The sequence below is a fragment of the Carassius gibelio genome, chromosome B18 (assembly GCF_023724105.1).
Source record: "Carassius gibelio isolate Cgi1373 ecotype wild population from Czech Republic chromosome B18, carGib1.2-hapl.c, whole genome shotgun sequence".
Classification (NCBI taxonomy): domain Eukaryota; kingdom Metazoa; phylum Chordata; class Actinopteri; order Cypriniformes; family Cyprinidae; genus Carassius; species Carassius gibelio.
Genome location: NC_068413.1, coordinates 9,533,705 through 9,600,861, shown reverse-complemented (window position 1 = coordinate 9,600,861; position 67,157 = coordinate 9,533,705). Strand labels below are relative to the sequence as shown.

At 40.6% G+C, this 67,157-nt stretch overlaps 1 protein-coding gene across 1 annotated transcript; it reads right to left on the bottom strand.

Annotated features, from left to right (window-relative positions):
• Nucleotides 1-9,203: 9,203 nt before the first annotated feature.
• On the bottom strand, nucleotides 9,204-33,498 carry LOC127977566 (transducin-like enhancer protein 3-A). The gene is made up of 21 exons (XM_052582498.1): nucleotides 33,043-33,498; nucleotides 32,425-32,582; nucleotides 31,658-31,758; nucleotides 30,763-30,826; nucleotides 29,241-29,285; nucleotides 23,270-23,332; nucleotides 23,032-23,136; nucleotides 17,863-18,061; nucleotides 17,376-17,383; nucleotides 14,991-15,113; nucleotides 14,848-14,898; nucleotides 14,560-14,712; nucleotides 13,793-13,922; nucleotides 13,326-13,489; nucleotides 12,142-12,215; nucleotides 11,638-11,887; nucleotides 11,217-11,464; nucleotides 10,962-11,109; nucleotides 10,500-10,650; nucleotides 10,190-10,266; nucleotides 9,204-9,771 (listed from the first exon to the last, which is right to left on the bottom strand). The coding sequence occupies exons 2-21, from the start codon at nucleotides 32,446-32,448 to the stop codon at nucleotides 9,664-9,666; spliced, it is 2,286 nt and encodes a 761-aa protein (XP_052438458.1). The 5' UTR covers nucleotides 32,449-32,582; nucleotides 33,043-33,498; the 3' UTR covers nucleotides 9,204-9,663.
• Nucleotides 33,499-67,157: the final 33,659 nt, after the last annotated feature.

The following is a 67,157-nucleotide window of genomic DNA, read 5'->3' as shown; positions in this document are numbered from 1 at the left end:
ACTATGTAATTACTGCTCCCCACTGAGGCTCAACCAATTCTCTGAGAATCAGATTAGATGACCTAAATCGTTCTCGTTCCTTCTTACCTCATCAAACATTTCCTTATCTAACAGAGGAAGAGCTAAACATTGCCCAGACACCGCAGCACTCACGCTGCCCTCCCCCCCCCCCAACCGCACGGGCTGTTTATTTATCACCACTCCCCTGTGATCCACAAACAAGCTGGCAGGGGAGAGCCAAGGCATGCTGGGAGGACAGTCCTGGGGATCAGTGGCCGGGCCATTGAGTCTGAGCTGTGCTGGAAGATAACAGTCGGCACCGTTTCTACAACCACCTCGAAATCACGTGGCAAAACTCCAGTTTCTGTTACCGTAGAACAATCCCTTGTGTGGCCGACTGATTATTAATGTGTTAATTATATATTAAAGCAGCAAAACGATGCCTTTACAAAACGAGGAAGGCCTTGTGCCCATGGAGACGAATGGGAGGGAGCGCTTAGGGTTTTTCTGTGAATACAGAGATGGGGCAGAGTAAAGAGGGAGAACAAATGAGGTCTGTGATCCCGAACCCCCCACGCCACCCTCCCTCTTCCCCAATCAGCCCGAGCCAGGGCTCTCAGCCTGACAGCCAAACCTTTGTTGCAGTCTGAATGGAGGTTAAATATCCCTTGAAATCAGAGCTCTTTGGCTTTCTGGATGCATAGTCAGAGTCCCTGAACCTTTCACATGCAAATGTGAGTGCTTTTTATTTCCTTTGTAGCCCTAGTTGGGCAGTGGTGTCATGCTGAAGGGCGATGAATAAAGCTGGTGAATTTGAGGCTTTTCTCGGCTTATTTTTCGGCCCCCTCTCTCTTTTCTCCCTCTTTTTATCGCCATCTCTTGCAGCCAGGCCGCAACCCTCCCCTCTCCTGCAGGGGTTTAAATAAGCACAGATGGTCTCTCCTGACCTGCTATTCATCATTTTGTCAAAAGCTCTGTCAGAGTAATGCTCCCTCAACAACGGCCCTGAAGGATTTTGTTTGTTTCCATTGATGAGCCCTGTTAATTTCAAAGCCGTCTCATTAGGGCTTAAACCACCAATTAATTTCTTTTGTTCTTGTCAAATGGCTAATTCTAAACATGAACCGAACCGACAAAAAAGGGTTGCTCCGAGCCAGACAACGCCGCCGCCGCTGTTGCCGGCAATGAGGCGTGAAGCAGGTAGAGAGAGGGAGCAAATCGAAAAATGTGAGAGCGGGAGGGGGTGGCAGGGTGGGGGGGATAAATAGCAGCAAAAACCCTTGTTAATTTATAGCTAACCCAATGCTAGGCAACTCATTAGCCGCTTGCAGATTTCTCTCAGGCAAAGGATCAAGTGGTCCTTTGGGGAAAGGATGCAATCACCTGTTGGTGGTGGCAGCTAGTGATAATGAATATTTAAAAGAGAGAATGACAAAAAAAAAAAGAGACGTGTGCAAATCAAAAAACAAACTGGAACACAGAAAGAGGAGAAAAACACAGTAGCCAGTGTAGCTTTTTTTTCCATTTGAAGTGCGCTCACGAAAAAAGGAAATGGAAAAAACATTTTGTGCCTCCACTCCATTATGGCAGTGCAAGCTGTCATTACGCCCAGGATTGTATGGGTGCCTCATAATATCCAGAGATTGGTAGTTTGTTAGACAGGACTATACAATTTGCTGCAGCCTTGAAGGATCCTTGAGCCTCTCTTGACGACTTACCGCGGGGAATTGTCGAAGCGTTGGCTTTTGTCTGCTGGAGACACAGGGGCAATTATCCAGCCTCCTGTAACGTTTCCCCAGCTTTAATCTCCCGACTGAGAGCAGAAAAGCAGAATGTCTAAGGTTTCCGAGTGCCTCTGGGTTCTATTAGCACACAACCACGTTCTTTCCCTCCCTCTCGCTTTCTTTTTTTCTTTGCTGCTTTTTGTTCAGGGGAAGGCGAGTGAAGGGAAGGCCAGAGTCTGACAGGCAGCCTACCCTTGGGCTTTGAGAAGAAAACATGATTATGTCATAATATATTTTCGAAAAGAGATCCATTTAAAAGATTGCTCCTCTGCCTTTTCAATCTAGCATGGCTCTGCTTTTGTCTGGTTCAGCAGGAGAGGCAGGGGATGACAGATGCGCCAATGAATCAAACAGGGCACCTGGAGAGGTTTTACCACAGCCACAAATACATCACCGCAGTGCTAGATGCGTTTTTCAACCCAGCGTGAACTGCAGTCCCGCCGAGGTCAGTTAAAGTTACCCTAATGCCTCGTTTTCACTGAGCGGAATGGTTCGGTACAGTACAGTGCACAATTATTTCTACTGTAAAACGGTACCAAAACAGCAAACTGTACCGAACCACTTTTTTGGTAACGGCAGAACATTGATTGGTTGACTAGAATTGTTCATTTTTACGTGATACAGACTTGTGAAACGTCATTGGCCAAAACCAGCCTAATTTTCTAAATATTACAATTATTGTGAAATGTAGTTTTAAGAGGTTTTCAGGTGAGAATGTAATTGTTTAAAATGCAAATCTGCGGTTTATTTATAATAGCGCCTATTTGAAAATTTGTTATACTGATTTCAGAGCTTCGGGTGATCATCGGGCGCTCAGTGCTCATGTATCCGCCGAGAGCAGCCTTAGCTTGGCTAGTTCTACTGACATTTGCCGCTGACTTTGATATCTCTCTAGTGATAAAGCATGAGATACAATAAATTTTGGTTTGGCTATATTTAACAGGCATTCGTGGTCTCATGAATCTTTTATTTGTTCCTGATCATTTTGTTTTGGCTGAGCACAAAGTTGTTTAACTTTATATATTTAATTTGAACTTAACCGTAGTACTGTGCTGACTTTGTAGAATACGTTTGACTGAACTGTTTGCTTTTGTCTTATTTACCTCTTATATAAGCCTCTTATACGGTGTACTTATACTTTTACAATTACTATTATTGTTCTTTAAAACTGACATTTAACAAAAAGAGGGAGAGTTATGCTTATTGTCACGGTTTATCATCGATCGCTACTTTCTGGCATACACCACGCCAACCAAGTAAGGGTACTGTTGGCAGTGGAAAAGCAAGACTGATCAGGGTTATCCATACCAAATCGTACTGTACTGAACTGTACCGCTTAGTGGAAATGAGCCATAAATGGAAAGGGAAATCCACAGTGGCAAGAATTATTCACTTATACCAAAAAACAAACAAACAAACAAAAAAAAAAACATTAAACGTGACATTCCATTAGTGCTTTACAAATTGTCACTTTCATATTCACTCGCATTTGACGGGCAAATTTTGGCTACACTAGCTATGCTACACTATACAGATGAATAATATCTTGGTATTGCTCTATTTAACAATATATCAGAAAGCTCCTAGTGTTGAGGCATTTAGCCTTGCCATACTATCCTCAGAGACTTGACTGAAAAGATCCACTTAAGAGAAGTATCCTCACAATTATGAATACATTTAAAAAAAAAAATGGAATAACATTACCACCTTATTTAATTTTTGCCCACATCTTAATAAACACCAATTCGCCTGTTGGCCTTAACTGCAACAAGAATCCTTAATATTGCCACTTAGCTCATTTGATAGTGAGAACATTTGTCTCCATGAATGTCCATTTATTTGAGCAAACAGAGGGGTCACTGTAGACATCAACTCTGCTGAATCGAATACAAAACACTCATATATTCTCCTAAATATCAAGGTAGAGCAATTTCACTATATCCCCTTATGTTTTGTTTTAGAAACCCATGAGGGCTTGCATGCGATAAAGTATTAGACTGTGTACTAGTAAAAGCCATCAAAACCATGTCTAAGCCAAATCAAAGATGCATCATGGTTGATGGGAATGAGTCAAAATTAGGTTGTGCAATTGAGCCGACATGGCTAATGCTAAAGAACCCATTGCCTATTAAAGCAACTGTCCATACAGGGTTTATCCACTAAGCTGTGAAACATTAAAATAGCCCAAAGACATTAATAATAAAAAAAACCTTGGATTTGAGCATTTAAGTCTATTGAGTCATTTCACTGACCCATAAGCAAAGAGTATGTGTCCATTACCAGCGGCTGTAATTGCAATCCTGGCAGGAGGACACAAAACAAAAAGCAGTTGTATTAAGGTGTTGACATCGCAGTTTAATTGCCAAGCCACTGAAAGGGAATACCTAAATGCACTATGGCTCAATTTGAAGAATAAATGCATTAGTTACTGGGAAATAGCCTCAGGGCACAGATACCATTAGCAAAGAAAAGCTGGCTTTTAAATAATAGTGGAGCATTCAAAACAAATATTCTAGTATTTTGACCTAAAATAATTTTCAGCCACTCTAAAAGAGACTTTAGCAATTTTGTATTAGCTCTCTCTCTCTCTCTCACACACACACACACACACACAAACACGTAGATATACCAGCTCAAATAAAGCCCTATAATTCCCTATATGGTGCATTTAGCATAAATGCTCATTAAAACCATGACTTTCCTGTTAGATCTACTGTTTGAGATACAGGAACACTTTGGTAGAACCATTTACTAATGCGGAAAAAAATTAAATATATATGATATATGTACATGGTGCATGATGTAAAGGGACACTTAAACAAAACGTTGCTGACATACAAAAACCAAAACCAGTTTCTGCTCGTTAGGCAAAATCCTATATCAATAAATGTACAAGAACCTTTGCATATGCAAATGGATATTTATATAGGTGAAGCACAATTTGACTTCTAAAAGATAGCTATAGTCAATGAACCATCCAGACACACAACACTTACATTCAACGACAGATGCATTTAGGCAAAAATGTGTGTGTGTATATAGATATAATACACACACACACACACACACACACACACACACACACACACACACACACACACACACACACACACACACACACTCACTTTTGACTAAATGCATTTGTCCTTGAATGTAAGTGTTGTGTGTCTGTCTGGATGGTTCACTGAATATTAGCTTAGCTATCTTTAAGAAGTCAAATTGTGCTGTTTTGCCACTGTACATTTGCATAACAACAGCATGAATCTCATAATTCATACAGAATATTCAAATCTGACCAGAACTTCTTATGTAACAATGACCCGATGCAGAGGGAAGGTACCATTTGCCTGTTACAGAACACTTGCCTGCTAAAAAAGAAATGAACACCTAATGGTAGCCAAAATTTGCCTCTCAAATCCAAGTGGTTTTAGGACTACCATCCTGATCTCTAAAACTTCTTGGCAATAATAATGTCACCTGATGTTAAACCACAACGAATGCAAAATGGCATTGGGGGTGTGTGGTGGTAGTGGGGGGGGTTATAAGCACATCTATAATTACTTGAAATGAGCCAGTGTGCAGCTTGGACTGACCTCTCTTAGAATCTCATTAGAGATAATTATGACCCGAACTGAACATTCTGTTCCCCTAAGTATTTCCATATTGCTGGTAGTTCAGAGTCCGTGAACTTTGTGCTAAAAATGTTATTAGCTTGAACGAACAATTTGGGATCTGTTTTACAATTTTGAAAGAATTGTAATGTTTAATCTATTTACTATCAGTGCCATTTTATAACATCCGACAATAATTTACCACCTTTAGATAACAATAAAAAAAAAATCACTAAAGAACAAGGCAGAACATTACAAAAAAAAACAAAAAAAACATTGCACAATATTAATGTATATTAATATTAAGCAATGCAGCCTATGATTGATGGAATTGCAAAGATAGCAGAGCTCATCAAATGACATTTCATATGTACACTCATTTAGATAAATACAAGCATTTCACAAATCAAATCAGTCTACTCATACATCAGAAGGTTGGGTTTAAAAAGAAAAATTTAAACCGAGCATTTGTTTCACGAAATAATCTGTTTCACGCTTCAATAATTAAGCATGTTCTTTTTTAACCCCCAGCTGGGCCTAAAACCTCAACATTTGTGTGAGAATGTAATTACCGTGTAGGCTTAATATGCACCATAAAAGTCTTAATCTCGACATCAAAGTGAGTGAGTCCCAGTACCTTCTCACGGCAAACGTATCACACAAATCTAATCAGAGACAACATCTAATTACTGCCTGGAATTTAATGCTTACTTGGAAGGAATACAAAGCCCAAGTCTGACAGCCCGGCCTCAAAATACCTCATATTTTACAGCCACACTGTGTGACTCTGATCAAGGCATATTAGCCCTGTGTCAAGAGGATGGAAAGGACCGTCATATGACTACAGTCACAGGCCAGCAGTTAAAGAGATAAACATTCAGGAATGCAGGCTATTCACAAGAACATCAAGGTGTCTGCGGAATGCCTTTTCTAGACCACACGATCCACGAAAAGGAATGAGGAAAAGGCGGCCGATAACTTTACTGCAGATTCTCGACTATGACATTTAGCTCATCCTTCCAGCTTTCCAAAAGAGGAAGCAGCAGTGCCGTGTTTTCGGACATCAACATTCTGAACACAGGAGGAATAATCCAATTGAATCCACACTAATCCAAATGAACACAGCGTGCGTAGCTGTGGTTATCCCGGGCAGGGAGAAAGGGGAAGGAAGATGCCTGCACCGCAGCTTATCAACTGTCAGTGGTTTGCTGCTGTAACAGGCAGTGTTATCAAGGTCAGCCCTGCTCGGGGATTGGAGGGTCCTACTGTGTAGAGTAAACACAGAAACCTGTCCTCATGCTTATCTGTACCGGGAAAGAGAGAGAGGGATGGAGAGTGGGGGAAAGAGCGAGGAGGTGGCAGAGGGGAGAGAAAAGGAGGAGGGGAGCTTGAAAACCAGAGAAAAGGGATTGGTCTCCATGGCAACCACATTGGTCCCCCTCACCCCCGCCACCCTTTTTCCCACTCTCTGCAGAGAACTCTGGTGGTCTTTGTGTAACGCGATTCCTCTAGAATGCACTGCGTGGATTAGTGCAGAGCAGTGCCCGCAGGGCTCAGACAGGGCCACAGTAAAGACATTATTACCCAGATCAAAAGCGGTAATCACACAGCACCGAGGGGGCTTTCGCATCCACGCCAGATAAAGCCAAAGCCTGGCAATGCTCAGGTGATTAGGCCATTATTACAGTCTTTCAGCCCCGTGCCAGAACGTTGCCAGTCGAAACATCGTCCATCTCCACTGGCTACAAGAGAAGGTAACTTCACGCCAGCAGAAGTACATGGCATATGTAAATGCTAAAACCGTGAGCTCAGAAACAAGGTATGAGGAGCAAAAAGTCTTCAAAACCACAAAAAGAGGAAGGAAATATCCATTATCAATCATATTACTAGTGAAGCTGGAAAAGAAGCCGCCTACTTCAATTAAGATGTGATTCATTCCAGAATAAGAGGTTTGTCATTTAGAAACCAAAACTTTGTCCCAAATCCTAGTGAGGTGGCTTGCGGACTACATCGGCAGCATCTTAACTTGAGTGGAACCTGAAGTGTCTGTATGGAAACACTCCGTAAAAGTTTGGGGTCAGCAAGAAAGTTTTTTTTTCTTTTTTTTTTTACGTTATGAATATTTTTGGACCTCACCTTGAAATTGTCTACAGAAGCAGCTCACTTGTTTTTGAACTTGATTTAAACAGGGCAAAAGTACTGAAAACGGATGTTCTCTCTCATGATGAAAGCCGCCGCTACAAAGATCAAGCCTCTCTTGAAACCAAGATCACAAATCTCTGAAGCCTTACCTTATTTCATTGTCAATAAGAAATACAAGATGTAAATGAAAAGCCGTCTCCAGCTCCAGCAAACCTGTTGAAAACATGAAAAGGGACGGAAACGACTGACAGCCCATCCACTCGTCCAGTGTCAGGCACTCAGAGGGAGCAAAAGCTTTCATCCCTGTACGGTCCCTCAACCTCTTGATTGAGAGGAAGAAAGTTCCAGAAGAGCACGGGGGTTGCTATATAGATGCACTCAGGAAATGAACACTTGTGCCTATGGAGGGGGGGGGGCATTACAGAGGGAACAGAACAGAGGAAAGTGGAGAGAGAGCATTTCAGAGCCAAACCCATTCGTCTCTGCATTTATAGTCTTACAAAAACATCACTAAAGAGGCGAGGGGATGAAGTTCTCCAAGAGAGCCCCTTGCTATACAGAGAAACAGACAGAAAATAAGGGCTGGAGAGGGCATTCATCTCAGCTGACCGCCTAATAAGAGTGCTCCACTACCAACAGAACATTCAGAGAGAGGCCGAAGAGCAGGGTTTGCGTCATGCTGCCCTTCAAGTGCCTTGAAGTTCAGCTCTCCATTGATTGACCATTACAATACCCACCGAAAAAGCCAATGTCAGAGACGAGTATACAACACTGAAACATTCTTATATTTCATTTTTTTACAAAAACAGTTTATTGAATTATCAACAACTGTACATATCTTCAGTGACAACACAGTTTGCTACATACTTTGGTGTGTGTTTTTGAGACGTGTCCATTTCTTGCAGCTCTCCTCATTATTTTTGGAAAGGGAAATACTAACAGTGTGATGCTATAAACAAGCTGGACAGTAAGTAAATGCCTGTGCGTTAATCTAGAGTGTTACAGTCTGGCAGGCATTTTACTCTGTGCTTCCTGTATATGGATCACTATGCACACAAAAAACAGTGTATGTCACTTGGGACTCAGGAAGGGGGGGATGAACAATTGAACCAAATTCCAATTCTGCCACTACAAGATGAGATGTCATGTCCTGGTCATACAAGATCACAATGAAGTCACAGGTTCGAGAGTAGTCCTCCACTAATCGGTAAATATAAAAATCCAGGTCCATGTGCCCCATTGAGGTCTCTGTTTTTGCAGGAAGGCGGAGCGGCCAGTCAGCAAGTTTGTTTGGAAATGATCCGCCCCCCACCCGCGAAGCATCGAATACAGTCTCAGGTGCCTTGCATGGAGTTTAAGCCACTCAAAAAAAAAAAAAAAAAAAAAAAATCCACAGGACATTTTACAAAAACGCCTCTGTAATGCGATTTAGCTCAAAATTGTTTTTCAGGAGGGAAGGAAAAAAAAAGTAAATTAGATTTCCATAAAAGGTCAGCTTTGAAAATGAACTTCTCAAAGGGGGGGGGGGGCAGAATAGAATATCCTCATAGAAAAAACGTCTTAATCTAATTTTCAAACCTCGAAGGGGAAACGAAGCATCAAGGAGAGAATGAGAGCGAGAGAGAGAGAGAGAGAACCATCACAAGTGTAACAGGACACCAAAATATAAATCTATAAAAGGCATTTTAATACTCCATTATGTACACTTTTCACATACCCTCCACACAGATGAAGTTTCAGAACAAAGCGCTGCTTCACGATGCATTATGGAACGCTCTCACTGCATAGTGAGGAAAAAAATTTGAACCAAAATCCAACAAAGATTTAAAAAAAAAAAAAACAGCAAGGAAGGAAACATTGAGTGTCCTCTAGTGCCATATGAACTGGGCCGAGTGTGTGGGGTCTGTAGGGCTCACATTTGTGTCCTAGTCCAGGTCACCCCGGCGTCCACTCTTCCACATCTGTGGTCAGTCAGTTAAAAGTCAGTGAGTGTGAGACAGACAGTGAGACAGACAGACAAGGGCTGTTCCTGTCTGTTTGACTAGGAGAGTCACTGGAGTGAGAAGTTGTGTGTCCCCCCTTCCTTCTCCAGAGGCCTGAGCTGCTCCAGTCTGTTACCTCTCATTCTAGTAGATCACTTCATACACCGTGGCCTTCTTGTCACCAGAGCCTGTAACAATGTACTTGTCATCGGCTGATATGTCACAGCTCAGGACTGAGGATGATTCCTTTGACTGCAAGGAGAAAAAAAAGTCACAATGAATCTGGTGAAATAAAAAGATTTTAATTTTAACTTCAAAAGGGCCTGCATAAAACTCTTTCGACATCATCTATTACTCAAAGAAAACGCTGACAGCTGTATACACAAGCACCCCCCCCCCCCCCCACCAAACGATGCATTAGCATCCATGCCAAGCCCCTTCCATCATAAACACTTGAAGGGTTATCATTATTTACTCTTAAGCTGGTAGATGCAAGCTACACATGCGGACCCACATCCGCACTAAGTGGTCAGGACCCAGCGTTAATGACATACTCCAGCCCATTTCCGCTGATCGAGGCCCGGCCTGTCAGCCAGCGGTCACTGTGCCCTTTCTACTGACTCAGGCAGCCCACACATTTCCTGCAGACAGTCTGTATTGATCTCTGTACCTGGAATATGCTGGCGCCGTAGGGAGTCCTCCATGCGTTCAACAGATTGTCCTTCCCAGTGCTCACGAACCATTTACCTTGTCAAGGGAAATCAAATGTAATTAGAGCTCCGTTCAGAGTATAGGAGATATGCACAGAAAGCCAAATAAAACAGCCTAGCAGAAAAGGACAGTCAAGGTTCTGTCGGATGTTGTGCTCAATGTGCTGTATAGAAGCGTCTGTGTTTAACTTCAAGAGAGTGCAAAAGCTCAAGTGAAGATATGTATAGAGTGCCTACATTCAATGCGTGAATCTTGAGTCAATCACTTACCACAGTAGGCAAACTTGAGAGAGAGAACACAGCTCTCGTGAAGGTGCAGCTGGTACTTGTCAGGTTTGGTGTGGTGAAGAACCTCCACATTGCTGCTTTCCATGCCGACAGCCAGCCACTCACCCGTAGGACAGTAGCCCAGAGAGAAAATCTGCGTTTGGGGGGGACAAACACAAGTTGAGCACCACTGCTTTGCACTCAAGTCAGTATGAAATTAAAATTAGTTTTCTTAATGCATGTTATACATCTTATGGTGAACGATTCATCCATGTATACATGTTGTGAAACTAATCTATGGTGCTCCATTTTGGAATGCAATGGCCAAACCTTAAACTCCAGTCAACAAGTGATGATTCTAATCAAATCCCTACATTTGTTTTTCATTAATCTGATAAACTCAGAAGAGATCTGTCACTACTTCCATCTCGTAAAGCTCCATGATGGAAAGTGTTGTGGCCTAACCTGAGATGTGAAGTCATGCTGTTGGAGTTGCCGCCCCTCTCTCAGGTCCCAGGAGCGGACTGTGTTGTCAAGGCCACCTGTCCAGAGCTTGGTGCCATCATGGGAGATGTCAATGCAGCTGGCACCGTCTGTGTGTCCTTGGAATTGCCTGCAAATCACAAAATAAAATTAAGGGTTTAGACAATGGCCCTGTATTAAACCTTAAAGTTACACAAGAAAATGCAGTTCATTTGAGAAAATCTTGAAAAAGCCCACCTGACGAGGGTCTGGTTGTGCAGGTCCCAGACAGCGATGTTTCCATCGCTACAACAGGAGAAGCACACCTTGGCGTCGGGGCTGATAGCTAGCGCATAGCAGGCCGGTGCGGAGGAGGTCAGCTCGGCTTTAATGCGGGGTGTCTGGGAGGCAAGATCCCAAATGGTCAGAGTGCTAGCCTCCCCTCCAACGATAAGAGTGCGGCCATCAGGCAACAGCTTACAGGACCGAATATAGTTGTCCCTGTTCTGTAGATGAAGAAAAAAAAATAATTATGAGAAGATTTTCCAAACATCTGGACTTCAAACATTATTCTAGCAAACTTACTTTTTAGAAGCAATTAAAAATGTGCTAGTAGCATGTAGAGTATTATTACGATAACAAAAACAACAGTTATAATAAATATGTCCTTGGCCCTTACCAGGCAGTCTAGTTGAGACACTGGACTCTTGCTTCCAGGCTGACTGATGTCCCAGATCTTAACACAGCCCTTGCCACCAGTGTATACATGGCGAGTGGGATTGCTTATAGTCACAGCACACACCACTTCTCCATGACTGAGTGTGTTAATCTGACGGGCGTGGCGTGGGATCCCTGGACCAATGAGAGCGTCTGGAGGGAAGGGCACAGGCTGCATCTGTCCATCGGCACTGACGTGAAAAGAGTAGGCTCTGAGAAAGTGACAGAAAGAGAGAGAGAGACCTCTTTAGTAATCTAGTAGTCAACAGTGCACTGATTGAAGTGGGTTAATTAAATCAATTACAGCAATATGAGCAAGTAGTCTGAAATGAGGTATTAAGAGGTGGAAAAGGTTGTGCTCTTAAGCACTCTCACGGAACTGTTACATAAATAGTGTGGGGAAAAGGACCAGTCTAGTGTGGCTAGGAGTTAAGTCACGATCATTTAATCTTTGTTGGACACTTACGGTTTTCCTCCAGAGATTGGGTTGAGGCTGGCAGGGAGGCCGGGAGCTCTCATATGAGGATGCTCAAATGCCGCCTACAGAAACAAAACAAAACATGCAGCATAGAGCAGTGATCTTTATTAAAACACACATTACAAACACCACAAGCATAAACACATTATAACCTGTGAATTTATTTACCCTGTGTGCCCTATGTAAACCATACAATAGCTGTAGGTGGAAAAATGTATCGCTTTCAAATTATTTGATTAAGTTTACAGGGCCAGTGAGTGTGATACACTTTTGAATCTTTTTCAAAGCTACTTATGGGTTCAGAAGCCAAATGTGTAATTTTTATCTTTTTTTTTTTTTAATTAACGGTTGTGTTTTTTGAAGCTTGAAAGTCTAAGTGATCACTCATTGTTCATGCACAGAAAAAAAAAAAAAAAACCTTGAGTACTGTTTCACTTTGGTCTTTCTCAGAATTGGAAAAACATAAGGGTAAGTAAATTACTTTTTAGATTTTTGTAGGGTGAACTATTCCTTTAACTTGACTGGATCGATGTATACTGCAAAACCGAACATTGAGCCACAGAGGAATGATTCGTGCCCTGTTCCTTCATTTAGCTGAAAGGATGAAGCAATCAGACGGCAGGTAGTCAGGAAGCCTGAGAGCCCAGTCAATGTAACGCTCATTTCACACCCAGTCACACACACTACATCACCATACATTCTCCCTCCACTCTCAGGTTGGGAGCTTTGGGTGAAAGAGAGAGATTGAAATCAAGCACGAAAATAAAAAGAAATGAAAAGAAGAAACTGGGAGAGAAAGGTAAGGTGGGGCCTACTTTGGAGTAGAGGTTAAGAATCTTTAGGAACCTCAGTATTTGATTCAATTTTGTTTCAGTGAGTCACAATCTGATTCCAAAAAATTCTCAATACATCTCAATTTTTCAACTGCAGTACAGCGGCACAAATCTTTGCCAAATATCCTATATAAAAAATATGCCTGCTCTGTTTTGTGCAGTAATTCCATATTAAAGCAACCATAAATGTTGTTTTTAAAGACCATATTGATGATCAATGCAAAAATCCACTTCTGAACGCTTCCAGAAAGATCCAAGATCATGATGTATCTGTAAATATTTTTTTCTGCACCCCTACTTTGCAGGTGCTTTTTCACATACATAAACACAAATACTCACCATGGGCGAGCGTCCATAGGCAGCAACAGCGGCCGCACTCATCTGAGGAGAGATGTGAAGGCCGGCATAGACTCCAGGGCTGGTCAGAGAACCATTCATCTCATGGTGGCTCATCATGGCAAAGGGAGTTGGGTAAGAGAGTGGGGTGCGCAGAGCAGGGGCGGCTGCAGACACAGAGACACACAGCCAATCATAAATCAGTCAACCACGGGGAAAGGAGCTGAACTCGGGAGCAGGGAGATAAATCTCAATCAAAGACCTGCCTACACTCAGCTGCTTCAAAGATGAATTTTATGAAAGCTGCTTTAAGCTCTGTTAAAAAGGCAAGCCTAAAAATTTGCTGAAGCTTTGAATAATTTCCATATGCAAAGAGCTCTCTTTTGCTTACAATATTTGCGCTTTATGCTTGCAGGAGGTGATGGTATACAGTAAAACAACACCTCTGTGGAAGCTGATTATGAACTCACCGAGAGCTTCCATTGGAGGCTTGCCTAGGATGGGCCGCAGCCCAGGGGTGGTGCTGGTACCCGGGGTTGGGGCATCATTACGAGGCGTTGGGGTGTTAGACTTGAGACCAGGCGTAGAGGATTTGTCATTCTGTAGATGGGAGAGAAGAGAGGGAGGAGAAAAGAGAAAGAGAGATAGAGAAAACAGAGTTAAAATCCCCCCAAACGAGGCAGCATCCAGGCAGAAGATTTAAGTGCCGGCAGAACCTAATCCAATCCAATTCTGACAAACTCACTACTCCTACGAAACTATAAACCCTGCTATTTATCCCCAAACCCATTACTGCTACAATGGAGATGAGGCTCGTTTTATCCTTCCCTCGCTTCTCCCTCTAATCTTTTTTTTTGATGCAGAGGCCCAGAATGGTTAAACGCATTGAGTTATTAGCAGGGAAGACACGACTGATCCAGCTATGGGAATGCATTATCCCTGACATTTACAGATGTATTTAAAGCCGAGGCTGGGAAACAGACATTCACTCCTGAGCCATTAGAGGAAGATCACAGGGCATTCAAGCTTCCCTAGCTGCCCCCTCCCAACAAAACCTTTTCCTCAAACATATCCTATAATTCTGCTTCAATGGCACAGACCCAGATTCTATCAAATCTTATATCCAGCACTGCCGATTATTACAGTAGCAAAATCCAGATAAATAGAGCTGATACACGTAAATGCAGCATTCAGTATTAAATGTGTGTGTGTGTGAGAGAGAGAGAGAGTGCCGTACATGGCCGTGCTCCTTGTTTTTAGAGGAGGGGGTGCTGCCGGAGGAGGCCACAGAGGCGGGGCTGTTGGGTGTGTCCTTCTTTGCTGGGCGGGGTTTATCTATGCCATTCTCAGGAGGTGAGTGGGCAGGGCTGCCTCTGGGCGTGGCAGGGTCCTAGAGCACAAAAATATAACAAGAATTAGTTAAATATCAAAAATAAAATACGTAAGCTATAACTGATAACACTGCAGTTAAATTAATAAAAGCACAATTTCTAGTGATTTAGATGGAACATAAAATGTTTCTCACCTCATTGGAAACATCAACCACCAGATCGTCACTTTTGTCTCCATCACTGTCCTGAAAACACAATGAGCCCACTAGTTAGTATCCCATTGTGGGATTTTGTTACAGAAGAATCTTCCATCACAAGTTCATGCCACATTACTCACATATCGGCTCATGCTGTCCTTGTCTTCCACTTTGCGTTTCTTGGTGTCCAAGCTATAATCAGAGGAGCCGCGGTGTTTCTCGCTGGTTGTGCGCAGACTGTCTGATGGAGAAATAGAGTTGTTCTGAAGGAGGAGAAAGAAGGGAAATATTAAAGTGTGCCAATAGACTGCAAACTTTAACCCAACTCATTCGTCTATACAAGCAGATCTATGGGTGGTTTTTCTGTGTTTTGTTTCTCAAGACCTCCAAATTGCTCTGAAAATATCCTGTAGGCTCCAACTCCTTTCAGCACAAGATATTTATATCCAAACCTGATTCTAGTTTATTTCTGGTGACAAATGAATTATTTGAGTTCAGAGTCAAAAACAATTACCATTACAATGACAGGTACTTCACAGCTGTCGGATCTGAAGGAAAGCCAAGCTGAGAAGTCAACAGCAAGGAGGAAAAAAAAAAAAAAAGGACAGAGTACCTCTTATCACTCCAAAACCACACACTTAAAAAGCCAAAAGCGATTTATCCATTCCAGCTATCCGACTCGAAAACCCAAAACAGGCCTAACATAATACAGTGAGACTCGCCAAGCCGTATCTAACAACCCACAGTAGACTAAACACAGAAAAATGTGCTGGCTGCACTACAGAGTAGATACAGTTAACCAGACCAAAGAGGGGCTTGTTTTCACTGACCCAACACTCTCCCTTCCTTCCCCCAAATCACTCCCTCCATCTTCTAATAGAGACAACAAACAGCTTCAGGAAGACATGAGCAGCACATTATTGTCAAACAACAGCCCATTATATGTAAGAAGTCCAACTCGGGCTGTGTGTGTGGGAGCATGTAACAGTCATTGGTTCCTGTAGGATGTTTGGACATCACCCAGACCCCTTCCCAGAGCACTCTGCGGGTCTGCGGTCCCGGTAGACGATGACTACAGGGCAGACGAATGGAAAAAGGGACTTATATCTGCAGGAAATGGTGGGCGACCGTCTGTGGCCACTGTCCATACTCACAATAACGCTTTGTAAGAATTTTATGAATTCATAGTATTTAGCAAGCATGCTCCATATGCAACAGGACTTTGAGTGCTCTCTGGGCACTTTCTCAAAACAATCCTGCTCCTAGAGCTTTACTCATCACGTCCCAAGAGCCTTCACTCAGTGTGAGGCAACAAGATTCACAGAGGGAAAATAAGGCCAGATCACTGGAAGCGTAAAAGGAAACTAAGCTGAGAAGATGAAGTAGCAGACTGGGCCGAACGCCCAATATTCTCTGTCTCTCTCTCTCTCGTTGCATGATGTCTGACCTTCTAAAGAGATCCTTAGTGTGACTCATTAAGGGGAGTCACCAGCGTGCTATCAGATGACCTTAGACAACGGCAGCAGCGAATACACAACAGAGCCTGGACTGCTAACCGCCAGAGGAGCTCCCCTTCCTTCAGACATGACTGCACCCATTCAGGCCTCACCGGGCCAGCAGAAACCCAATCTCACAGCCACAATCAGCCATCAGAGAGATTTAAGCCCCGTCGAATAAATGCCTTTTACAAGGGCACGGAGATGAGAGGGAGGAAAACAATTCCTTCGCCTGTGCTCATACATATTTATCGCACTAGCAAAAGAGAGCAGAGAGGGGTGGTAAACAAGTGGAGATAGCGGAGGGGTGGGTAGGATGGGAGAGGTATAAAATAAATCCCACAAAGGAGGGAGGGAGGGAGTCGACGTCGTCTTTAATTGTGATGAAATTATAGAGCCGCACTAATCTGTGCACTGTAATACGAGTCATTTCCCATCTGCAGAGAGATCTGAGTGCTTATTTCATAAAAAGCTTGTTTCTCTATTAGTCATTTTTAATGAACGCAGATTACCACTTCGTGCACGAGTTTGCGTGTGCTTCAGGATGAAGGATCTTACTTGACATTTACATTAATGGAAATTTTCTTAGGCATGAAATGGGCCAAGAGGTGCTTTTCACCCAGTAAAACTAAGACATATTTGCTCCGTTTCAAAACCTAGTGAGCCGCCTACGGAGGCAACATTAAGGCATCATTTAAGGTGTATTCCTGACATGAAGGCTGTTCAAAACAATACGCAACTTAATTAAGTTGCTTCTGAATAAAGTTTATTTTAAGCCAAATACTTACTTAAAAAAACGATAATGGTGGACAAACTGAGAAAATACGTATTAAATGTACAGTCATATCTCAATGAATACAGAAAAGTATTATCATTACATTATACAATGTTTAGCAACATGCTTACACCAAACAACTGAATCAAATCTCCCATGCAGAGTGGCTGTCTATGTAGGCAGCCAAATAGTTTTTGGAACTGAACTATTAAGAGGAAGAGGACAACCGAGACAACAGGAAACCTGATACTCACTGTGCTCTCTGTAGTCAGCAGACCCGGGTGGTGTTGAAAGACAGGCAGAACGGCAAGACAAAACAAAGATAAACAAAAGTCAGTTAACCTGACCGACTGACAATCAGCGTTAAGAGTAGATTTCATCAGCAGGTAGAATATGTCTATACACAATACAGCTAGCAAACCATTAGCATGTGTCCTTTATTAACCTTGCCAATTCATGCAAGCCACAAAGAGCATCATGTAAATGTTCAATTGCTTTATACACTCTCAGTTCTTTTCTGAAAATAGGCTACATCCTTAAATGGCAAGCCACAGAAGTAGCGTACTCTTATAAAAGCAATAATATCGTCAGTCTATAAGAGCCGTCATAATAATGAACAGGGTGGGGGGCTTTGGGTGTTAAGAAACAAACGTTTGATTCAGACAAGAGGTCTATATGGCTGAGCGACTGATATTCCACTCTCTTGGCTTTAAATGAGAGCAGTGTGTGTGTCCTCCTTACCTCGGTGCTCTAGGTCATGGTGGTTTTTTTCATCCTTCATTGGCAAGTGTGGCTGACTTCCCAGTGCTCCCAGAGCCAGAAGGCCCGAGCCAGAGCCGGTGACCGGCGGGATTCCTGGTGGCTGAAGGCCAGAAGGGTGGGGAGGTAAAGCCACAGGGCCGTGGGCAGCGTGAGAGAGGTGCTGGGCCTGGAGCTGCTGCTGCTGTGGAGAGACATTCAACAAGTGGGCCAGAGGGAAAAAAGAACAAAAATCCATCCCACAAACTAAACACACGGCTTCTGGGCATCCAATTCAGAAGCACAGGTGGGGGCACGGGGATATTTATATCCTCACGTACACGCAAGTCTTTTTTGAGGATCCTGCAAACAAAACAGTCTTTATGTTGCTTGGATCTTAACCTGAAAATATTAAATCTTGGAGTGCTGTGGATCTAGTCAGTTTACATTTCAGGTTTCCTGCTCAACTGTAACATAAACTCTGTGGAATATCATACCAAAAGCATGTAAATTCACTCATTAAGTAATAAAACTCACACAGACTCTCCAAAAGAGAGTTGTCAAGCCTTATTTAAGATACAGTTAAAAGACAGCAGGCGTTGGAATGCTGTCAGCTCATAGGCTTAACACCACCTGCTCCTTAGCCCCATCAAAACTCTGGACAGCTATATTTACTCCCCTCACATTCGGGTCTGGTTATTACACAAAGCATGAGTCATTTGAGAAAACCAAACTTTAAACACCACTCCAACAGCAGCTGGGCTCAGCTTTTGTGTGTGTGCGAGCTTGTTGAGCGGCGGCCGCAGCCAAAGGCAAGGGGTCCTGTTTTGGCATGCGTTCAAGCCTCCAATACCTCCATCAATATTTAAAAAGCTTGTAGGAAACTGATCGGAGTTAAAAACCACTCAGCATGGAAAGCAAGCAGCTAAAGCAAAGTTAAATGATACTTAGCAGAGCCAGCATTAAAGAGAAGAAAACAACAACAACAAAAAATAATTCCCAGTCTCCACAATTTATTAGTGTCCACATGAAGACTGAATTCTTTTAAATTGCTGTTAGCGCACACACTGCCTAACTTTTCACAGACCTCCCCAGTCAATCAATGACCCTTTACGATCATTCTTCCAGAATCCTGACATGTTTTCTTCATGCTTGAAGTGGAAAGGGTAGGTGTTATTGGCTATGTACGGTGATCACGGTGGTACAACCTTTCAGAATTATCAGCAGGTCGTTAATGCCATGCCATAAGTAAATATCAATACTAAAGGCTTATTTATAAGTCTGGAATGCTCCAAAAGCTTGCCCTTTCCAGTGGGTAAATCATTATTAAGATGTCCATCACAGGCCCTTATTCGGGGCGAGTATAATTGCTAACAGCTTTGCGGATTATTTGCACAGCTGGCTGTATATTGAGACTCCGGGCCTTTGAGATTGGCAGGAGAGCGAATGGTATATAGAAGAGTTCCGCTTGGGATTTGAACCTGCAACCTTACACTCCCCAACACAACAGAGCTGCCAAGCCAATTATGAGCTGTGCCTCAGAGTGTGGATCTGTGAGGAGACGTGATAAGGGAGAGTGTGAGTGAGGTGTGTGTGTACTGAGGCACTGAGCGTGGGTGGTGGGCGCATGTTCTTGAAGAGAGAAAGAGAGGGCAAGAGAAAAGGAGAAAGATAGTGAGACAAGAGTGGAAGTGAGTGATTGTAAGACAGAAACCGTGTTGGTGCTAGGGTGTTCATGTGGATGTGTCAGGAAGTGAAATGAACCGCTAGTAAAAAAAGAAAAAAAGAGGGGTGGGGGTTAGTGTGTGTGGCTTCAGAGATGACGACTGACCACATGGGAAATTAAAGAAGCCGTTGATTCATGGGGGAGAACCTTCCCTGCTCATTCCAGCTAATGAGCCACTGATGTGTAATATGCATGGACAATAAGAGAACCCTCATTAGAGACCTGGCCATGAAGCCAAGAAAATAAAGAAATAAAATGTCTCCAGTTATTTAATATTTCTGCATAAAGATGGTGCTAATCTCTCCCTCTTACAGCAAAACAATGAACGTAGGCCTTGTGTGCAAATTGAACAATGGACACATAAAAATAAAAAAAAGATAAGTGGCTAAATCAGACAAGTTCCTGCTTCTAGTCTCAGGTGTGTATGTTAAGCAACCCCATCCTGAGTTTAGTGCTGTAACCATGCAACATGCAGGCCTGAGGGATTTCAAAAACATAAAGCCCCATGATTCCCCCGCTTGGCCACAAACACACTTAATTGGGCCCACAGCACAAGCAGGGGCATTCTTAATAGAGATCTATCAACACATCTACAGCAGACGACTTACAGTAAAACAAGCTGCCCAGTGCAATAGGCTGGGTTTTTTGATTTTTTCTGTGGGCAAAAATGTGTGTGTCTTATCAGTGGGCTATCAGTTTAACGTGTTAACTTACTCATGAAAAATAATGCGATTAAAATATTTTAACGCATTTAACGCAATTTGTTTTTGTCTCATATTTATATCAAACGATAAGTGATATCACACAAGTGCTGATTTTGTCCCGAATGGCACAAGTGCAAATGTGATTTTACACAACAGTTCAGTAAATAGGAAGTTGATATTGTGTTATATTTTAAGCACAATATTATGTGTTTTTCACACTTTAATGCCATAGCTACAGAACTGTTGCATATCTCCGAGCAACACAATGGTGTTTCGTTTCAGAATGAATCCATGTTTAGAATGAATCGTGTGAATCAATGATTCAAAAGACCCATTCACTTAATTCCTGAGTGAATCAGCTGTTTGAATCAAATGAATGACTCAAAAACATTTACAGCCACCTGCTGGCAGATGTAGTTTCTTATTTAGAGTACCATTTCATTTAAAATAATAATAATAATACAAATATTTAAGGAATAGTTTACCCAAAAATTTGGTCAATTTTTACTGACGTTGTTTAAAACCTTTATTTTGTGTAACACAAAAGAAGGTATTTTGAATACTTGGTAACAAAGCTGTTTTGGTTACCAATGACTTTCATTGTAGGAACAAAATATATATAAATACATAATTATCTTCTTTTATGTTCCATAGTTTACATTGCTAAATGCTCAATGTAGCCTAAATGTTTGTAATAAATTATGTTGAATCAAAAAAAAAAAAATCTTTCTAAAGCTACAATTTGTAATGTCTAATTGATACGCTCTCATTAACACAAAAATAGCTTTAAATGGTCTTTTGTGGTTATTTTCAGTGTCAAATTTACATTGCAATTAATAATATATATAATATATATTTGTATATTTCTGCTCTGAACAAAAACAATACATTGTAAGACAAACAGCTATTTTGAATTAGAATTGAATCAAACATACCACCAATGCTAATGCCATACATATTAAACAGTCAACCAAAGACACTATTAAAAGTCACAAGACAAGGAGGGATCACAAATTAGTCTTATGACATGCTCTATAAGAAACTTAATCAAGAAATAAAATGCACATTAAAATCAACACAATATTATTCACGGAAGCTTAGTTTTATATAGCCAGCAAATAAATATTTAATATCTCTAAAAGCTCCAAACCCAACCACAGCCTATAAACTTGCGATAACCAGAACAGTCCAAAAAGAACTGGGAGTTAAGTACGTGGAGAAAGAAGTGAAAACGGTATAAAATGTGGATAAAAATGCTTATGCTTTTCTAAAATAAATAGGGCTGGGTTGAGAAACACAAACTGTTGTTGAGGGCAGAAATGCTGAGCTGCCGGAGGAGGCCATCTTAAGACCTCTGATCAAAGTCATAGCACAGCAGAAAAAAAAAGCTGCTGCCCTAGATGCATCCCATTACCGGCTCTGAAGTTCATCAATAAGAGATACTGGTGGTTTCTGCTCTGAGAGTGTGTGTGTGTGTGTAGCTCACATCTCACCTATGCCTTATACTATTTATGAGGACTCTGGCACCGTGAGTGCACACACTGCCTTCTGTGTGAATTACAAATGTCCACCTACTCGAGAGTAGAAGAAAAAACTCAGACAAGCAAGTGTCTTTTCTGCTTTTCAACTTGTAAATGGCTCCTAAAAGAATAAGATTAATTAAACTTGGTCTGCTGTAACATAACATCAAACCTATCAGACGTGATCCTTCCTGATGATAATGTGGCATTTAAGAGCGACCGCATGACTGCCCTATTCAAACCTGATTCCAGGAATTATCTCTGAGTGAGTGTCAAAGTTCAGGATCTAATTGGATTCCGATATCAGACAACACAAACCAACCCTTAAACCTTCACCTCACCATTATCAGATTCTTCAGCTGTGGAGTAATTCTTAAGATGATGAATCAACGTCTGTAATAAGATCAGAGCTAGCCCTACTACTGGATGCCCAGAGGTCAGATTTGTTTTTCCCTACATATTGATAAGGATCCAGGCCATTTGCCCCTGATCAATAAGTGACTGTTAGAAGAGAGATGAGGGTATTTTTAGGAAAGGAATGGCTGTAGTAGCTCAGGGATGTGTGTGCAAGATCCTATTTGTCTTTAATTCCCAGCGCAATCCAGGTCAGCAAAGAGGAATGAGCCTCTCCTGTAAAACCTGATCTAATTAAAGGTATCCAGGCTCTAAAGAGAGCACTGAACAGCTTCTAGATGCAGACTCAGGGGACTGAGGATGCTAAGCACACTTATGCCACATCTAGAACAGACTAAATAAAGCTTGGTCAACAGCGTCCACCTGCACAGTAGATAAACAATAATGTGGCTATGGGCCAAGGTAAACGAAAGCAATGAAAAACTAAGAGACTCTTTCACAAATAATCATTATCCATCACTTTAATGGAATAGGTTGTTAGCCATTCTCTTTTTGAATGGGTTGTGTGAAATTTGGTAAATGACAGCATTTACGGTCAACTCCAGCTCTGACCTTAAAACACCTAAAAAGACATACACTTCCTCACTCAAACCACAGATACATTTACTAAGCACACATGATACATGCACATAGCGTTAATACATTTAAAAAGGCATTCACTGTAGGGGCAAACCTGCACATGATTGAAATAAGCTACTACTTTCAAAACTAATCGTTAAATCAGTTAATAGGATTATTTTGCATCTACAACAATGCCGGTTTGCCCCGTTATTAGGGTCAAATAAAGTAATTAAAGGGGTATACACACGGTGAGAGGCAGACTGGGAAGTCCACGTACCCCGATGATAGCATTCAGTTCAGTCATAGTCACTTGCTTTGCACGTTCAACAGCTTGTGCTACTTGCTGTTGGTGCTGCAACAGGGACAGAAAATGTGGTTAAATTTCAATGCAAATTCAAAAACCTAAAAGTTCTTAAATGATGATAAAAAAAATAGTACTTCATCTAAAACTAAAATGAAACTGTGAGAATTCACATCAAGCTTACCTCTTGTGACAGAAAAGGCATAATCTGGGCTAGAATCGCATTGAGCCTTTTGGCAATCTCGGTCTGAAAGTGGAAAAGAAAGAGGGAGAAGTTAAAAAAGGGTTAATTTATTTCTGTTAAAGTGCACTACTAAGCCTTTTTTGTGTGTTTTCCGACGATTAAGCCAATTACCACGGCAATCAGAACCGCTTGACTCGGCACACTCCAAACTGCGTGATATTGACATGTGAAATATTTAAAACATTATGAGAGCCCAGGGGAGAGAGAGAGAGCACAGCTGTGATGAGTGTATACTCCAAACCACACGAAGAACAAGCCAGATACACTGGAGCTGTGTTAAGAGAGGCGCTGCACTTCAGCTGCCATCAGCCCGCAGGTACAGTCTACAAGCACACAAGACTTTCTTTTGCACTCTCAGCTTCACATTCACACCTCAACCATCATCGCCGCCGATATGCAATTGCACTAAAACGAAAAAGCTGCAGAAGCTGCTTTTTTCACATGTCTCCACAACAAAATGACTGCCAACTCCTGTTGTTTAGCAGATGTTAAATAATGCAGACAGTCCCTGAGGACATGTTGGAAGCAGACGAATGTGATAAAAGACTTTAGGGCTGACCACAAAAAAGCTGTTTTATAAATCCCAAATTTATGAATTTCCACCATCCAAAAATTGTACACACATGGTCTAAATAGCAGTCAGAGCCAAAGGATTTTCAGCATCCTTGAGCTTCAGTGCTTTTATAAGAATTTTAAAAAGGGTAGGGGGAAAAAACACATTTAATCACATTAAATTCAATTAAAGTTAAGCAATGCACAAATTATCTAAAAACTGGGTCCAAATGTCTGTAGGAATAATGACATTTGTGTTCCGACGACCTCGTACAATGGAACAGAAAATGTTCAAATCACAATAATGTGTCACTTCTGACTAATGAACAAAGGTGGATTACGTCCAGACATGTCAGGAGCCGAGGCCGTTTCCAGACCCCACCTTTTTCATTTTCTCAGCAACCCACCCCCAAGTCCCCCCTTCATCTAGCCCACCGCAGGGACCCAACCTTCATTCTCTCTCCACCCGCCTGACCGTTGCCATGGCAACTGTAGCCGAACAGGCCCCATCTCCTATCGCGCACCGATCATTATGCAAATGGTACCTCAGCTTGACCGTAACAGCCTGTAAAATCATATTACGTGCACACAGGCAGGTCATTAAATTGAATTTTCGGCCTGTCGATCAGATGAGTACCGCACACGAATGGTGGATAAAAAGGCGAGCAATAGCAGAGGATGATGTGGGGTCCTTGTGAGAACACATGACAGTAAAAGGAGGGGTGGGGGCAAAGCCAGGGCTCTCCACCTAAAGGCTACACGCAGCTACAGTAGGATGTACTCCATCCCTCTTCCTTTCCATCATCAGACGCCAGCAGGAACACAGCACGGCCGACATCACAGCCTTTTCCAGTGATGAAAGGAGCTCACATCACAGGTCTGGCACTGGCTTTGACTGAGACCAAAGGAGAGGGGGGAGGAAAGCCTCTGAAAAATAACTCGGCTACAGATACATCATCTATAGAATTTATGAGGCTCAGTTCAACCCAGGGCCAGAACGGAGCACAAACACATCACAGGGATTTCGGCTCTATTTTTCATTTCAATGGCAAACACGCAGCGCTGCACCGACCAGGAAATTATTTATAACATATTGCCGAAAATGCCAAGCGGTTGCAGGAGCCAGACACAATATTTTTTTACAAGATACTCTGTTACACCCGTGAAAGTTTCGCTCCTTCCCATCAAAGGAATACAGACGTGTGTCAAGTCAAGCTATAGTTGGGTAACGCCTGGCAGACCATAAAATACTATATATAAAATACATATACCATATAACAATAACAACAAATAAAACAAAAATATGAGGTCCAATCCTCACTATTAACAAGCTGTTAACTATGACTTTTACCTCAATAAACTCCCAATTGGCTGCTTATTAATAGTTAGCAAGGACGTTGTTAAGTTTAGGTATTGGGTAGGATTAGGGATGTAGAATATGTAGAGCACATGCTTCACTAAAAGACAGCCAATATGTTAATAATAGGCATGCTAATACGAAAATAATGAAAAAAGTCACTGTAATCAAAAAATCTTTCTATACCATTGCATCCCAAATCATCATTAGACATTCTTGAAAGCTATAGTCAAACTTTTTGTGACAAGACTGGGTGTTGCGTTTCACCAAAGCAACAGGATCAAAGCAGGGTACCAGTTTAGCTTTCAGACACCCAACTACACTCCGGAAAAAACTACTAGAAGAATGCATCAACAAAAATGCTGGTTGAAAAGCCAGCTCAGTGTATAATCCTTATTTGCCCGAGATAAACCGCATCAATAGCAGCCTAACATTTGACAGGATTTGCTGAGAGGCCTGGAGAGCATCGAACACATTCCTTAAGGGCTTAACGCGACGTTGACAGCTGGCTGAGTGAGGTCAAGGGTTGCCTTATCTGACACTCACTCTTAAAGCTTCATGCTTTATCTTGCAAAAACAATCCTGCTGTCGGGGGAAAACATGTCCGACGGCGGTGACGTACACAAAAAGCCAGCATACGCTGCACGTAATGTATGAATCTATGATGAAAGTGTGCTGTGCATTGAGCTGGACAAGCAGAGCTTTTAGCTACAACTGCAGATTAAAAATAGGATGTCACTTTAAGCAGATGAAAGCCTGCCTCTTAAGTGGCGAGCTTCACGCTCTGGTACACAATTACAGGTACTCGGACCTGTCTAGCACCATTTCAAGAGCACTCCAGGGCCAGGCTGTCAATGGCATGCTGAAAGCTATTTGTCTGTTGCCATCATCGCCAGCGGAATGGAGTGAGACGCTGATGAGCATTGAATATAGAGGAAAACAACTGGCCCTTCCAGGCATGTGTCTCCATCACAAACAATACTTGACCTAGCCGGGTTGATGGCCCCTGTATTCCGCTGGGTGGTAATGCTCTCTGACAGCCTTGTGCACTGTAATAAAGGTAAAACAAGGCCTATATGTGTGCATGCCGGAGGTGAGCGCACAAGCTTAACGGTTGTTACCTTACAGCACTGTTGAAAACTGGAATTAAAATTTACCTGAATTGATTGGCATTAGTAGAGCTGCATGGGTGGCTAGCCTCTGTTTTCTATTATTGTTTTTTTTTTTTTTTTGTCTCTCATATACTCAGCCTCTCCAAATAGCCCTGTTACAAAAGCCCTGCTCTATTATGCATATGTTTGGAGTGTCATTGTACAGGTTCACCTGGTTTCATGACCTAACCACCATAAATAGTGTGACGGAAGTGTTTCCCAATCCTCCCTCCTCTTTAACAGAGGCTTTGTGTACTCACCTCACTGAGCCAGTCAGTTTGCTTTGGCTCACATAGAGAAGGACAATCCAGCAGTGAGCAAACACTTCCTAGGGCACCCCTTATAAATCATTTATCAGCGTCCCCGTGTCAAGCCGGGCCTGACTGGCTCAATCTGGGTCTGACAGCAAGGCGAGGGGAGGAGATTCCCTCGGAATCTCACAACAGGTGAGAAAAACTCACAAAATAAGCCACGCCGCGAGTCATCACAGCGGCTCACTGATGTAGAGCAGCTGCCATTATTGCTGCATTTCCTCCCTCGCGATGGCTGTCTGCAGGTATCAGATGCAAGCGTGCATCCTGAAATCCGCATTACGCCATGACTGTTTAAAATACAAAGCGCCCAGTGACAATCGAATGAAAAAAGAAACCGATTGCTTGACGGTCGGAATTAAACCCTCGGCGCTGAGAATAATGGGGTGTGGATCCAGCAATCTTCACTAACTCCATGCCTGGCATCTGCTATTGGGTTCAGTTTAACCTGGATCAACAGACCAGGATAAAAGGGTGGGATCTGCGCGTTTGCTTATGAACACCATTACCTCCCTCCTCTTTAGCAGGTTAGAGGCAACGTCAGATGAATTATTCAACAGAGCATCTATGTGCTCTGTGGTGGTTCCTGATAAAAGTCAAGGCGGTAAAATGGATCAGTCGATTAACCTGTTTACACAAGGTCAGCCCTCTACCCCTGTACTCCTTTTCTCTAACTCCTCTGTCCCTCATCTGCCAGTTGGGAGATAAGTGGTTAACAGGAGGCATCGCGGGGCAAAGGCCTGACAGACAGGGGAGTGCAGAGGCTCACACTGTGGACACTGATGGATCGCCACCCACCAGCTCCTCCCTGATGCCATTAACCTTCATAAGGTGGAGAAGGGGACCAGGCTGAGGGAGCATGGTTGTCTCTGAGGTGGCCTAACTACATCTGGTGCACAGCGCAATCTCATTATTATCTGGGGGACAGGAAATATTGTGATGCGTCACAATATTGTCAGGATATATCAAGATTAGTCTTTGTAAATCTGTTGGAAGAGAACCCTAAATTTCAGAAACGTAAGGTGGACAAAAATTTGAATGGAAAAAATTTATCAAATTCAATAATGCAGCCCTGCATTAAAAAAATGCTTATTTACAAGATACTATTTGCCTAATATTACCTAAATCTGATTTCAGAAATATCAATAAAAACTTTCCATCATGTAGTTTGTCACAAAAAAGAATGAAGATTTTTCAAATGCACTTAAATAAAACCAGTGAAATAAGTTGAAGAATTTCAATGTATAACTGAACATACAATCGGCAAAGAAATATATTCTCAAATACTCTTTCATTTAATGTTCAAGAAAATTATAGAAACCTGACAATCTGCAAAAGTTATAGACAATCTGTAAAATATTCTATTTTCGGACGCTGTAAAACATCCACGGATCTAGAAGAAAACATTGTCATGTTTGCATTTTCTTCTGTCGCTGGATTCAAGATTAAGCAAAAAAAACAAGAGTAATTCTTACATGTAAAAATGGGCTGAGAATTAAACAAATGATCGCATCCCAGAAGACAGGAATCGTGTCTCTGTGGTGGTTTTTCTGTGCTTAAGGGATGATGAAGACTTATTCACCTTACAATGGTTTTCAAAAATCAAACATTCTGAAATGCACACCATATTTTGTGAGAATGTGACATGATAAATCAAAACAGAGCAGAACATTTTTATAATAAGCCCTACGAAATTAGTAAAAAAAAAAAAACAATCATTGGATTTTACTCAGCAAATATGATGAAGAGTAGTATATTAGTTGATAATAATATAAAAATAATCAATTAGTCCGGTTCTTACACTAATAGATATTCATCAGTGATGTCAATTAGAAGTCACTTAGAAGTAGAAAAAAAAAACAATTCCTGAGGGGGAATACTGAAAAATGGCAGAGGCGGAAAAAAGGTCACAATGCAATTTGCCCAGTGCTTCAAACAAGGTCATAATAGGTCATATAGTTTCATGTGGCAATGTTGCTGACTTTAGGCAATTATTGGAAAAGACATGGAATATCCAATTAAATCAAAGAGATAAATGACCAATTAATTGATTATCAAAAATGTATGTTAGTTGCAGCCCTAGAGAAAATGCAGGGTAAAATTGATTGGAAGGGATGTATTTATAGTGTTCTATTTTTCCCTTAGTGTTAATTTATAAAGGCTGTCTTAAATGTGCTGACATAATAGGGACTGCTCAGACTCTGCTCCCTTTAGTCATTAAATCACATGGCCCCTCCTGCCAAAGTCCTGACTTTAATCTTATCAAAGCTGTCTGACCACACTCTACTCAGCACAAGCAGGAAAAGAGATTTGACTCTGTGTGTGTGTGTGTGTACTTGTAATGTCCTGACTTCTAAGCTGAGTCTAACTGCTGCTCAAAAAAACACAGTCCACAGTCTCTCTCATCATCTCTACAGAGTGTACTTCACTTGTCTCCTAACACACCAGTGTGACTGCATTGACTGACATCTACACACACACAGTGCACAGATCCTCTGTGACTCAGAGATTGTGTGAACAGGGATCAAAGGGCTACATACCTGTTTGTGCATTTCAATGTTCAGCCCATAGGACATCTCATAGTACTGAAAGAAAGAGAAATGAAAAATACTGAGTTTTTTTTATTATTCAATCCGAGCCACATCAAACATTTCCACCTCACATCACAGAGTAGGGAAAAGAAAGTCAGATTCTAGTGAAACGTGGGGAAAAGAGGAGAACAGGCTTTTGATGCGCACTTCAAAATCATGTCCCATAACAGTGTCTCATATCTGCACAGCTTCTCCTTCTTTGTATGATACTGATGAAAGCACACAATTGAAATCCCAATTGGATTTTAGGTCAGAGATCCCACACGTTTTGACCAATAAAATTGGATAAATCTTAGTTAAAATAATAATGATTTATGAAAAAGAGCAATTTCTAGCCAAAAAATGATAACATTTTATCAAATTCTATGATTTTTCCCAGGACTAAATGGCACCGTTTCAGAATTTTCCATGATAAAACTTAATCCATATATATATATATATATATATATATATATATATATATATATATATATATATAGCATGACATATACAAATCCATGACATAAACAAACACACATATATATATATATATATATATATATATATATATATATATATATATATTGTATATGTCATGCTTAATATATTTTTAACAACTGTAATGATAAAAAAAGATTAAAAACACCCTGATCTCACTGCAGTCCTGCAAGTCTAGATTCTGACACTATCAACTCAAACAGTCAGCGTGGGGATTGTACATGGTGTTTACCTAACCTCTCCTCCTCCTTTCTGAATGACATGCTTTTTCCTGTGAATGGAATGTTTAACTTGCGTCCCTGGGTATTGGTTAAAGTCATTGCTCGCGTGTTTACACAAGATAAGAGAATACACTTCCACAGTTTAACCTTGTTTAGTTACACCACGAAAAGCTTTGTTTTTCCTCTCCCTATCATGAATCCTGGCATGAGGCTGTTTTGATCTCTTGAACGTATATGATTGAATTTAGGGATTTGGTGTTGTGTAAATGATTAAGCCTGTGATTTAGATTAACAATGATTTTATGAAGCCACTTGTTTGTGCGCAAAATCTAGTCATCAAAGACAGAGTGCTGCAAAGACTTTGGATTTTTTCTGCGATCTAGTATTTTCCCCTCAGACGCCTCTGGCACTCCTCCATCACCCCTCACCCAGTTTACGGCCATGCATTTGTCTGAGAGCAGCGTCTCCTTGGAGAATAATCAGATCCACACACAGAGGGAGGTAGAGAGAAGGGGGAGAACAAAGGGGGAGTGAGAAGAGGGGACAATGCTGTGGTCATTGACCCCTACGGCTAAGGGTTGGTGTATGAAAGGGCCCGAGGCTAAGAGCAGTCAGTCAGGGCCCTTTAATAAAGCAGGAGGCTGAACTAAAAGCACCAGAGGGGGTTTCACAAACACATTCTAAAACACACACATACAGCGAGATGCGCAACAAGGCATCAACATTCACCCCAGCTACTAACTAATGGCAGCTTACATATTGGCTAATCTTACCATGACATAATGGCGCTGCATCTCGGTCTTCTCATTGGCCAGTTTGTCGTACTCCACTTTAAGACTGGGAGGAAAACAAAACACATCGATTACTGAACAGACATGTGTTTTCACTGCTTACTCACACACAAAAATAATTCACACTGCAAACATGAAGCTAAACAAATACATTCACATTTTACAGGGGGTTGTTATAAATGCTAAAAGCAATCTTAATGCTTTACATAAGTGGTGCACCAATATTACAAATCTGGACAATAAAGCTCATATTTCATATTTTCAAATACAATTACTGTTTTCATACTTGAACCAATACTATAATTTTCATGGCCAATATTAAAGATAAAGTCTTTTTAAGATTTTAAAATAATTTGAATACATCATATGCACATCAAACAACAATTTAGTAAAATGTCAAATTACTAGACATTAAAATTTTGTAATACTAAAGTAAATTCAGGCAAATGAAAAGCAACATTCACTGAAATGTACTAAAGGAAACACACCTGAATGAAATAAAAACTTAAACTTAAGTCCATGTTGTTAACAAAAATAGTAGTTTTAAAGGTTAAATATTCACTGTAATCAAGCACTATCAACTTAAAATTAACATTATAACATTAAAATTAACATTAATTAACATTAAAATTAACATTAGGTGGTTGCTAAAATAATGTAAAAACAAGCAGAAACACATCTACAATTAAATATCCGTGACATTACCAATATGTTGCCTCATATGATCAAACTAGTTATTTATTTTTTTACCACACACATTTTTTTTTTTCACACACATGAATTAGATTTAGTTCTCCTCCCTTCGCCTGCAAAACACAATTAGGCGAAGCGGTAATTGTACAAGCTACTTCACAGGCATATAACTCTAAATTATTACCTGTGATACTGGGCTTGCAGGAACTGAAATTCGTCTTTGATCCTGTCACAGGACTCCGCCACTGTGAATTTGAAGCCTGGCTGACCAGGCTGGTGGGGCGCCTGAAAGACAGCCATTACATCAATCAAATTCAATTACATCCTCAGAGAACCAAATTTGTTTTCCACCGACTGCAGAGCAAGGCTCTAATGCATTCTGGGCCCTCGGAGAGCAGCTCTAATATTTCAGCCTGAATGAGGGCTGGGGTGACATCCACGCTACAGTGACATCTGGGAGATAGCTGCAGCACCAGTAGCATTCTGACAAAAGAGGCGGGGGAATCTTTTCAGTTCTGGGTCCGCCGTTTTAGTGCCTCACATAAACACCGGCGGGAAAAATGGGGTCGCCTCGCTTGGATGGGTCTGAGCGTGCAGAACTGCGACTGTAAAAAATGCTGTTGTTTTCAGCCTCGCTCTCTCTAAAACCAGGTGCTCGTGAAAAACACGAATGCGTACTAAAGAACAAAGACGATTTCTTTACAATTCAACGTCAACTAACGTTACTTTATTGACAAGAGGCGTTAGTTGTTTTTTTTACCCCACTTGATTGTACTTCCAACCGCCCTGTTCTTTCACTTCAAAGCATCACAGGCACCAGGGCATAGCAAATCAAATGAAGGTGCACATCAGGATATCGTTCGTCATGGACGGGCGGCTCTGCCCTTGCTCTCCAGCTAAACTGATGCAGATGTAGCAATTATGTTCCATATCAGTTCAAGATGCACTTACCGGATGCCGGCCCTGTGGATACATCTTGAAATGTATCCTTTATTTATTGGAGGTCTATTTGGTGGGGGGTGTCCACTGGCACGCCACTGTACTGTAAAAATCAGCCGGACACGAAGCCCACTGGACGCTGTGGGGAGAATCCTCTCAGATCTCTGCCGCTGGAACCCAAACAATAAAAAAAATAAACAAACACAGACGAGGAGGAGACCGTTACATTCAAACTGAAGGTTGGAATTTTAAACTTGCGGTTGAGAACTCTATAACCGCGTAAATAACGCGTTTTCACCTGCACTTTCAAAAACAACTCGGTTCATTGTGTCGGGGGAAAAACTACATGCGGAGCACTTGAGCGAAACGACAGCTTATCTAACGTAACTATAAAAGGAAAACACGAAAATTAGGAGGAATTTTTGCGTTTTTCTTTGTTTGGCACCTGATACTTGGACAGGCGCTCATCTAGTACTTCACATTACTTGATAGAACCCGAAAAAGAAGACCGTAAAGAGTCGACAAAGTGATAAGTGAGGAGCTCAGTCAGTGTGTGAGTGCGAGAAGCGTTTCAAGTCTTGGTTGGATAACAAGCTATTGTCGTTTAGCTAACCTGCTAGCCTACTGTACCTGTCTTTGTGCGTCCGAACTGCCGAATCACTTCCACTGTTCCAGTAACTTCTAAAATGTTAATCACCGCTTCAAAATCTGAGGGAAAGATATGGTTCCTGGTGTACGCGAACGGTGGCGAACATCTCTCGTGCGCTCTATCACAAGAAGCGACTCGGTGAGAATCAGCTTCTCCGAGGCAAAGAAATTAAAAGACGCCAAACTCCACGGCGCGAAAAAAAAATGTTCGTGTAATCCCCAGAAACCCTTGCAAAAATGTACTTCCGATTTTGAAGATGTTTGGTAGGTTTAAAATTGTAACATTGTACTTCTTCGCCACTCGAGCATTTCCCCTTCGTCCAGCAATGCAACCCTGTGCCACACACAGACAGTCTACTGACACGAGGGCTGAGCCACTGCGAGAGCACCTCCTGCTAGCCAATCAGATTAGAGAACCGACAGTACTGGCCTACCGGCCAATCGCAGGGCCTTGTCCCCACGTGGGGACTGCATCCTGATACATGACATCATACTCGCCATTTTAGATCAGAACAGGTAGCTCGTAATGCAGCCATTGAACATTTCTAGGTATTTTTGAATAAAGTGGTCCGATGTCTCAGTGAATGTCTTTGTTTGGAGAGCTAATGCAATCACAGTATAGACATAGACGTCGTTCTGAGCGGAAAACAACGACATAGTGTATTAAAATAAAGATGATTTATTGTGTCGGTTAAAACGTTAAATGTTTACATAAAGTTAGGATTCTGCCTTAAAGTTTTTTAAAAGACAATCTATGAAATGACAACTACACGAGTACACACACGTTCAATTCAACCCTTTACTCGTAGTTATTTATGTATTTTTTAAATATCAATTTAAAGTTGATATACATAACACGTCATAATTCCCCTTGATCTATTTTGGAATAGGTCGTAAAACTGCATTATTTTCCTATTTAAATAATGCGGTTTTTATCGGTACTAACAAAATGACTTTTTTTTTTCAGATTTCTCAAGCTTATTGTCCCGTTCATAACATAATTTTGCACCCCATCGTGTAAATCTATACGAATATGACTTATCATCAAGATGGACAGATAGCTAGCGTTGGGAATACGATGATTGTTCAGGTTTGATCTCCGTGAACAACGGCCATGTCTGAACTCAGAAGAAGCGCCCAATCCTGTGCAATTTCTTCTGTTGCACCCACGTGGGATCCCTCTGCGGCTTTACAGCTTCTCAGCCAATCACAGAATAGCATTCATATTCTCTCGACTGCAATTGGACAGTAAAGGTTAAGGCTGTCATTCAAGAAGGTTTGTTGTCAATCAATACCACGCGGGGTCAAGCGCTGACAAATGCCTGTGCTTTTCGCTCTTCTGCCCGTGAATAGTGCCTGGAATGGCTGCTTAATTAGCTTCGAATGGCTTTTCTTTCCAGTTCAAACAATCTGTTACTACCACGTGGTAATGAGAGCCTTACATAAAACAAAGGAGCAAAGGAGCATGCAAACACTTAATAGCATAAAAAAAATCCCTTCACTCATAATTACGTTACACACATACCAATAAAGTCATATTAATGCCATCTAAAACTAAGAGATCTTAATAATTATTAAATGTGCATCTATTTCTGATGTTTTTAATCGCAAACATATACCTTCTAAAAGCATCTTCCAGACAATATAGCATCATAATAACAGAATAAATAAATTTTATTTATTTAAAAAGGCAAAAAAAAAAAAAAGATAAAAAGTATTCAGACAGTAATTACTAGTTTATAATTAGGACATTTAATATTGAATGTTAATACAATTATTTATCATTTTTAAAATAAATATTCTATTTTTATGTTTACTTGTTCCTGGATTTACATATATATATACATATATATATATACATACATATATATATATATATAACACCAGGGTGGTCTTTTTAGGATTGTTTTTTTTTTTTTTTTTTTTTTTTTTTTTAAGAAAAAAAAAATAGCAATAGAAAATGAATTTTCTCAATGTTTATTCCATGTCTGGGACTACTTACAGCTCAGTGATGTGAGGTCTTTAGTATTTATGGCCTGTGGTTTTGGTTTTGAATTGGGGGTGTCATGCACAGAGACACACGTCATGTTCTGTGGTTGGCCTGTGACTGATACTCTTGATTCTGTCCATCCTTCTGATAAAAAAAAGAATCAGGAGGTGCTTATCAAGGCTGTTCTTTTGGCTGAAAAGAAGCAAAATGTATATGTGTGTGGGTGTCAGAACTGGCAAACTAATCTCTCCCAGGCAACCCCCATCCCGCTCAATAGAAAGTGCTTGGATTTAGAGCAACAAAAGACTATGCCTAACCCCAGGGAGAAGGCCAGGGCCCCTCCACCCACACAGATCTCCTCACTGTTTATTTACATGGAAACCCCAGCCACTGTGAAACTCCCACCCCCCAGAATTTACACATGCCACTATTTGCAGAGGTGCTTTTAATTCTTCACAGAACAAGGATCGCCCGCCCTGCTCTCAACCTGAACTGCTGCCCGGTTCCCACACATACACACACAACCTAAACACATGACTGAAAACAAGCCTGCCATGCTAAGACGTTTGAGTAACAATGTGTGCACAGGGTTCAGTTATTCAGGTCATCTTGTGTGTTTTGATGTTTCTCCCTCTTGCCATTATAGATGTCTCTTCCCTGTTCTGGTTCAGCCATTGTTAAACATACAGTATAATGCCAGTTCATAAGGAGGCTATACATCTTGTGAGCCCCATTCATGTTTGTACACTGAAAACGAGGCACAGATAAATTGTTGAAACTGCACCAGCATCCATCACCATCCGATTGGTGCCTTATGCAGATTGCTCAGTATGTGGTCATTAATGTGACGCACATAAAAAGCAAGGGTGAAATAGAAAATCTCAGCCCATAAATGAGTAATGTGGAACACTCTCCACCATATTCATTCAAAGGGTTCCCGCTCATAGAGCATAAAATGAGGGGGTTATTTCTGTGATGAGTGAGTATTGTGCTACATCGCTGTCTCCAGGGCACTGACATGCTTGTGCTTTGGTACCTAAAAAGCCAGGAGAACAGAGAGTGCAATTACACACACACACACACACACACACACACACACACACACACACACACACACACACACACACAGAAACACACAGACACACAAGCATTCCAAGCCCACAATGGGCCCAGTGTGTGGTGAAGGGAACTGAATGGCCCACAGTGTATCAGGGTGACTCGTCAAGCTGTAATCAATGCAAACAGGATGAAAGGCCTTATCAAGAAGGACAAATGCAGACATGAACAGTGTCGCCAAACAAAAAGAGATGGAGCCGTTGGCAGAGGCTCCAGTCCAGGCAGAATGCAGCCAGTAGCGGGGAAACAGAGCCAATTACTATTCTGAAATTCTAATTCTCTGACATCAACAGCCACTCATTGATATCTTAAAGCCTCAAGTACATGCATTAACACTACGCACTGCAAGCAAACGGAAATGCATTGTCTCTGCATTACACTGTACACAAATGAGAATGACACAATCTTACAGTATATAATAATATACTGTAAATAATAATATAAAATGATTCCAAATTATTTTATACTACAGTCACAATCTTATTTTTGTATCATCATCATCTGGTTGTCACTAATAAATGCAATCCGTCTCATTCCTCAGCGTTTTGATATCACTTCAAGCCAATATCTCGTTACACACGAGTGTCTGAAAGGTACAGCTGCCTCTGCAATTTTCTGGAACTGCCAAGGGTAAAACGCTAGCAGAATGAACAGTAAAGATCCCCCCAAAACCTCTCAACCACAATGACCTTCTCACTGTGTTGTCGTAAAAATCAATAGCCCTGTCTACACTGGCTTTAGAAGAAGCCTAACGGCCAAAGAAAGGCCTCACGCACACACTTCTTTCTTGCCTGCTAATATTTCACTACCAGTCAGATGGTCATTTTTTCCTCATTTGGAGGATCCGTTGAGAGTATATTCATATCCTCAGAGCAAGGGTTAAGGCTATTCAGACTGTGACGATAAAATGCTACAATGAGTCCCGATTTGAGAACACAGCCGCATTAATGACTATTGTGCGCAGCGACTGACTCATTTGTCAAGAGGCTTGTATGCTCCCATTTACAAAGCCTCTCCTCCTCCATAATGGTAACGGGCATCATTTATTCCGCTCAGGCTGGCAGACTGTGTGATATCAAACCCTTGAAGTCTGACCTCCTGTCAGGCATTCTTAGCTACAAAAAGCTACTGAAAGCCTCTCTTGTGCCATTGTTGATTAGCAATCCATTAATACACAGCATCACGTAGCTTTAGGTTAACCGCAAACCAGCGAGATGATGACACTTGAGAATGCATTTTTTTTTCTCCGACGGAGGGATTTTGCTGTTGTTGTAAACATTGCGTGACCCCCTCCGCTCTCTTGTTAGAGTAAAACCCGTGGCTGAAACGGCAAAAGGCCTCTCTGTTATCCGTGCTCCAGTCACATCTCACTCCAGGCCAGAGCAATGGCGTTAGATAATTGCCAGCGACACTTACTTCGGCATTTACATCAATTTCACAATGAGCCACTAAAGTTCCCAGAGCCTTTCCTTTGAACTCCCAGAGCATGAACCGCTCCGTGTCTCTGCTGGATTTGTTCGCTCTCATTAAAGCGGAGAGGGATTAGTCACTGGGAGGGAGATTTTAATGGGGTATTGTGTCATTATTATTCCACACTGATCAACAAGGCCCTCTTGCTCGCCATTGTCCTCCCCCAAAACCACCCCACCACTGATTCTCGCTATTTTTCTACGGGGTCGTAAAGCCTAGCTCAAACTGTCCCCAAAGGATGAAGAGCACAATGGGCCATAATCAAGGTGTAAACCCACCACACCTCGCAAGATGATGCCATCAGCATCTTAAAGATAGCAGAAGCTGTTTTTCACATACCTCCCCCACTCAGTTGGAAACATCATTGTCAGTTTATGCCCATGTGAGGGTGGGGAGGATAAACCCCCCTAAAAGATTAATCCGATTCTAATTAGATTCTGCCTCTCCTGTATTTTCACACAAATCAACACTATCTGTTGTACATCTGCGAAGGTCTCGTTTCTTGCGGTAGCAGTTAGATAAAATCAATGGAGTGTGATTGATGTAAGCTTCGTGCCTGACAGTTCTGTGATGAATCTAAGCAAAACTAATTGTCTGACAGATTTCCAGTGTGTGCGCACGTCTGTGAGCGCCGAGCTGCTAGAAAGAGAGACAGCGGAGCATATTACAGGAACGTTGATGTGCATTATTTTGTAGATCACTTCAAGACTGCATGGAGATCTGTTGCCATGGGAACTGAAAGCCCAGTGGATTGTGGGTCAATCACGGGGAGACTTGTCTGAGCAGATAGAAGGGGGGAGTTGTCTGTCTGCAGCTGAGAACGCTACCCTCAAGGCGCACTGCAGGTGGTTGACTGGGTCATCATGTCATCAATATGCCAGAAACCATAGCAGGGAGCATCAATATGTAAGCATGGAACAGCAGGGCTGTTATATTCTCGTGCCAGCCTTGTGGACTCTAGACTTAAGGGGGCGGCATGAAGGCTGTAGACCCCATGTCCGTCAAATGCTTTCTAATGCTGAACGAAGATGCAGGCGCAGCTTGTTTGCTCCCCCCATGCAACAAACAGCTTTAGCATGCTGTCTGCTCTCATAACTACTCTGTTGCTGGATGCTTTTCCATGCCAGGAGACTCACAGCAGGTTTTGAGCGCTGTCTACATGCCAAGTTGTTATCTCCTACGTGCTTGTTACTCACTTCCAGAATGTCATATGCACTGAACGCCGCCGTGGTTGCGCGCTCACACTGAGATGCTACTGTTCAATCAAAATCGATTATTATTTCATCTGTGCATAAAGATTTAAATAAAAACTAATTACATTCATTTTCAAAACTGGAATTAGAAATGCTTTAGTCAAAATATAATCTCTTTGTAAAGGTGCAGGTACATAGTTGCCATGGGAACAAGTATGAAAAGTGCAATCCATGGCAAAAGAAACACAACAACGTATGCGGGTATGATAAACAATGACTCATATTTTACAAAATGCGGTCGCTGCTTCTAGACAAGCAGTCCATTCTTCTAACATGTAATGAAATAAAAGGATGGCTGTCCAGTAAACCTCACCCTGGATGAAACAAGGGTGCAGGCAGATAACTTCACATCAAAACCGATTATGCAAAGTAATGCATTAAAGTAATATTTAGGAATTCGGTCATTAGTTAAAAAAAAAAAGGCTTTCAGCACAAGTGAAAGTGCTTTGAGAAGGATTATAAGGCAGATTAAGTTATCACTTCTCTGGCCAACAGTGGTGTTGTGTGATTATAGAGATGTATTACAAGCACAGAATGCAGATATGACAGTAATAAAAATTGCACCCCATACTCCAGAGACCAGAGGACCTCTGTGTAAAGTATCTGCCAAACCACACTTATGCGAGGAACAGAAGAACGTTATGAAAGATCTTGGGGTGGGAACTAAGGAATTAAACGACTTTGGTTTCTTAACAAATCTATCCGCGGTTCTTTAAAATTTAGGAAAGAAATCATAAGATATAAGAAATGCAATTCTGTTGAAAAATGCTGAGATCACTTATATTATATAATAAATGTAAACAACAAACACGGTCAATAACTACACTGTCTTTGTGGGTCTCAAGAGAACTACAAAACTGCAGTGAATGAGTCAGATGAATGAAGACACTGCTCCAAAAGGTCGTAAGAGTCTTTTGCTTGGAAACTGAGTAATTATTAATCTTTAGTGACTGTGCTATATGTATCTGATTCACTAAGAAGAACTGGCTCATGAGTGTCATCAGCTCGAGAATCAGACTTCACTAGTTGCACTATTTCTAAAAAGAACTTTCTCAATAGAGTCATTTGTTGAAGAATCAGGATGGTTGTGCTGTATGTTTATGATTCATTTGAGAAATCACTGGTCGCGATGTGTGTTTCTTGCTGAATACTAAGGAAGGAAACAGAGTATTTTAGTGCAGCGCTAGAGGAGGAACCAGCATGCTAAAACTGTTACTGAGGCCATACATCAAAAATAATTTGGTTCTGATATTCTTTTTATAATCTGTTTCTTGATTTCCAACCCTAGATCTCACAAATATTGTAATTAATCAATAAGACAAGAAGCTCTGCTATAATGTCAATATATAGTCCAAACCAAAAGGGGCAGTAACTTTTTGCATTTCATAATCACAGAAATTATTTTTAAATTTAAAAATAAATTAAAAAAATAAAATGAATCACTCTTTCGGTGTAAAAACTGAATTCAGCATTTGTTCCTGTCCCACACCTGATCTCCATCAGGGGTGGCCATGCACTTGGTTTGATGGGAAGGAAAATGGTGACGTTTGGACAGGCTCAGGCAGCCAGTGCATGCTGCTTTCACAGAACAAAGGCTGGCGCTTACTTCACACGGCCCCTATTCATTTTCTTCCGAGATACTGTAATTTCATGACTTCCACACCATGGAGAGTCTCTTTTCTTATTTCCTGCCACAAAAGCAATAAAGCCCTGCTCCTCCAGGCAAAATTGCCTGTGCACAAGCACTCCTATAGCTGCTGACTGACACATGCTCCCTAAAAAAATTACTCCTCCATCTGCAGTGCCGTGCCGCCTCCGAGGGGGACTCCATTCCATTATTAAGTTGAAAATGAGAGAGAAAGATAGGGAGGGAATGTAATAGAGTTATACGGTGAGAGAGGAGGAGAAAAATGAGAAGGACGACTAGAGTCAAAGAATAATAGTGAAGCAAGAGAGCGAGAAAAGAGGCAGGGTAAGGGAGAGAGATGTCTTTTACGTGGAACAACAGATCGATGGATAGAGTGGGATTTCTGACAGGAGATGAGGCCCGGTGTTAAGAGAGAGCCTCTAGCTGGAACTCTGGTCTCTGTGCGAGAAATCGCTCACCGGGACGAGAAGATCCGTGAAGCGGAGCACTTCTGATCTCGCCGGTGGGCCTGCAAAACAATCAGCTGGAAATGACACTGATCACTGGTCTGAGACCTATACGTTCATGCAATGGCTCCCCTGGCCAGGCTGCCATTTAACAAACAAAAACAGCCATGTGATAAAGAATGCTTCCTCACAGCAGAGTTGATATCTCTGGAACGAGGTCATTACGTTTGCTAATTTAAGATTTTCGATATCATACGGCACTAGGAATCTTATAAGAGCGAACAGAAGCCATGCAAATTAATGTGGTGCTACAGTGTGAAACTAAGCCTCTTATTTTTCCTTCAAATGAGGATTTAAATTGACTTCCTTTTTGAAATCTAATTATTAGCCTGTGCCCTCCAAAAGTCTGCCTGAAAGTGCCTGCAGCATGCCGCTTATTAACATACACACAACCGACGGCAAGCTTAAAACAAATTGTATATTTAGCGTGTGGTAATGGGATTAAATTCAGATGAATTCAGGAGTGTGTCTCACGTTTAAACGGCCCCAATATCACGGCTTCATTACGGTAGCTCCTCCACTTCTCTCGGCTCTGTTTACACTCAATTTTACTCCTCCGCCTCCCCCGTTCACTCGCGCCTCTCAGCTATTCAACAGATTGTGCTCAAATACTGATCCAGAAATCTAAGACAATCATAAATAATAAAAGATTACACCAATCTCAGAGCACGCTGGTAGTTTGCCAGCAGCAATGAGCACACAGAGAAATAATTGTTAGCCATCTGTGCACCAGATTGGTAAGAGAAGAGGGTAAACAAAGAGCACAGTGTACCTGCTACAGTGTGCACGCCTAAGCCAGCCAACATTTAAGGCTTTGATGACGTGTGGCAGACAAGATTCGGAGCCATGGTCCAAAACATTTTCATGCAGCTCCAAAAACGTGGGCCGACATTCCAGGCCTTGTGATATTACCGCCACTTTTGCCTAATGACTGTGCCGCCGTGCGAACTCTGGTGCAATGTATCACTCTGCCAGTGAGACAGAGACGGAGACTGGTTAGAGAGTAATTAGAATGGCAAATGATTGCATTTACATCTGACACATTTCATGTTCCAGAGGGGAAAATTATGTCATAAACGTTCCCTCTTTGTATCCACATTAATCATTGATCCCAGAGCCAAGACTGGTTTTACTGGAGCACTGCTATCACGCAAGGCCATATATCCCATAAGGCTTATCGCTGAGATTCCTTTGCTGACCCTAAATCAGTATACATACAAATCTGAACCATAAAAGATGCCAAGATAGTCAATGCAAGCGTTATGTTATGCAAGCCAAATGTTTTTCCCCCAATCTTATAAATTGTAATGTATTACAAAGCAATACACATTCCACATACAAATGTTAAAAAGACTAGCAAGGTAAATGCACACTTCAAAGGAGTAAAACATGGTTTAACTGACCTGATAGAATTGTTTCCGAATGTGAGCGTAATTCATGTGAACCCATTAGAAATGGCAGATCATGGTCTAAAAGACTATAATTTTGACTAAATGTGTAGCTACCTTCATAGAACAGCATTATTCATTTATTACATATTTTACATATTTGCATATGTTCATATATTTGAGCTACTTTGTTTTTCTATTGTTCTGTGGACCCCACGAAGACTAGCAACCACTATTGAAAATGTATGTCATGAACAAATGCCATTAGTAAGTTGTTATTGTCAATAAACACATACATACTGTATACATTATATATTATATGACTATACTATATGTACTTATATACATAATATATAGTAGAAATATAAAATAGTATACACACACACACACATATATATACATATATATATATATATATATGTTGTGTAAATGTTTCTTTGGATGTCATATGTAAGTCATTAGTATTTTTTGTTACTGTTATTGTCACACAGTTCTAAAACTAACTTCCTGGGTGAGAATACAAAAGAAATTGTGATGTTTAGCAGCCACCCACTCAGTGTGGGGTGTCTGTCAGACTGGTAAAGTGTAATTGCAGATAAAGAGGAAGCTGAGAGAAAGTAAAACACAATTCTTGTGTTCTTCTTGTATCTGAGAGGTCTGCCCAAGCACTCTCCCTCCCTCTCTTCTTCCCTCTCTGTATGGCTGAGACGTGAAAATACATTTTCAGGTCCAATGAACAGTCCAGAGCGAGGAGAGAGGGAGAGAGGGGGAGCAGGACCGGGCCTACTCATGCTGCCGCTGTATCTGGAGTGTGAAAGGCAGATTAATCCATATTATCTGACGTGCCACGGGGACTCGCTGGGTGCTCTCTGCTCACTTGCTTCTCAAACTGCTCTGTGACATTTCATAAGATAATTCAGCAACAACAACAGCCAGCATTTCTATATCAAGGTGAATCCCTCCTGTGGAGATTACACAGTCATGTGACCTCTATGGGGACAAATATTGACCTACCCCGAGAACTCCCTCAAATAGTCCTTGCACAAACACAAAACATCACTTTCTCAGCACTCTGCATCTTAATCTAAGAGCGGGCTGACCTGGACTGTGACCTCTCATCCCACAGGAATTCCACTGTGGAGAACGAGAGGGAAGTGAGAGAAAGGGAGGGTGAACGTGTGAGAGAGAGAAAGAGAAAAATGAGGCGAGATGAGCGGGAGGATAGGCAGCATTAATGAGCTGTGTTTATGTTCAGCACTCTCCTGTTGATGGCGGTTAATGAAGCCGAGTACAGTTAGCGGAGGGATAGGGACACGCTATCAGTAATTAAAATCCCCCTCATTAGCAGAGCTTAGGAGGGGAGAAGAGACAAACACAGACAGGTGCACCAGCTGCACTTCTCTCTCTATTTCAGAGGCCGCTTGGGGAATAGTGTGTGTAAGTGAATGGATGTTTGTGTGTGCTTGTCTAATAGAAGGGCTGTATTTGCTGTAATCTTCTTCATTCAGTTTGTCCTGTGCTTTCATTTTCATTTTTGTCTACTCTAAACTAACACCAAACATTTTTCCCAAGGTGCTGTGAGGAGGGCTACTTAAGCTGTCATTAAGCCACTCAGAAAAGTAAAACTAAAAAGTTCAGAGGCCTTAGGATAGGATATATATAGGATATATTTTTACTTGTACACTGGATTATAAGCATTAATAGGCTGCTAGCGTGCCTTCCTTAAGATTGGATAGAACATGAACTAATATTATTTTTTATATTTTTATACCGCAGTTCAAAAGTTTGGGGTCTGTACGATTTTAATGCTTTCATTTAGCAAGGATGCATTAAATTGTTCTAAAGTGACAGTAAAGGTTACAAAAAATATATACATTTTAAGTGAATGCTGTTTTTCTGAACTTTTTATTCATCAAAGAATCTTGGAAAAAAAGCTGATCCATTCAGCTGATAAAAATTCTGCTGTCACAGGAATAAATTAATTTTAAAAATGTATTAAAATAATAAACAGTTATATGAAATTATTATAATATTACTTCTTTAATGTATTTTTGATACATTAAGCAGGCTCTTTATGTATTTAAGAGTTGACTAGCGTTTAGCTTTACAAGGAACACCAAACGACAGCATGGACTTTGGACACTTGTACCTTGTAAACGTTCATATAAAAGAATATTCTTGCTTTGAAGGCTTAGTTTGTGCTGAATATGTAAAGGATAAGATAAGTTCAGCAGGAAATTCCCAACTTTTGGGTATGATGTTCTCGCCACTAAAGATATTGTATATTAGTATCATTTTTCAAATGATGGTAACACAGTCATTCCTCCATGGACTTTATCAGCTTAACGACAGTCATTCCTTCAGGGACCATATCTGCATAACAAATGTACAACACACAATTCCTAAACCAGAAGATAGTTGATTTGAATCTGCGGAAAGCCTAAAGGCTCTTCCAAAACAGAGTTAGATGGCAGCAAGGAGAGAAAGAGAAAGATGGAGAAAAAAATGTTTTCTGAACAAAATATGAGTAGTGTTTGCTTTGCAAAATTTGCCTCTATGATGCTTTAGTATTTTGAGTGGTTGCTAGATCGTTGCTTTGTGATTGCTTACTAGAGTAAAAAAAATAAAAAAATAAAAAAAAAACACATCCAAACCTCAACCAGATATTCTCACTGAAATTAATTTGTTGATAAAAAAATAATAAAAAAAAAATACCACAATTCTTCTCAACATACTTTGATCACAAACCTTGCAGGGCAACTAATGTGCACAAGTTTAATACTAAAGTTTACTTCTTAACTTAATTTTCTTTTGAGCCACAGTATCAGTAATCATGTTTACATGCACTAATTTTCAGTCAGAATGAATCTAATATGACTTCTGTCTATATGAGCCCTGAACATTGCAGTCCAATTCACACAATCATTTATATGTTTATTACATGTATTCTCAACCAAAATTCAGTGCATGCACGTTTTCGAATCCGACTGAAAATCACATTTTCAAATCCTGTTGATCATATTAGTTAAGCCCAGCTCTTTCAATCAGATCGACTGGGGCATTTACATAAAGTACATTTACATTTCAGTTCGATTGACCCATCAGTGTGATTATAAACAGAATATTCGGGTGCATGTAAATGCAGTTAGTGATGTTTCCCTTAGCAAGAACCACTGATTAACACAGACATAAAGAAATAGGAAGTGAGAGAAAAAGACAGACTGAGGGTCAAGGAAAAACAGAGCCAGATAGACAGCACTTTACAATGTGACGGAAGCCCAAAGTGGACTGAACTTTGTGCCATCTCAGCCACAGCCCATGCTGCATCCTGTAATCGGCCCCCACCGCTGAAACCACTGCCGCTGCTGCTGGCAGCCAGTACAGACGCGGCCGGGCCTCGACTTGCCTGTTTGTTTACGCAGCATGCAGACCTTGCCATTAACAACGGGAGCCCTGTCAGGGAATAAAAAGAGACACTTTTCATGTCTGAGGGCTGTAATTGTGGCTCTTGTGTGATGTTTTTTTCCCCGCTTCTGACCCCTAGCGCTGAGGTCGGGAAGCCGCTTAACATGGGGTTTAGCGTGGAGCCGACTACCCTGTATTTGGGACTGCGGTAGTGCTGAGTGGTGCCTGGGCCCCTGCGGTCTGTTGTGTAATGTCTATGGCTATGCGATTGATTCGGCTGTAACACACAGACTATTATAATAGTTCCACAGGAATCAGGATAACAGGATATATTCAGATGAGCATGCTGTTGCTACTTTTACTCTGATGTCTTATTTTCATTCCTGCTCAGACTCTGTTTTGATATTTCATATGGTAGCAAGCTGTAAAAAGTAGCGCTTGCAAACCCAGGGGCAGACAGACATTCTCGTCTCTCAACTGCACTGATTGCAAACACACAGAAAACATCGCGCAGACAATCCTACATGTGGGAATGTGCAGTGCAGGAAACTTGTGACAGCTGGCAATATTTATATCAAGCTCTTCTTTCCTCCTTTCCGTTTTTATACAAAATCTGCATTTATGGTCAGACAAAACAGTAGGCCTGGTAGGACAAAGAGGGGAGATAAGTTAGCTTGACTCATGTTTTTTCCCCTTTGATACCTCCAGATAAGTCAGACCCTTGAGGAATCTTATCTCAGCCTTAGATCTTGTGCAAATGTACAGTTTAGTCTGAGAGATTCTATCAACAGAATATGACAGGGACAAAGGGCAGCACCCGTAGGGAGAGGGAAGAGAGAGAGTGGCGAGTTGTGCCTGGGTGACACACAATTTCTGCCCCCAGCGCCTTGAGATGGCTCGATGAGAGATCTGGGTTTATGGTACCTAGGAGAGAAACGCTCTTCCACTCCATCACCCCCCAGCCAATGGGTGTAAGAACAGGGTGTCGACTCCTATTATATACAGGACCTTCATCCCACAGCACTGTGCTGCTGTTACGGTGAGCGCAGAGGCCTCGGAGGTGACATGAATTACAGTGGACAGAAAGCACCACATTTGCTCAAGCCCTTTACCTTTGATGCACAGCCACGTACCAAGCCGCTGCAGTGACGCTGCCAGGTGCTGGGCAGATAATTAGGTTACTGGTGTTCAGGAGCTCCTGGGTGGGCTAACCTGGTATGTGGCATTGGTATAACAGGGTCATTGGTGGAACAACCACATCCCCTTGTGCTATGGACACACACACACATACGCACATTGTGGTGTCTGAGCTCTTGGCCCATTTTGGTAAAACTGCGGCCTGGCAGTGCTCGCCATCCCACCCAGCCTGGGAAGAGCTGAGGTCAGGGCCGTCGGCCAACGCTGGATTGCTCTCTTACCACAGATCCATGTGTGTGAGTTTGTGTGAAGGAGGGAGAGCCACAAGCCTTATTAAAGACTGAGAACTGGACAAATTTGAGGCCTCCATAAAAACAAACACATCCCGCACACCGACTTTAAAGACAAACTCCCCTAGTCAAAGAAAAAAAAAAGCACTGAAACATCCACCTCAAAGTAAAGTTTCCAAAATAAATATTTACAATCTACACAGACTTCTGTATGTACTGAAAAGCAATTCAGAAAAGAATTGTATGCCTTTTAAATTCCAATTAAATTCCTGTATTCAAATTAAGTAGCAAACAAGAAAAGCGATTTGGTCTTTTGAAATGCCTTGATATTACAAGGTTAATAGGCTTTATGGACTTAAAGATGGAAGTACTGAAAGGATGGATGGATGGACTGAAAGGACAGATGGATGGACGGACGGACGGACGGACTGACAGACAGACAGACAGATAGTGCAGTAAGCCAGGTTGTTGGGAGCATTCACTTGTCTCTAAATGATGATGTCACAGCCTCTTGTATGTCCCCCAGGCTGTGATTTATGAGCTAATCCAGGCTTGTCTCCTTGTCCTCCAGGTCTGTCCCTCCCCAGGGGTGTGCTAATGGGACAGCATGCTGCAGCCACAACACCGCAGCTGCCCTCTCCGCTCCCGCAGCCTGCTATCCATCTACTGTACTAACAGAACTAAAATAAGCCGCTGCCCTGCACACTAGCGTACTCGCAGATAATCACACAAACAAACAGACAATGTATAAGCCTCTCTGCTTGTATGATCTATTTCCACCCTCTGCCCAGGCCTAGCTGACTTTATACAAGAAATTACCTTCAGATTGATCATGAAGACACCTATTGACCCATTTTCTCCTGGATGTACTCAGAAAAGCAATTTGTCCCCACAAAAGTCAAACTGATAGGTGGCAAGATGAATGGATTAAGGCAGGCAGGAGAGGGTGCACTATGCCACAAGGCACTAAATCACCAGATTATTAGTTTCATGGGCGAAGCCCGCGAGAAAATAATTGCTAATGTTCCCAGAGTAACCAAGGGAAATGAAGGTAATGGAGCAATTTATAAACTCTGATTGGTATACATGGAAAACTTCCAGCCCATCTCCTTTGTTATTTTACTGCTCTCGATAAAAAGCACCCTGGGGCGGCTGGGAGGCTGCGGCCGGCCATTAAAATCAATACCGCTGCCGTGTCACTGTTGTTGTTTTCCTTCTCTGTTATTTTTAGTGGCTGGGACAATGAGCCTGCCTCGCTGCTCTAAATCAATGAAATACGAAAAGGATAAAAACCACATAGACAGCAAGCTCCCATAATTCATCTCTCTGCCGTCTTCAACCCACTTTGGGTTGAACTTTGGCCATTCATGCAATACAGTGAAAACTGTGGTGTGACCACTCAAGAATAAGAATAGGAGAGCTCTTAGCATGTCAACATAGAAGCTCTTAACCACTACAATCATGGCTCATGACAAGAGAGTTTTAGAAAAACCTAGCAGATAGTCTTTGTCCTCACAAAAAGGAGAAAGCAAGAAAAAAGGGTACAATGGAAACAATACTTTACAATAAAATACTAAAAAATTCTCCTGTACACCAAAAACATTCCCAGAATGGCTTTTTGATGCAATCATTTGAGAATGCCTACTAGGCCGATAACAAATTTTATTTGGGGTGGGACTTAGTGTTTGCCCAAACACTGGCAGACAGTGTTCAGGAAACCTGTCTGGAAACAGTTATTAGTGGTGCAGAAATTACACAGTTCATTTCAAAACTAGGTTGGCACCTGCATTTTTGTACAAAAAGTTCCCCATTTGTGTCCCTCATATACATGAGACAGTGTTTGTCCAACCAATGAAAGACTGTTTTCAGGAAAACCTGCATGAAAAAAGTTATTAGTAGTACAGAAAAGACAATATGTGTCTATGCGTATAACTGATTTTAATAATGAATAGCTGATGTCAATCTTTAAAATCAAACAAAAAATTCAATAGCTATTTTGTATGCAAGTTTTTTTCTCTTACTGTATGTCTTTTTGTTCTATTCTGGCCCCTGTGGTTTCTTGAAATGAAAATAAGAGTTAATATTTTGTTTGTATGCTGTCGTTTAAGAATTCGATTTTTTTAACCCTATTGCTGTAATTTTTCCATTACTTCTCTGACAGAATACATAAAATCTTAGAGAAATTTACCAAATTTTATCAAACTTAAAAAATACGTTTCATACTATTTCATAGAATTTCCCCATGATCTTCAATTGAGATGAATGAATGAAATAAATGAAAATGCTAATCTGATTTAAAACTCGAATACACCCGGAAACAGCCGAGTTCATTTGGGCATTAAACTAAATGTGCTCATTTTCCTATCACCATTAAAAAAAAAATCATTAATTTTCAACTCTGTGATGTCTAAATGGAGAGTTTTGTTGAGTAGTATGAAGGCGGAAATGTTCTGCAGATGTAGGTTCCTCTAATGTGGTTGATGAAAGCACAGACTTATCTGGTTAGAGGCTTCATTTCACCCAGACCACACTCTGCCCGATTTATACTTCCGTCACAAGGTGGGTGGTCTGAGCTGCCTCCGCTGCCTTTTTCCAGCCACTACCTATTTTTTCATCCTCAGAAAAGAATCTAAATTGAGACGTCTATAATGTTTTTGACCTACGCTGGCATGCGGGTTCTCAAGTTTCAATATGCTACGGAGATACTTGGCGAAGGCTCAAGAATGTCACATTGTACATACTGCAACGTACACAATCCACTAAAAGGATGTATCTCCAAATAACTGAAGTGTTCTTGAAAGCCTGTGTCTTAACCTCACTATCAAAGCCCGAGGTGAAGGTAAAGCTACACTCGTCTCTGCGGTGTGATAACTATCTTTTGTTGTGTGGTGGAAAAACATAAATAGATCAGAATCATATTACAGAGGAACCGAAAACACACTCAGATCTTGACCTTATTCTGTAACAAAAACAAATAGCATTTACGTATCAACCGAGAGCCCTCAACCATACTTTCCATGCCACTTCCTTTAGTGTGGTGTGGTTAAACTAGCATGTTCTCGCTTACATTTTTCACACTTGCTTCGTACTGCATCGCAGGCATCTCAGATGGCACATGATTCGATGTCCCACCAGCAAAGCCGCAACTTTGTTCAGACATGTGCGAGTAGTTATCGCATTAGGCCCTGCTGTCTGTTTAGCTGCTTTGGTTTTTATGTGGGTGCAGATGAGAGCAAGCTCTTGCGTGCAATGGCACGATTGCAATGTGTGTGTGTGCACGGAAACGTTTGGATCCCATTGGCTCCGACTTCCTGTTATCACATCAGAGAAACCGTGCGAGTGGAAGAGGTGTGGAGAGAGAGAAATGAGAGTGAGCTTAAGGAACAGACAGTCATAGATAAAAGGAGATAAAGAGATAGAAATCTGTGAAGCGTGGTAAACGGTACACTCTGGCAAGGAATGCTGGGAGGTCAGTTGTGAACATTTTTGGCTGTTGCCATGACAACAGACAGCCCTGCCAGTTAGCGTAAGTGGATTTTAGTGAGGAGCATAGCACTCTGCCCCATGCTGTCACAGAACTAGCTGCATCCCAGCCACAAAGAGTTGACACATCCAGTCCCCCCTTCGGCATAATTTACCTCCCTGTCAGCATATTCAGAAAGAGTCAGACGCGCCTGGAACTCTTTCTCTCTCGTCGGATGCACCGGTAAAGCATGCCTTTATGTTTTTGCACGCAGCTCGAAATGAAAGCGTTCACCCTCTCCCAAGAGGACCGGCCTAATATAGAGCAAACAAAAAAGATGCAGGGAAATGGAAGTGAAAAACTGAGGGTCTGCGTTGAGCAATCAGGAACTCCACCAGCGACTCTCCTCGCCCCCAACCCCCGCTATTTATGCAATGCGGTTTTGCTTGCATCTGAGGTCTACAAGCCATGTAATAAATCTGGCTTCTTTCAAATCAGCTTGCCACCACCGCCAGCAGAAGCCTCCCCAAGCAAAATGTTATTCCAACTCGTTAGCGTTTGAAGTTGAGGCGTGCTGCAGTACAGAGGCTGCTCGCATGTGGTTTATGGTCTGTGGGCTTGTTTTTTTCTCTCTCTCTTAAGATATGGTGTCTCACTTTCCCAGTCAGGATATATCACCACCGTTCAAGCCACAACTGTCACTCAGAGATAACAGCGTCACACTGCAATAGAACAGGGAAAAGGGGGAGACTTTAAAAACAGTCTCGCGTTAGCAAGTCATTCAGCGACAACACAAGCTTGTGTACTAGTGCTAGCCAGCGCTTTTTCCGCCTCCTATTCTGAGTTATAGTGCAAGACTGCAAACTCGCACTTTGGAGATTTAACTTCCTCCCACACTCTGCCCTCAAGAAAGGGAACTTGTTCTTTTAACCTCGTTAGTTCTGATAAACTCATGACTTTGAGACACTGCAACATGACTTGATACAAGTTCTGGCCCTGTTTCACTCACATTTTTTCCATCTGGCCCAAGTAAAACAAACTCTGCAACATATGACATCCTCTTTAAATACAATATCAAGTCGATAAAACGAGACAAATAATTTTCACCAGACTCAGCAAGGTCACTAAAGTGCATATTTTTGTTTTGAAATTGCTTGCTAGTTTGACTGTACACAGTGTTTGAGCATGACTGATTAAAATTTGAAAACCACCAACTGACTGACCTTAGAAAGCCTACATAGAAATATCTAATTATAAACTCTGTTGGAGTTTACCAGCAGTTCAGAAGGTACAGAACATCTCTAAAATAAGAAAAAGAAAAAAACCCTATATGAATTTGTTTGTTTTGAAACTGGTGCCCACATAGATTGACATGGAAAACATAATTGGCTATTTTGAGGAAATGCAACCTGACCTTCATGACTTCTGTAAACAAATCAATACATTTCACACATCTATGGATGTTAAGCAGAGGATTTCATCTTTAAACCTTGTCTTTAATTGAAACACTCAAAGTATAGAGCTGAACAATAAGGTCCAGTTTGAGACTCAATGAATAAAAAATACAAACTACTAAGTTTAATGTTTTGCATTGTGTGACTTTTTGTGCCATGTGTTTATGACTTTATGGAAATACATTCTATTTGTACATTTTGTGCCTTATTTTTTGGTCAAGAATAAAAATAAATAATTATATACTATATAATTATATAGTAGTATTATTATATAGTAGTTTACTTAAATGTATTTCGAATACATTTTAGTATATTTATTTTTCACTAGGGTAAAAAAATAAAATAAAACCTAAACCATTAGAAAGCTTAACTTTTAATATAAAATATCTAAACACTTAATCCCAAAATGCACTGCTAAATTCAAATTAATTACTCTTTTGTGGTGGGGCTACTGAAAATGTTTGCATGAAAACTAAACTACTTGTAGTAAAACCAGATGACCTTTTTAATAAAATCACCATTTAGCCCTGAATTATACATTTGTATATTCTTCATACACAATGCCACTGACAATTTGATTAAAAATGTGCATAAAATGAAATACTTTCTATTAATGGATGTGCTCCATGCCACATTAAAGCAGTCTGCAGTCTAAATGTGGATTATATAGAAACTTTGTGAACTTTGGCTTGGGTGGACGGCGATAGGACACAACAAACCGACAGCTGTGCTGAAAATAAACTAAATGGATGAGGAGCTGAACACATCCATCAATAACCTGTGCCATAGATCCACAGCAGCAAAATGAAAACCATTAGATCAGTGGAGCCACGATGACTCTTCTTCTTCCTCTAGAAGACTCTTCATCACATAATCAATAAGCTGAAAGGGGTGAAGCAATAATAACTAGGACAGATGATTGTGCGGAAGGACAAGGATATGGGAGAGATGCAGAGACATTAAGAAAACATGTGATCAGAGCTGCGGTGTGATGAGAAACAGGCCTGGAGCGATGTTTATGACTGACTCCTCCCTCTCACCTCCACTCCTTAAGCATCCAGGACCTCTGACCCCAGGGTCATCAGCCAGTCCTGCCCCTCTCCCATGCCTCCCCCCAGGGAACAGAGAGGGAGGACAGGCTATTGATCAAACAGACTATTATCAGAGCCCAGGCTGTTTATCAGGCTGTCTGCTAGTGAGCCACGAGAGTCTCCAGTCTCTAATGGAGCATGGCATTAGAACAACCCCCCACACCTGTCCTTGCCATCCCAGCACTTCCTCCCACCCCCTCCAGCTCTATTGATCCCTGCAACATCCGTCCTTGCCCCTGCTGTCACCCCTCCTTCTCCACGAGGCGTGATAGAGGGGGCAAGATCTCTTGTCCCTGTAAGAATTGCTCCATGATGACTAGTCTCTCCGTGCTCTCCAGAGAGAGAGAAAACGGGGGGCTTCTTTCTCATCAGGTGCTAAACTCTCCCCCTCTCCCCCGGGTATACAGTCTGGGGAGTGCAGGAAAGCAAAACCTCCATTAACAGCCAGAGAAACCATTACACGGGGGCTGTTAGCAACAGGAGACAATCTCACCATGTCTCACACATGACTTCCCTTTGATCTTTCCCTGCATGCATTATGCAATAGGAATGTATCTACTTCAAATTATGGAATATTCTGCATTTTAATAACTCGTTATTAGTTACTCATACAGTCTAGACTTATAAATTGCAGTAAAATTGTAACAATTATGCTGCTAGCAAGAGCGAAAATATTTCCTTGTCATATTCACTATTGTAAAGAAAGTCTTATTTATTTATCTATTTATTTCAAAGAAAATTGGTGCTTGTCCTAAAAACTTTTAATATGAATATTTTTAATAACTATTTCAAAGTATACTTTATAATGCTTTGATATAAAAGGTAAAAAAAAATCATGATGTTATTGCATTGTGTAGCTACTACCAGCTATAAATGAACATGACTTTTTATAGCATTTAATCATTAAAAACATATTATCGTTCATCGTAAATTTATATTACTTAAAATACATTATCTACTGTAGGTAAAATATTCAAATGAAAATAAAATAAATAGTAAAATAATAAACATCAATAAATAATACACTTAATTTAACCAAGCAATTAAAAGTCAGTTTAAGTGCAAATCTTGAAAACTTAGCGCTAAAACATACGGCCATGATTACCAGAAGAGACTGCTTTAATAGAGGTGCCACCGGCTTGCCCTCTGTGCCAGGCGGTGGCAATCCGTGCAACATGCAGCTTCATTTGGAGGTCACCAGAGGCAGTCAGTGGTGTGTGGAGGATAAAAACACAATGATGAGGATTTAATGATATCCAGCTCCGCGGCTATTGATAGCCAGAGTCAATGGGCTGCGCTGTCAGTGTGTCTCTCAGATACACGGCAGCTTAGCAGGGCCTTTGTGAGATGAAAACATCAGAGATCAATAGGACACAGGGGAGAATCAATAACCCGCCCAGCGCCCTGTGGCTTTCCAGGGGAAGCGCCTCTCTCTCAACACACTTTGCCTTCGTTTTTATTGCGCTGTCAATGTACCATTAACCGTGCTCATAAAACATGCATCAGGCTTCGTCACAGGCATCGTATGCTAATGACTGACTGCTAATGAATATGAATGTTCCTCTCATAAACAGAGGCTCTGTTTCATTACATCTCTTCACACCTCACTGGGCTCACAAAGGCTGCTTAGGATGCAATGTAAATCAGGGCTTTAGATGGGTAAAGTACACCGCCGTTTACATTCAAATGTTCTATAGTTTGCACATAAACTGTCCTCCCTGCAGTGCTCGACAGCCAATAATGCATAATCTTGAATTCGCCGCAATTTTCATAGCCCCCTTAAAGTTTCATGAATTCCTTAAAGTGGTAGTTCACCCAAAAATGAAAATTCTGTCATCATGGCATAAGTAGCATGGGGATAATATTTGTAGCAAAAGCCAAAAATACACTGTAAGGGTCAAATTTATTGATTTTTTAAATGTCAAAATCATTAGGATATTCAGTAAAGATCATGTTCCATGAAGATATTTTGCACATTTCCTACTGTAGAATATCAAAACTTAATTTTCGATTAGTAATATGCATTGCTAAGAGTTTTATTTGGACAAAATTAAACGTGATTTTCTCAATATTTAGATTTTTTTCAAATAGTTGGATCTCGACCAAATACTGTCCCATCCTAACAAACCATACAGTACATCCATGGAAAGCTTATTTATTCAGGTCCTGGGTCACAAATATTGACAGAATGAAAGACATTTTTGGATGAACTATCCCTTTTAAACTACAGTGGCAAATATCTTTAACTGCAACACTCAATACAACGCAAGACGCTGAGTGAAGGCAACCTGAAAAACCAAAGTAATTCAGCATTCTTACACACCACGTTGGCAATTCAGTCTGAAAATGTGCAAGATTCAATACTATCATTGTAAAATGTGAAAGAGAGAATTGGACTTTAATTATCTTCACCTCTAGACCAGCACCTTGCCTTTTAAAAGCGTAGCTCGACAGTAAAAGAAAGATTGCTATTAAGAAGCTTTCTCAGTATCCTTGACAGTCTCTGCCAGGCACACTGATCCAATTATCCATTTAAAATTACTTATAATTAAATAAATGCCTCTGTACAAACACTATTTTTGATCATAGTCAGCACAGATCTTGTTGGCCGTGAAAAATTATTATACACATCCGTTGAAGTATATATTCATCTGGAATACTCAACCTTGAGTTGTCTGTTCGATTATGACAGAATACAAGTACAAGGTTGAGGTCAAAGGTCACAACGGGCCTGTTCTGTCTGCTCTCACTTGACCTGCAACAAAGAGGTATATAGAAAATCCTCCTGAGAATTGAACACATGCATTTATGTGATAAATAAAAAGGCATGATGCCTTTGATGGAGTACCGCTCAATGCAGGCATTTAGCTCAGCCTGTCTTCGATCCCACTGCTGCTGCCAGAGGAGCTGTTAGCCTAGAGAAACATTAATGATTCAATAGAAATGAAATGCACAAATACCAAAGTGCACCAGCTATTTTGCAGACAGGCCCCGAGGCCACTCTGCAGTTATTAAAAAACCTAACATTATACATTCACATCACAGATAAGTCGGATCACTTGTTCGCTCATATTAAGCCTGTTTGGTCCAGTGGGGATTGATCAGAGAACAGAGCCATCGAACAAACTTCTCTTTTGTCACGGTGTTGAAATATTCATAACATTTTTCATTATCTCCCCATTCGAATGCAACGGGGCAATCGCCTTGTTAGGGAGGAGTCTGATGCAAAATGAGAAATGTTACTCTTCAGTGGGAACGGCTTATGAATCGGCTGTCCGTCAGCGAGGGAAGGCACAAGTGCCGGAGAATGAGAAGAGAGCAATTCTATGGCTCAGTGGCAGAGGCGGGCAGACAGAGACACAATCAGTTTTTAACAGAGTGTAAGAGGAGCCCCTGACTCTCTCTTTCTCTCCATTGATTGGTACCTCAGTGTTGAAATCACTCTTAATGTAACAGGGTGATTGTGATCACACCAAAGCTCGGTCCAGGTGTTTAAGCTGACCAATTACACATTATCACTATCGTCCAATTATAAACTTTGACACTGTATATGGCTATTTTGTTTCATCCCAAATGACATGGATATAATACAATCACCCCCAAAATGTTTGGATGATTTTAAAAGTATAGTCCACCTCAAAATATAAAATTTGTCATCACTGAGACCCTCATGACATTTCAAACCAACATGCATTTAATTCTTCTGAAAGAAACACAATATTTAGAGAAGTGTTGGCCATTTTTTGACCGTTGACTTTCATTTTTTTGGATATAAATAACACTGAGAAATTTCTCAAACTATTTTTATGTTGCATAGAAGACATTAAGTCACATACATTTGAAATGACACAAGGGTGAGTAAATGATGACAGAATTATTATTGTTATTATTGGGTGAATTATCCCTTTAAGCCAAACTCAAAGTGTCTTTATTTTTACATTTTTACTTTATTTGTACATTTACATCACATCGCTTTTATCCAAAGTGACTTAAAAATTTATATATCTGGATCTGCACAGAATAAATGAATCCCACCTGACAGCATATAGCTAATTTTTACATTGCCACGTTACTGAAAACTATTGTACTTTGTTTGATTTCATTTATTTTTAAGATGTGAAGATAATTTAAGTGCATTTTTCCCTGTCATTTGGCCAAGTGTATGTTTCATACATAATCAGCTTTATTTTTTACTGAATTAAAAGATTATTATTTCTTATTTATTCTTGACTGGGTTCACCAATTTTTACAGTTCATGTCACATAAAAAATAATAATAATCCCCCAGATAATCTAATAAATACTGTGTTTTATGTGGGAACATCTGGTTTCTTGCATCTGGAGTCAAAAGTGGTACAAATACATCCTTGAAATAACCTCTTTTGTCCAGTTTATGTTTTAATGTGCCATGCTAGGATTTTTAAAGTGCCCCTCCGGTTACTCCATTAATAATTTCCTGGGGATGTTACTGATTTTGATCAGATAGATGCATCTAAATTTATTCTGTCTGTCCTTACCAAATTTCAGAATATATCTAGATAAGTTAAAATATACCTTACCCAATTCATCATCCAGTTTCATATAAAGAGAGAGAAGAAATTTCATCCAGGTCTCTCAGCCGAGACGACGCAGCCATTTGTCAACATACAGAAACAGGAGTCTTTTGTTGCTGATTCTGCCTGATTATTATCTATTCACCAAGTCTCCCATCTTTCACAAGGCCACTGTGGTCCACAAGGTTAGGCCCGCTTCATCCAACATAACTAAGTCCCTTATAATGACATCACCACCGGTTTGATTGACAGCACAGGGACGTTTCCTTCCAGTACTGCAAACAAGTTGGGAAGAACCAGCTGCGTTTGAGTGCTAACTGACATACACTGCTATGATTGAGGCAGAATTTTGCTCTCCACATCTGTACATCATCAGACCCAACTGGTTAATATTTAATGTCATTCAGATTTATTAAATTGAAGAATTCTGAGATAGGTGAAGGATAGGAGTAAAGTGAAGAGGGAATTTGTTTTTTTTTGTTTTTTATTCATAACTTTGCCATTTGCTTTCATTGTGTCAGTTGCCAATTTTTGTTTGTTATGCTGCATTACTTAAAAAAAAGTGCTTTATACTCACATTCCACAACGCTCAATATGATGTACTTGTGAAACCACATTGTGAGCAAAGTGCTTATTCATTTATATTAATGAAAACATGACATAAACACTTATAAATCAATGAACACCTATTATTTGCAAAGGTTTTCATAAATAAACTAAATGTATGACAATTCGAGTAATAATCAGCAAACTCATCCTGACATCACAAGACAACAAGTTACTAAATGTGACAGCAAAATCAACAAAAACGGTGTAAACGAAACTAGCCAACAGTCAAACAATCAAAATAATTATTAACGTTGGGAAGAGGATGAACGGGACAAAACCACAACAACAAAAACCCCCTTTTTTCAGTGTAAGCCTATTTAGATACAAAAATGCACAAATGTAACTCACCTGATTAAAATAACAGCAACAGGAAATATTATATTATAGTAGAAATGCTTAATTGAGAGTTAGGGTTAGGAAAAAAACTAAACCAATTAACATTTTAAAATAAGTAAAATGCTTAAGAAAAAAGCTCATTACTAGCATTATTTATTAAATCTAAAAACCATTAATCAAAAGGGCAAGTTCTGACCTACTCTTTCAGAATTCATGGTTCAAAGACAGATCTGCTCCCACAAGCCTTTCAAAAGAGAATGGGGGAAAACTGTGTTTCCTCAAACACAGCAGTGCATAAGCAATGTTGACAAGCTGGGAAATCAGATCTTACAAAGCTGGACCGTCCCCAAAGGCAGAACATGCTCAAGCACTAACGAAAGCGGCGTTTTAATTCTCGGGCACTTTCAGCGTGGCTTAAAACCCAAGCAAGCGTTAAACGCGCACTGATCGTATAGCCACAAAGTGAAGGTTAGAAGGACAGTGTGTGTGTGAGCGGGCAACTCAAGTGTACATGTATCTCCACAGAGCTGCCTCAGACACGCATCCTGAGCTATGCTAATTCACTTGTCCCAAACCCTCTCATCAACTTGCCCTTATTTTGAGGTCACTATCGCATGCGTCACCACAAGAGCTCATCCAGGAAGGCAGAGAGTTTATAATGTGCGATTTTGGATGCACCCTGTGACAGCTGTCACTCAAGTACTCTTCACAACCCAACACTACACTGATTTGATTGCTGATCTTTTGACCCACAGCCCCATTCTGTCTCGGCTCTAGACATGAAGCAGCTCCGCTGAACAAGAGCTCGGCTGCACTACACTACGCTTAAGGGAAACTCACAAATACACCCGGGGAGATGCAAATAGCTTATTATGTAATCTTTTATATTATAGCAATTTTTCAATGCCACTTGAGACAAGAAGCTGTGCAAATGAGTCGCGTTCAGGATGACAAGTGAAGGTAAGAGTCGCACCATACGTTATGTGATTTCTCCATAATTGCTATGCTTCAAGCCCCTTCTTGACGTGAACATAGGGAGCACTGGGCTCCCAGAAGCCTGTAATCTGATGGCAGACACACCGAACACTGCTAAGGGCCCCTCAACCTGCTGCCATCCATCTTTCTGGAGACAGCAACACTGTGAAACGAGAAGCAAGATAAATCTACATCAGTCTCTTTTTAGCTTCAGTATCAAACGGCTGAATTACATCTGCAACTGATGAAAAATATGCATAGACAACTTGAATATTTCATGCGGCTTATTAAGGCTTTTCACACTTATTCTAAACCCCAGGTAAACAAAGTCCTGGGTTATCTTGTTTCATACTGCTCAAAATTTACTCAGGTTTAACAGTTAATCCTGGGTGTTCATATGCTAACATTTCACATGTATATTCCTTAACCCTGGGTTAATGTTCTTATTTTTGTATTTGCATGTCAGTGCCATTGATTGGACGAATCCAGTTTACATACTGCATTGCGCATCATTTTATTATATATTGCTTCCTATACTATCAAGCTTTTACTGAGTCGACTTTTCAGACTATGAAAATGAAAGCATGTGATTTGGTATCTGTTGACAAGAATCTAGCCATAACATTTTATCACCACATCATTTCACATTGTACACATATCACAATGCAGTGTTAATCTCACAAAAATGCTATTAAAGGGATAGTTCCCCCAAAATGATAATCACCTTTAAGCCATCCTAGCTGACTTTCTTCTTTCAGACAAATACAATTAGAGTTATATAAAAAAAAAAATGTTCTAGCTCTTACAAACTTTATAATGGCAGTGAATAGTGGTCGACATTTTGAAGCCCAAAAAAGTGCATCTATCCATTATTAAAAGATCTCCGTGTGGCTAAAGGCATTCTGAAGTGAAGCGATGTGCTTGTGTAAGAAAAATATCCATATTTAAATGTACAATACACAGTATTCTCTAGCTTCCACTAACTGTTGTATACACTTACGAGAGAGTGGCGTTCCAGTGGATGACAAAGGATGTAGGTGCAGCGTAAGCTCCGGTGTGAATATGCTAGTCCATATTTTGTTTGCAGCAAAGGAAAACCAGTGTCCTCTTTGCTTAAAAAATCTGACATTTTCTTTACAAATCCTCATTTTGCACTTATGCTTCCCCTACATCTTACGTCATCTGCTAGAACACCACTCTCTAGTGAATGTGTGCACAACAGTTAATGGAAGCTAGTGATTATGGTTTATACAGTTTTAAATATGGATATTTTTCTTACACAAACCCATCACTTCACTTCAGAAGGCCTTTATTAACCCCCCAGAACTGTGTGGAGTACTTTTTATGATAAATGGATGTGGATACACTTTTTTGGGCTTCAAAATCTCAACCACCATTCACTGCCATTATAAAGCTTGGAAGAGTACTCCAATTGTATTTGTCTGAAAGAAGAAAGTCACATACACCTAGGATGGCTTGAGGGTGAGTAAATCATGGGGTAATTTTCATTTTTGGGTGAACTATCCATTTAACGCTATGGTAAAACTCATGCTAACCACGCTTCTATATTACAAGTGTGAAACATTTCACTCCCCCAGGGGTTAAAATTTGGATTTAAAACAACAATAATCTGGGTTAAGCGCATCTATTTTAGACACTGTAAGTACCAATCCTCATTCATTCTCAATATAATGAAAACAGAGGACATTCTTCAGAAATTCACCTTTTGTTTGCCACAGAACAAAGAACAAACATAGTGGTGCATTAACTATTTATTTCAAATATAATTTATCATTTTAATTTTCAATTTACAACAGCACAAAAACTAATATTTCGAAATGACTCAAGAGTCAATCCTGAATGAAACTGCTGTTGGCAGCAAGAATCGGCCAATGCTTAATCCAGGCTTACCGAAAGAAAGGTTAAGTATGAGTTTAGCTGCTGTGGCAGTATGTGATGTTATTTGATAACCTAAAATTTTCATGTTTGGCAAACTGTATCTGCAATACAAGGAGGTTATAAATGAGAATTGTGAATTTTTTTAAACACTCCCATGAAGCCAGGGATTGAGAGAACAGAGACCAAAGAGGTTCCCCAGTTTGTCTTTGTGGTAGAATCATCTAATGCAGTCAAAAACACATCATGAATTCAAGTAGATTTCAGTGGAAATACTTAATGATTGTTGAAAAGTAGGTTAAGAAACTCTTGTGCCTGAGCCCAGTTTCACTTGCTCCTTTAGAGACACACAAAACCGCACATAGCTGCGGCTTGTTTCTTATTTTCCATAAAGGCTTTAAGGTTCGAACGACCATTTTCTAGTGATGATGCGGTCAGGGCACACAAGTCAATGCGGCGAAATGATCTGCAGAGACAAAGTGATATAATTCCCTTTTTTAGCTGAGTTCCTACAGGATTTGCTGAATTTAATATTTCATAAGGGACATTTTGTAGACTCCAGCCAAATCTAGAAACTAACGAGTTGAAACACAAATCTAAAAGACACCCTGCTCTCAGCAGCCAGTAAGGGGCCCATTAGTTTCAGTCGCTTTTAGCTGCACAGTTCAGCCTATGGGGGCCCGTTCAAGGCCTATGAAAAGACAGCAGTGGTGTGTGAGCTAGTCATGTAAACAGGCCTTTAATCAGCGAATGGTTTGGGGAGAGCCCTTTTTAATCTGTGATTATAACAGCAGATCAATGCGATTCCTGCTTCAAACTGTGTCCAAGACAAAAAGGAGGATTTGCATCAAATATTCATAAGCAATGCTTTCTAATGGTTCTCCAGCTAGAGCCTATTTGGGGGTTTTATTATAGGATATTGCGCAGAGGCAATGGACTTACAGGACTCGTTTAATTACAGGGCAGTGCACCTCTGCAGTCCTAGACAATTTCACTAGGGGTTTCTCTTGATCTGATTCTATCTAAGGCCTGTTAATATGCAGAATGCTGTTGGGTACTGTTACATGGAGGTAACTGAAGAGTTCATCCAAACATTAACAGTATAATCAAACTGAAATAATGTCTGAATCAGAGTGTAACTGTATCATTTGAATTACAATATCTAAAAACAAAATATTTATACATTTTTACCAAAATAACATTTGGAGTTTAATTTGAAGTGTTTTTCGGTGCCACTACAAAAGAAATCATATACTGTCTGAGTTATGAGAGTGAGTCAGAAGTCTGTATAAAATATGAAAACAAAACAAAACTAAACAAAACACAGTCACAGTAAAAATGGTAAGAAACACCTTTCTATTGAGTCAGAAAGTTCAATTCTCATACAAATGAATGTATCAAAAACATACAGCACAACCAGGGCAGTCCGCTTCATGCACAAATAAGCCAGTTCTTTTAAACAATTGAACAAAAAAAACAACCAGGCGTCACCCTTATGAGATGATTCCAGTGTTATTATTGTTAGAAGCACAAAGAAATGTTCATTATTAAAAAAAAACTTGTAAAATATATTTTAATGGATTTTTTCAAAATCATATTTTTCAAAGGCATCAAGCCACTCAAGTCTTCATAGTCAGGGTTCAATTTAAAATGACTGATTACTTATTATTACAACATATTTTTAAAGATACAAATATGCATTATTACAACTTTGAAAATAAAAGAGTTAATGTATATATATATATATATATATATATATATATATATACACACACACACTATATACACACACTAGCATAAACATTTAGAGTTCACTTAAAGTATAGAGCAACATTCCTTGAAATTCTGATAAGACATTGAAAAAAAAAAACCATCTTCTTAAAAACCATCTTGCACAAATAAATTCCCTAAAAATGAATTAGAAATGGAAACAGATGTTTTCATTGAATTACATGCCAGACGGTCTCATTTGCCTAATTAAGTCTCAATCTGTCAGTCAAACTGAGTTGCGTGCTACAATTTGTCAATATTCCCTTAGATTCAAGTGTTGAAAGCTTGCGCAAGTCTATTTTTGGTTCCCAAATCTACCTTGCCCAGAAATCATCACTCGTTTTTCAAGTAGTAACTAAAAGCAGCAACAAAAACTCTCTGATTGTCTAGCTCGGGTCATTAAGTGCTAGAGCTAACACTTGCTCTCACTAATACAATCCACTTAAATCTTTTCAATGTTTGATTGTATTTGCTTGAAAGCAAACGCAACAAGTATATAATTATCAGACTAATTAAGCTGCCAAAACACAAACACACTGCAAGAGCACCTTCAGAACAGTGAGTGCATGATTCATTAGCATCTGCTGTAAGCCTATTAATCATCTAACAGCCAATTAGCGCACTGTTACCGTTTGCAGTGGATATGTAAATAAATTCCTGGGTTAATTTCTTCCTCTGATAATAAAGGGAACATTATGAAAATTAGCTGTGTGACTATGTAAATGATCTATGTCGTTAATTGCGTAGTGGCTGATAGATGTTTTTTTTGTTTTGTTTTTTGCCACGGACCAGAGTACTGATGCAAAGAAACATTTTCTCAGGCTGTTAGAGAAATTAAACGGGCAGCCTCAGATTCCCGAGAGGCACTTGCAGCATGCAATAATGACATTTAGCCGCTCCTCTCTCTGACTGATGATCATAATAATGCCTCTGCCTGGCAGCGAGCCAGTGGTTTTGGGATGGGGGATGGGGGATGGCGGGGGGGTCTGTGGAGGTTGGTGAATAGCAGGTTGGACACACACATAAAGACACATAAACAGAAAATGGTGCCCTTGCACAGCAAGCCAAATTAACCGTGCCTCATGTAACTAGCAGTGATTAATATTCATTAGTGACTAGTAAAAAGAGGCCCTTCCATTAGCAGATTAGCTCAATGTACAAAATACCATCACAGTATCACATGGTCACCTCTGGTTGAAAGAGAATACAGCATTAGCAACAGTAAGGTAATAGACTTTGATTATATGCCATATGTAATTTGACAGAACCAAAAATGTTCTGTTTGGGGTCTTAACATCTAAATAAAATACTTAAACTTGATATCAGCTTCATTATCCATGAGTTCCCCGAAGAAACTCTATTATACATAGATTATACATGGTCAATAATGAAGGAATAGCATAACATTGCTAATGTTTAGGATCTTTTAGACAGAGGACATGAATAATTTTTTTTTTATATTAATAATTCTCACATGCAAACTGTAGAGATATAGTTAAAAATTACCCCAGACACAAACAATGCCACTAAAATGGAAACCAATCACATTTCTGAGAAAAGTTGATAATTTGTGGAGAGACCAAAACAGAAAACAAAGAGATATTGGCATATTTAGTCCATTATGACATATCTGCTTGCTGGGCTTTGATATACTTAAGGGGAACTATTTGAATAGTATTAAGGCAAAATAAGAGCTAATTAACCAAAATGACGTATTATTTTGCAAACATTTCAATTAGGTCTCAGGACATCAAACGGAAAAACATTAAAGTCAATGTCGACAGAATATGAGAAAAAACGTTTGTATTAAATAGAATTAGGAAATTAGAATTTGCTGTATTTCTGACCCTCACAGCCTCATTTTCGCTCATGTCATATTAAATAAGCCGTCTATTCTATTCTACTCTAAATAAGTCTATAAAGGAATAATTTCTGTTATACAAAGCACAGGTTTATATTCATTTTACATTCTCTATATTCCTTAAAATCCATCACGGATCCGTAAGTGTGGAGATCAGATGGGTTTAGATGATATTCTCTTATACTTCCCCAAAGATCTGGTGGCTTTTCAGCCTTAAACTGTCCTATTCTCCTCCTCTCAGCCCATGATAAATGCTGCAGGCTGCTCCTAATCATCCATGGGACAAGAAAGGAAATGAGGCCTAAGACAGAGCAGCAAAGAGAGGAGGAGGGAGGAAGAAAAAGAGAAAGACAAGTAGAATGATGCAGAATGAATGGGGCGTTTACTAAGGGTGACTTGGGTTATATTTGTTTAGCGTGGCTTCCAATGTATAAGGCCGCAAAAACATTACTAACAAGGAGTAGCACTGGCGAGCCTCTCAGATGTGCAGAAGAGTAATATCTGACTTTAGCAGTTCCCTACGCACACCCTGAAAACACCCTCAGCTGAGTGCAGCCAAATGGATTATGTCTTGGATTATGCAGCGACAGGCCAGATGTTTTTTCGGCATTTAACCGCCTAAACTGCAAACATTTCCTCTGGCTGTTTTGGCTCACTGAGCTGCGATCTGAAGCCTGTCGATTGCCCCCTTGTGTCATTTCTCCCATCTGCAGGGTGATGACAAATAAGACATGATCAGAAGGAGCTGTTCAGAAAAATAAAGGCCACCATTTGTATGGCTTTTCAGTTGACATTTTTAACCCTAATTCACTCGAGACCTTTAACTTTACAATATGCCATCATTGTAATAATTAACATAGGTCTATGTAGGTCTGGATTAAGTTAAATAAATTACTGTTTTTAAGTGATTTCTATGAGAAAAGCAAACATGGTGAGCAAAGCGCTGACAGACCTTAATTAGGTTTAAAGGCGCTGTATGTGGGATTGACACCGAGTGGTTGAACTAGGTATTGCAGTCCAAATTTAAAATATTGGTTAGGGTTTTTTTTTCACCTGGCACCTCCTCCTCAGGATGCTAGATTGACGACACCGACAGGAATGAGTGCATGTGACGATTTATGAAATAAAATGTGTTGTGTTTTCCACCAACTGGCAACCAAGGGTGCCAAAATACAATTGTGCAAACTGGCAGTGGGCAGGTTTTACAAACCAAAACAGAGACCGACATTCCAACCCGGAACGCAAATTTTTAAAGGAAAAAAACTGACTGTAGCATTGCTTTTCAGATAAACATGTATGTTACCTTGCATGTTTCTTAAATATCTGCAAACATATTATGGTATTTTTATGCTTTAGTAGAGTCAAAAACTTACATACAGCACCTTTAATTAGATCTTAATTAGACCCCATTTTGAATTTAAAGAGCCACACAGATGGGAAATCAAAAATTACCTGTATTACAGTGTATGATGTAGCTGTCCATCAGTGTAAACAATGTGCAAAGTAATTGAACCAAAAAGTACACTATTTATAAAGTTATTGGCTTCTAAAGTAAGGAGTCTACTCTGAATCGCTGAAACGAGTCGTTATAGATTTCAAATCTTTTGCCCATCTCTATGTACGTCACTGGGAACACTTTGCATAATAATCTCCGCCTACCGTCTTGGGAGAAACGGAACTCTGTCCTGCCCCACCCCCCACACAGACGCTCTGGTTGGTGTGATAGCATCATGTCGAGGAGACAGTGTGTTTTTAATTGTAAAGGCAAGTTTGTTTTATTTTCACTGCCAAAGAATGAAGATCTGAAGAACCCAGCTAAAATTCATTTTTACCACAATAACAGAGCAGTACAACAAATCCCTTTTGTTGTGTTCACAACATTTCACT

Excerpts from the sequence above, each read along its gene's own strand:
- LOC127977566 (XM_052582498.1), bottom strand. The coding sequence starts at position 32,448 with ATGTATCCACAGGGCCGGCATCCG. Across the intron at positions 23,137-23,269 it reads TGCCTTTTCTGTCACAAGAG|CACCAACAGCAAGTAGCACA; the intron begins GTAAGCTTGATG and ends TCCCTGTTGCAG. Across the intron at positions 11,465-11,637 it reads TGTCTCAACTAGACTGCCTG|AACAGGGACAACTATATTCG; the intron begins GTAAGGGCCAAG and ends CTTCATCTACAG.